General features: G+C 49.4%; 1 long non-coding RNA gene and 1 other non-coding gene across 3 annotated transcripts; both read right to left on the bottom strand.

Moving 5' to 3' along the window:
* Positions 1 to 31,452: 31,452 nt before the first annotated feature.
* LOC111817847 lies at positions 31,453 to 50,490 on the bottom strand. 2 transcript variants are annotated; one of them, XR_002821952.1, is made up of 2 exons: positions 50,413 to 50,490; positions 31,453 to 32,454 (listed from the first exon to the last, which is right to left on the bottom strand). It is a non-coding gene; the product is annotated as an uncharacterized LOC111817847 (long non-coding RNA). The 2 variants fall into 2 exon arrangements; XR_002821951.1 differs by having other exon boundaries at positions 50,086 to 50,457.
* An 8,729-nt stretch (positions 50,491 to 59,219) lies between these two features.
* Trnat-cgu lies at positions 59,220 to 59,291 on the bottom strand. Its single transcript has one exon. It is a non-coding gene; the product is annotated as a tRNA-Thr (tRNA).
* Between the last annotated feature and the right edge of the window lie 2,678 nt (positions 59,292 to 61,969).

Below are 61,969 nucleotides of genomic sequence, written 5' to 3'. Positions count from 1 at the left end.
TGTTCTGCTCCTGAATCAGCTGGGTGGGTCTTGCCTCTAGTCTCTTTGCAGGGAGTTCTGCTGAAGGGTTCCTCACTGGGCCTGCACTCTGGTTGAATGAAGATCCACGGGCCCCGGTCGTCTCACTCACTCTCTGGGGCTGTGCTCTGGGTCTATTCAGGATCCAGCAGCCCCGGGTCATCTCACTCACTCTCCGGGCCTGTGCTCTGGGTCTAATTCAGGATCCCGTGGCCCCGGTCATCTCACTCACTCTAGATCAACATTTTAGAATCTGTTTTTCTCACTTGCCAATATATCACACTGTTCTCATGAGAGTATGTATTAACTTATAATTATATGGACATATAATCATTTTATTGATCTGCTGTTACTTTGTTTTAGCTTTGTGATTGAGGTTCAGAAACGCTTGTTATATTACATGAACAAATTTATCAGTGTGTGTTTTTTTTCTTTGATATGAAATTTAGAAAGCCTTTCCCTAGCTGGGCGTGGTGGTCCATGCCTGTAATCTCAGCACACAGGAGGTTGAGGAAGGAGGATCACCTTGAGTTCAAGTCCATGTACATAGTGAACTCATAATGAATTGAAGTTCAGCCTGAAATATACAATGAGACCCTGTCTAAAAAAGGAGAGAGAGAAAGAGAGAGAGAGAGAGAGAGAGAGAGAGAGAGAGAGAGAGAGAGAGAGAGAGAGAGAGAGAGAGAGAGAGAGAGAGAGAGAAAGAGAGAGAGAGAGAAAGAGAGAGAGAGAGAGAGCGCAAGCATTTCCCTATCAGGATAGATTACTTTAATAAATATTTATAAAATGTCAGCCAGTTGTCAGATTCTATACTAGGTGTTTTGCCTCTATCAACAAGCCAAAAAAGGGTAAAATCCTGTTCTTCTGGAGATCATGGTATGAGAAGGGGAAAAAACTGCTTCCAGAAGACACTTTTCTGGGTTCTTTGAGCAATCTACACATGACAGTAACATAAGACAGCTGAACTAGAGAGAGACAAGATTAATTCCCAAGGTCTTCAAGGAGAGTCCCAGGAAAACACGAGACCTGAAGAGGCAGCCAGGTGATTGGAGATTATGCATCATCCTGAGCTACAGAGAAGAACAGAGATTTGGGGCTGTGCGTGAGTGGTGAAGACAAACTATAAGAGTGTGAGGGGAAGTAAAGAAGGTTGCTAAGTGTCTCGTGAATAAGGTAGTATTATGCAGATAAAAATCTCAAGTGATAAAGATTGTCTAGGCATAGCTCTACTTCTAGTACAAGTAACTTTATTAACGAAACTTTCCTTTATAAGTATAAATTGCCTTTACAAAAATAGAAGATGTATACAGTACTTTCTATTGGGTTATTCAGGGAAAGTAAATAACTGATTTTTTCCTGGTTTTGTTCTCAGTTTCTTTGAGTTCAGAATAATCGATATACTATAAGTGGCATATTTTGAGGTACCATGTTCTGCACCCTGTTAGGGGACAGATAATAAAGATGCCAAGCAAGTAAGAAAATGCTATAAAATATTAGAAAGTGCTCAATGATATTGAGGGGGAAATTTGAGCAGGATCAGGGATGAGAGGTCCTGGGGAGATGAACAGAGTGGGAAGACCAGCCCCACCTAGGAAGCCTCGTCTTTTAGGGTTTTTAGTCAGGAGTTAGGCTGATAGCCTGTCTTAGTTACTTTTCTTTCGTTGCTGGGACAAAATACCCAGCATCCAGAATAAATGAACAAAAGGTTTATGTAGCTTACTGTTTGTGGAGGTTTCAGTCCATACTCTGCTAGCTCCAAGGCAGAGTGGTACATGGCAGAGGACAGCCATTCATGGCATCGGAAAACAGCAAAACAGCAAGAACAAAAGGGTAGGAGCAGTGGCAACACCGGAGCAAGCCTGTCTCCCTTCTGTTGCATTCAGGCTGTCCGCCCCAGGCTGGGTGTAGCAATCACACCCGTAATCCCAGCACTGGATCAGGAACTAATCACAAACTCTAGAAGTCTACCCCAAAACTGTATGAGGCTTCGGGAGGACAACTACACACAAACCATAACAAAGCCATTCATAGAAAGGGCCTTATTGCTGCTAAAAGTGACAACAATTTTTCCAAATCAGTCATGATTTTAATCAGCGGATTGGAATCATTTCTTTGGTTCGGTTCAGGGGAGCACGGTTGGCTTGCATGGAGACTGTACCCTGAGAAATAGATCTGTCTCTAAATGTTAGACCCATACTCAGCCCATCAGATCCTGTGAGGCCCCAGAGGTGCTGAGCAGTTGTTCCTGGCTCCGTACTGGGGACCCCAGGCTGCCAACAGTTTCCCCGAGTGGGAGAGAAATGAATGTACCACACCCAGCACACACACAAATGCCCAAGTGCCCTTGTAAACTGCTCCTCATGGCCCTGCTTAAGCTCCATCCCCTGCAGGAATCCCCTTCTGATTACTACCTTGGGGGAATAGCTTAATGTTTCCCCCCAGAGTTAACAATATTGAATGATTCTTCATTTCATTGATCTGTAGCACATTTTATTATGCTTTGAATCACTACTTAAGTCACAGCACTAAACAACTGCTTTGAAAGATGACACTAATTCCCTAATGATCCTCCTTGGCAGGTGTGCAGCCACCCCTGACTCGTATGACTACTATTTGTTATGGCTTGTGTCTAGATGTCCCCCCAAAGCCTCATGCAGTCATGGGTGGGGCTCTTTCAGAGGTGGCTGGTTTTAGAGCATGTGATGCTGGGATTAGCTCATGATGCATCGCTAGGCTCAAGGGCACTAGGATGAAGGGTGTGAATGCTACTGCCTTAAGCAGACAGATAAGCTATGAGGTTAGAAAGAGCTGTGCTTGCCTCTTGCTTGCTTGCTTTTGCTGTGTTCTGCTGGCCGTGACCTGTTCTCTGTGACACCTCTCTGCCAAGCCACCCTGCTTTGGAGCCAACCGATTATGGACTGAACCTCCACAAACTGTAAGCTAAATAAACCTTTCCTCCTTTAACTTTGGAGCTTGGGTATTTTGTCTCAGCAGTGAGAGAGAAGTAACTAAGACACTATTTACTAGTTTTATTTATTTATTTATTTTTTTGTGGCCAGCCCAGCCTACCCTGGCGGCAGGGCTGGCTTGGCACATGGTACCAGGGATTGAACCAAGGTCCCCGCACTTGGCTAAGCAGGCACTTTAGACTGCTGAGCTATCTCACCAGCCTCTATTTACTCATTAGATTTTTCCATTTTCCCACAAAGACACTGAGGAGCTCGCAAATTCTTTGCTGAGATTCAGAGGCAATAGAGTAAGACGTTTAAAGTGCTTTCTATTTATTGAATGTTCTTTCCTAAGACTTAGTGTTTAATGTGTATTTGGACACAAGTCTCTGACACATGGCAATATTTCACACATAGCAGCATTGAGGCCAGAATGGTCGCATGTCTCCTTGAAGGTCCCTCATTATGACACCATCCAGAGTCCAGCCCCAGCAACCTGTGCTGTTAATCACAATGTGGAGCTTCACTTTAGGAACAGAAATTTAGGGGGCAGAGAGACAAGATGGTCATGTACAGGAAACGTGCATGGTCCCACAGTTGTACTCAGACAGTGCTTCCTACTGCAGGCTCCACCGTAGGTCCTGGAAACCACAGCGCCACAGGAGAGTTCCTGGCCACCAGCCAGCCAGAGAAAGGACAGGGTTGAATTTTCTCGCACATATTTGCATGCAGATGCCATCATCAGTAGCTCTGGAGGAAATGCCAGTTGCCACACTGGCACGTGAATGTGCTTCCATGGCCTGGCCCTTGGTGCCACTGGTGTCTCGGGATGGTCGTTCTACATCCTTCTGGTTTCTCAGCCCGTGCCAGGCGACCTGAACACCTCCTGCCATCAGCCCAGATGCAAACAGCACTGGAGCTCCAGCAGCGAGGTGCTGCTTCACCACCCAGGGGGCCCTTTCTGAAAAGGAGACTCCATCTCCTAGCTTGCTGCCAACCAGGGCACATTTACAGCGTCACTTGGAGTGGCCATCATCATCCATGCAGGTGATTAGACTGGCTACTCCACCGCTGAATGTTTAGATTGTTTCTAATTTTTGGTAGTTTTGTTGTTGTTTGTTTCAGATTTTGGGCTTGTGTTGGTAGGCTGATAGAAGTAATATCAAGACAGATATAACGTACATCATTTCTGAGCCTTAAAGGCAAGACATCTGAGACAGAGGCTGAGCAGAAGGCAACAGAAGCAAGGGAGAGGATGGCTGTGGAGAAAGGGTGGGGCCAGCAAATGCTGCCTTCATCCACTTCTGCTGCCCTGGCTCTATGACCTCAGCCACTGGCTGTGCTGGTCTGGCCCACTGGCGGGCTCCAGATCCTGTGACCCCAGTCTGATGCCAGAGTGCTAAGTCGCAGTACCCAGTTCTTTCTTGCCCAGAGCCTGCTTTTTCTTTTCTCTCTCTCTCTCTCTCTCTCTCTCTCTCTCTCTCTCTCTCTCTCTCGACAGTGTCTTGCTATGCAGTTCAGGCTGGCCTTAAACTCACTTTGTACCCCAGGCTGGCCTAGAACTCATGGCGACCCTCCTGCCTCAGCCTCCATAGTGCTGGGATTACAGGCATGCAGCACCACACCTGGCTCAGAGCCTATATTTTGAATAAACCTGCGTGGCTGTGCGGGGTGCTGGCGGCCTTGGTCTGTGCAGGCCTGCGGAGGTTGGTAACACTGCACGCACACACTCCTGGCTCCTCGTTCTCCCCACGCAGGGTAGGGTTGTCTTTGCCCGCCATCTTTAAAATTGATCTTGGCCATAAGACCCCTTGTCACTCCTTGCAGAGCCCCCCACGGCTCCCCACGCTCCTTCCTCCTCCCATGGTGCCCTCCTTCTGGGGGTGGATCCCTCGGCCTGGGGCCCAGGAGAGACAGAGGCCGAGCAGAGCTGCCAGCTGCTGCCAGGCAGGACACAAAGAGCAGGGGCAAGAACCAAGCCCTGCCATTTCAGCGGCCAAAATTCGGGGTCCCATTATTACTGCAGCACCACATAGCCTATCGTCCCCTCCCAGTCCTATTTTAGAACCTCGAATCAAGGTTTCCCATTGGGAGTAGTTACCCCATTCTTCTAGAAAATAACTGACCTATATCAAATTAACCAAGATCTCCACGTAGAAATCAGTGTGGAGATTCCTCAAAAAACCTAGGGCTGGGGGCCAGCAAGATAGCTCAGCGGACTAAGCGTCTGCTCAGGCAAGCACAGGGACCAGGGTTCAATCCCCTGCATGTGCTGTGCCAGTCCTGCCCATGGGTGAGCTGAGCCGGGTGTGGTGACGCAGGCCTATAATTCCAGTACTGGGGAGGCTGAAAACAGGAGCATCACTAGGAGTCCAAGCTGCGTAGTGAGACCCTGTACCAAATACATTAAAAAACAAAAACGACAACAACCTAGGGCTAGTTCCACGTGGCCCAGCTATTCTCCTCCTTTGTATCTTCACAAAAGAATCATTCCACAGTGATTCATGCCCACCCATGTGTATAGCACCACAGTTGTAACAGCTGAAAGGATAAAGGTATATATTGCAGGACTACTCTGCGGGTATGCTGACTGGGGAGATAGCTTGGTGGTCTAAGTGCCTGTCGGGCAAGCTTAAGGACCCAGGTTGGATCCCATGTACCACATGCTGTGTCAGTCCCATGATGAGCCGACCACCAAAGCCGGGCGTGGTGGCGCGCTTGTAATCCCAGTGCTGGAGAGGCTGAGACAGGACGATCACTATGTGTCTGAGCTGTGTAGCAAGACCCTGTACCAAATAAATAAATAATAAGATTTTGAAAAGAAGATGGGGAAGGGAACACTGGGGAGAGACAAAGCGTTTTGTACCTGGGGGCGGGGAGGAGGGGTTGAAGGGAAGGTAGCAGAATGGAGGGAAAAAAAGACACAAGCTATACCATGTACAGGTACGCAGTCTCCATGGTGAATGGGACCACGATGTGTACATAACATGTAGCAGTAAAATCTGATTGCAACAGAAAAATAGTCTCCTCATGCGCCCTGCCTGAACTCTGCCTGACACATGCAGGCCTCTGACGCTCTGAATAGATGAAATAAACCCAAACTGGTGCGACTTCCTGCTGGTTCCCTGGAGGCGCCGGGAGAGCACCCCTTTCTGCAGAAACATCCACAGTTCGTTTCTGCTCGGCTCAGAGCTTTGGCCTGGGCCCTCCGCAGGTGGGGCTGTCGCGCTGTCTCCTCCTTTTCGGGCGCTGGCCCCTCTCCCGTTGTCTGACTTCTTACAAACTGTGTCGACTCTTCGGGCACATGTGCACAGTTTGTTCGCTCGTCACAGGCTCTTGTTCCATTTTTGTGATGTGTCTTCTCTGGTGCAAAGATTATTCTGAAGACAGAAGCAAAATAAAAGCTCAGTGGCTCTGCTCCCGCCATCCCCTTCGCCTGTTTATGTCATTACATCAAAATCCCCAAGCCCTGACCTATGCTTGACATTTTTTTCCCCTTTCTCTGAGGAGATGTTTAAAAGTTCCTTTGTGTTTCCTTTATCACATTTTACAGGCCTCTGCTCGTTGTGGATTAATTTATCTTTCCTAATACTGCTCTCTAGTTTAGAAGTTACATTATTGGGAAAAAATGCTTAAATGACAGATATCCAAGATAAAAATTGCTCATGACTATGTAAACTAATCAAACTAAAAATTCCCCCTGTGTTTTCTAATTCTTGTCTTACACATATTTTATTTTTAAATATTGGCAGTAATACTATTTATAACAAATGCTTAATTTTAAATATATATATATAACAGATACACAAAGGGAAAAAATCAAAACTTACATTTCAGTGGATTAGCATAGCCAAACACCAACATACCACAGTCCTTCAAGGTCAAAAAAAGAAATAGCTCACATTTGGCATTCCAGAAGCTTCCTTTAACCTTTACCCCTTAACCTTTACCCTTCTGGGGAGCCACAATCTTAGTGCTACTCTCTTTGTGCTTGTGTGTATGTGTGGTACTGGGGATTGACCCCAAGGCCTCCCAGGTGCTAGGCAAGCACTCTACCACTGAGCCACATGTCCAGTTACTTTCCTTACTTTAGCTCTTTACTTTATCCACTACGCATGTGTCCCTAAACTCTGATATCATTTTACCTGTTTTTGCACATATATCAGAGGAATTAAATGTGCGCCCTTGTGCTGGCTTATTCGGGCATATTATGTTTAGGATATTCATGCGTGTGTCTATGGCCCATCATTCTCTAGGCTTACTAGAATGTGTTCATTCATTCCATTTCTGATGACCGCTTGGGTAATTTTTAGTTCTTGCCTTTTGTAAATGCTGCTGCTCTGAGCATTATGTGTCCTTTGGTGTCACACCATGGAATGCATGAACTTCTATTGGGCATATGCCTCTGAGTGAACTTGGGTTACAGGCTGTGTAGGTTCTCTGTTCAGTATTCAATACCAGTTTTCCAGAGTCGTTAAATCAAGTTAAAATTCTACCAGCAGCAAATGGGACTAATCATTGCTCTATTTCCTTGCTAACACTTGTTATTGTCACTGTATAATTTTAGCGACTCTTGTGGGTATGTAATAGTATCATATTATATTTTATTTTGGTTTTCCCCAATTAATAGTCAGGTTGAGCATCTTTTCATTTATTGACCATTTGTATCTTTCTTTTTTAAAGTGTTTTTTGAAATCCCTTGCTTGGTTCTCTTTTTGATTAGTTGCTTTATTTATTTATTTATTTATTTTAAACATTTATTTATTTATTTATTGTGTGTGTGTGTGTGTGTGTGTGTGTGTGTGTGTGACCAGCTCAGCCCACCAGGGGGTGGGGCTGGCTGGCATGTGGTGCTGGGGGATTGAACTGCGGTCCCTGTGCTTTGTCAAGTTTGTTCCAAGTAGGTGCTTTAGACCACTGAGCCATCTCGCCAGCCCCCTGCTTTTTTTATTGATTTGAAAAAAATAACATATATATTATAAATGTGAGTCTTTTGTGGCTATGTATGTTTACTGGGGATTGAACTCAGGCCCTTGCGCTTGCAAGGCACGCTCTTGTTCTACTGAGCTATCTCCCTAGCCATTGGCTATGTATGTTACAAATATTTTCTTTCACCTGTGATTCATTCTTCTATTCTCTTAACCTCATTTGATAATCAGAATTCCTTAATTTAGTAATATCAAATTTAGCAATTGTTTCCTTTATGCCTGGTGTTTCAGATATCCTGTTTAAGACATTCTTTCCTCTATGAGAAGGAACAGGTGAAAAAGGAGAATAATCAAAACCACTGGACCAAACCAAGTGACCCTTACATATAGAGTAAGTGCTCAGCAGGAAACGAGACTGCCATTGTGCGTCCATGTCCTTGGTGGGCCTGGGGTAGAGCCAAGGAAGAGCAGGGCTGAAGCCTAGGCTCTTGGCTTTTAATTTCTTGAGAATATACTGGGGTTTGTTTGTTTTGAATCAGTCTCCTTGTTCAGGCTGGTCTTGAACTCACCATGCAGTCCAAGCTGGTCCTGAGCTTGCAGCAATCGTCTGATCCTCTTCCTCAGCCTCCTGAGTGCTGGAATTGCAGATGTACACAACCATACCCAGCTCTCATTGAGTATATAAAAGAAATACTGGATGTCAAGCTAGAGAGGAGTCCTCTTTGAGGTGAGTCCAGATCTTTCAAGCCAGGAGGGAAAGCCCAAGGTCAGAGTCAGAAGGTAAAGGGCAGGACTATTCGTCAGTCAAGGTGGGTGTGGAACACACAGATGCAAGCATCTCGCCCTGATGCTGTGTCTCCCTTGAGTCCAGGGCCAGGCTTCAGGTGGGTGCTGCCTGCCTCTGCTCTATACTATACGTTTGCTATGTGAGATTAAAAGGACAAGTTTCTTTTTTATTCTCTCTCCCCCCCCCTTTATTGTGGTACTAGAGATTGAATCAAAGGCCTTTGCACTTGTCCCCAGGCCACCTGCCTCATCCCCTAATTTTAAGACAGGGTCTTGCTAGGCTGGGCTCACACTTGTGATTCTCCTGTCTCAGCCTTCCAAAATGCTGGGACTATGAATGTGTGCCACTACCCCCAACAAAAGCAAGATTTTTAAAAAAGTGTTGAAGATTTAAAATATATGCCAGGGGCTGGTGAGATGGTTCAGTGGTCTAAAGCACCTACTTAGAACAATCTTAACAAAGCACAGGGACTGTGGTTCAATCCCCCAGCACCACATGCCAGCCCGCCCCGCCCCCTGGTGGGCTGAGCTGGCCACACACACACACACAACACACACACACACACAAATAAATAAATTTAAAAAAAATAAATAAAATATATGCCAAAGCATAGGGAATGGCATTATGGGCCACTTTCAGAGAACTATGGACTCTCTCTTTGCCCTTTTATGCTATTGTCTTGATTTTATTTTATTATATTTTTGTAGCAGTAATCAAACTTGGACTTGTCAGGGAGGCACTGTGCCACTGAGTTATATCCCCAGCCCGCTCCACCCTTTTTTATGTATCTTTATTTTTTATACTATTTTCTACCTCTCACAGGCAGCCATTTGTTAAAAATCCTTCCAATTAAAAGAAGTGTGTGTGTGTGTGTGTTTTCATTCCCTCCTGTCTCTTACCCTTCCCTCCCTTCTTTTGTTCCTTCTTCATTTTTCGCTCACCTGGTGCTATGGATGACACCTAGGGCCTCATCATGCATGCTAGGTGCACGCTACCACCGGACCACCCCCAGCCCACTCTTACCTTTCTCAGACAGCCCTCTGTGCTGGCAACCACCCCACACCAACATACAGAAATAACCCTCATTCCCTCTATCAGCCGCGTAGTACTCCACTACGTGGCCAGGCCGTCGTCTGATGGTCCAGTCTGTGCTTGATGGACATGTGAGTAGCTTCCAGTCTTTTTCTCTAATATAAATTATGCTGTAACGAATGGCCTTCTGTATCTGTCTTTGCCATTGTAGTTTGGGGATAGGTTTCTAAAAGTAAGATTGCTAGGTTAAGGAGTAATCTCACGTGCAATTTTACGGGTCATTACCTAGTTCCTCTCTGAAGGTGACAGACTGCTTCACCTTCCTCCAACATAGTACTGTGCCAGGCACAAATATTCCTCTCCCAGCGTCATGATTTATAGGCAGGAGAATGGGAGTCTGGGGGCATTAAACACCTTGCCCAACTCGTACATCTGGTCGGTGAGCAGAGCCGGAACGTGCAGCCAGACAAGAAATGCTTCCCTCCAGAATAACCTGAAGACAGACTCACTCACTGCCCACCTTGGGGGAGAGGAATTTGGAAGGCTTAATCCCTTCCTAAAGGCATCCTATGCCCCCACCTGGTGCTGCCTCAGTCTCCAGTAACTAAGTTTCGGCCGAGCAGAGGTCTGTGTGTTTGCCACCTCGGGGACCTCCTGGGATGGGGTGCCCATCACATGGGTGACTCCCTGAAGCCTCCCGCCCCCTCCCATGGAGTCAGCACAGCTCAGGGCGGGAGCTGATGGTCCTTCCTCATGAGCATCAGAGCCTCATCTGTTTTCCTGTTTTTAGGCTAAAATGTGACTGGGAAGGGGCAGATGTGTCCCGTGACTAGCTGCTTCTCTGGCGATAGTCATCTGGGGGAGCACTTACCATTTTTTACTTTACAATAAAATGTCTTGGTTACTCTTCTGTCATTGCTGAGACAAAATATCAGGCTCCCAAAGTGAAAGGAGGAAAGGTTTATCTGGCTCACAGTTTGTAGAGGTTTCCATCCAGAGTCGGCTGGCCCCAAGGCAGGGCTGCATGGCAGACGGGTGCCGCAGAGGAGGAGTCTGCAGCCGGCTGGCACATTCATTCGCTTTCTGCCCCTTACACTGTATGCAAGCGGCCTGCCCTAGGGCTGGTGTAGCACTCACCACCTTAACCTTAGCCAGAGCTATGCCAATCGGTGGACGGATTTAGTCAACATACACCCTTGAGCCCGGTACTACAGACTCTAGATCCAGCTACTTCTGGACAGCCTTATTAAAATACCTTCAACATCCTACACAGTATTAAAACAAACAAACAAACAAAAAAACCCCGAAAATTTATATGTAATCAGAAAAGACCCAGAATAGCCAAAGCAGTCTTGGGCAAAAGGAGCAGCACTGAATGTATCACAAGACCTGATTTCAAGCTGTAAGTATAGAACCAACATTATACTGGTACAGAACAGACATACAGACCAACAGAACAGAGCAGAAGACGGAGCAAGAATGCCACATCCCCACAGCCTTCTGATCTTTGACAGAGGGGTCAAAAACAGTTTGGAGAAGAGATGGCCTCTGTCACAAATGGTGCTGGAAGCTGGGCATGCCTGTAACCCCAGTACTTGGTGGCTGAGGGAGGAGGATGGTGACAAGTTCAAGACCAGCCTTGGCTACAAAGTGAGCTCAAGGCCAGCCTGAACTGCATAGAGAAAGCCTGTCTCAAAAAGACAAGAAAGGGCCAGCAGCGGAGTAAGCACCTTCTTAGGCAAATGAGACCCGGTATAGTGGAGCATATCTATAATCTCAGCACTGGGGAATCTGAAACAGGAGGATCACTGAGTCTGAGCTGCATAGTGAGATCCTGTACCAAATACATTTTTTTTTAAAAAGACAAAAGCTGGAAAAACTGAATATCTACTTGCAAAAGATAGAAATGAGACCCGCACGTCTCTCCCCGTATTAAAATCAAATAAAAATGGAGAAAGAATTTATATGTAAACAAACACTTTGAAGGAGCTGGAACTTAACACAGGGGAAACACTTGGAGCCACAGGCACAAGCAAGGACTTCCTGAATAGAACTCCAACAGTGCAGGAAGTAGCCCAAGAATCAACAAATGGAGCCATCAAATTAAGATGCCTCTGCACAGCGATAGAAACAATCAACCAAGCAGAGAGTTAACCGACAGAATGAGAGAAAAAAATTGCTAGCTACTTTTCTAATAGAGGCAGAATGAGAGAAAAAAATTGCTAGCTACTTTTCTAACAGAAGGCTAATATCCAGAATATGTAAAGAACTAAAAAAAAAAAAAAAAAAGCCCTGAAAAACAAATCATCCAATCAAAAAAATGGGCAAATGAAGTAAAAAGACACTTTTCCAAAGAAGAAAGACAAATGGCTACAAGTACTGTGCATGAACAAAAGTCCATCATGCTGGGGCCAGCCAGACAGCTCAGTGAATTAAAGCACCCAGTTAGGCAGATGCAGGGACCTGGGTTCGATCCCTGGCCTACCGTGCTGGCCCTGCTGCGAGGACATGCTAAGACTGTGATTGAGACTGGGCATGGTGGTGCATGCCTGTAATCCCAGAGCTTGGGAGGCTGCAAAACAGGAAGATCACTACAAGCCCCCTCTGTGTAGTGAGACTCTGTAGACCTTGTACTAAATACATTAAAAAAAAAAAAAAAAAGTTCATCATCCTTACGTATTAGGAAAATGCTAATCAAAAGGACTCTGAGATTCCATTTTACTCTAATCAGAATGGCTATCACCAAGGACACAAAAAAACACTGTACACAGCTGCCTGTGGTAGTACACCCCTGTACTCCCAGCACTTGGGAGGCTGAGACAGGAAGGATCACCACAAATTCAAGGCCAGTCTGGCTAGAGAGTTCAAAGCCAGCTAGAGTTCAAAGCCAGCCTGCATGAGAAATGAGACTCTCAAATAAGACAGACAGACTGATGGATGGACAGATGGACAGACAGAAAGAAAAGCAATGAAGACTGACGTGGATACGGGGAGGGAGGGGACAGATGCATCTTCACGGCTAGTAGGAATGTAAACTGATATCACCACTGTGGAAATCCCTGAAAAAGCCAAAACCAGCAATCCCACTGGACCTTGGTTGTATTTCTCCTGGATATATTTCTAAAACAATGAAAGACATCATACTACAAGGACACCTGCACACCCGGGTTTACAGGCGTACAACCCTGTGCAGGAGCTAACCTCTGGAAGCAGCCTAGAGAGCCCACCCACAGGAGAGTGGCTGAAGCAAATGTGGTCCTCGTGCGCACTCGAATAGTGTTCATCCCCCCAAAGAGAGCCATGCCATCTGCAGGAAACCGGCTGGGATCTAAGGCCAGCACGTTAAGTGACACAAGCCAGAATCTGAAGGCTTGGTATCACGTATGTTCTCTTCTGTGAGAGACCTGAAAAAGAAAGGAAGAAATGAATAAAGGACAGATAACAGGAGACTCAAAGGTAGACTCTTGAGGATGGGAAAGAGGATTAGGGGAGGAGGAATGAAGGGAAAGGGGGGCAAGGGTTAAAAATAATCAAGAAGTGTGATTTGTGTGTGGCAGTTCCCCAAAGAGAACATCAGGAGTCTGTAGCACAACTCTGGTCACACACACACACACACACACACACACACACACACACACACACGAATTACCCAGGGCCATTTTTCAAATGTTCCATGTACATCTGTAAATGTCTAGAACTCTCCTAAGAAGAATCTGGATCAGAAGGCTCCCGGAACCCGCATCTGGCCCTGAGCCTCAGGGAGGCCCGGCAGAAGAGCTCAGAGCTGCGGGCCCAGGGGCTGTGTCGGGCCCAGAGGCTGCGAGCCAGAGAACAGGCTTGTCTACTGTCAGGCTCGGAGAGGCCAGAAGAGGCCCAGACTTTATCTTCTTCAATAGTCGCAGAGATTTCAGTGCATCCACCATGCAGTTGGCTCTGCCTTTTCAGTCTGCAGTCTAGATTATTGCATAATCTGTCTCAAGAATTTATAAGCACAATATCAGCCTCCTGCCTGGCTTATAGAGAAAAAGGGACAGCAAGGAGACAGAGAAAGTGGAACACAGAGGGAAGAATGAAATGAAAATTATTTGTCTACTTTAGAGAAGCAATTTTCTCTAATGTTCTGTTCTATTGTCTGGTTGTCCTTCTGAGAGCTCAAGGACCTTTCAAGGTGGAGCAAAGCTGAGGTTTGTGCTGGGGGAGACATCAGCTTTGTATAGCTGAAAATGCGGGTAGAGACCGCTGGAAACGGCCAGGAGGGCCCAAGTGTCCAGTGCGGAGCCTGCTGCACACCAGCTGGGCCCAGGAGAGGAAGAAGGAACAGAAGCACTCAGGATGCCCCGTGTCAGATACCACCTGGGTACTTCTACCCACATGAAAACTGTACAAAGTACTGATAATGTCTCCAATGTACAAACTGAGGCTCAGAGAAATCAGTGTCTTTGGCTTCATCCAGGAACTTTTCACTCTAAGAAGAAATCAGCATTTAATCCAATTCCCGAAACTCCTAGGAAAAGCCAGCCGCGGCAGAACTCTGGGATGAAAACACAGTTAGCATTTTAAAAATGACAACTAGAGTCATCTTTTTCATTCATACATATTAATGGAGACAAGCAGCCCAGAGAATTACAAATAGGCTTAGCTAAATGTACTTGTCCTTGAGCTAATGCTGAAGTGGAAGGCAAATCCAGAGCATGTAAGAAACGGGTCTGGATTCAAGAGCAGACCAGGAATATGCACCAAAAGCCTTAAAATACTGGGCACGGGCTGACCAGATACTCCGCCTCTAGGAATGTGTCCTTCTGTCATGGTTTGGGCTTTTTTTTGCAAGGAGAAACAATATTACACAGGACACATTTTATAATATTATTTTATAATGAATCATCCAAAGAATCATGTAGAAGGAGTACAGGAAATCTTTCCACACACTGAGGAACAAAGAATCCATCAGAGGGCCTGGATTCCAACATCCTGCATGAGCCCAGCTGAAGACCTAGAGCTCATCACAATGCCTCCCTCAAGTCCAACTGGAGGCCTAGAGCCCAAACATAGTCTCATGCTGGCCTGCTTCATGGATCTGTGCTGGAAAAGGACCAAAGGTCAGTGGTGGAAGCTAGGAAGTCTGCACCAGCAGGAAGAAGGATCTGTGCTAGCAAGTCATGAGATCTGAACTGTAGCTATGAAGCAACGCTCGAAGTAAGCACCAGAGATCTCTCAAAAGTACCACAGCCATCCTCAGCAACAGTGAGGTCCCAAGCTCCTCCAGTGATGAGGAAAGCGGAGTTCCCATCAGGAAAGCCAACGCGATAGGCTAGAACAGTCAAGCTCATCAGGAAAGCCAGCATGACAAGGTCACCCAGCAGAACAGTCCAGGAGAACCGATGGCCTCCAACAGCTCCAACAGCTTCTCCAAACAGCATCCCTAACAGTGTTCCAACAGCTTCTCCATTCTGCCTCTTACACAGCTGACAACAATCCTCAGGTGGGCCTCCGACACTCAGCACCACACTTGTTCACTTAGCTGCGTGTACCAAGTTGACCACCAGTTAGAAATCTACTACACCTTCCTAACTAGCTGAGTAAGTTGTACAAGGCAAAGAAATTTGTACACAATATTGTTCACAAATTGTGTGTGTGTGTGTGTGTGTGTGTGTGTGTGTTCCTGGGAATGCAACACATGCTAAGCAAGGGCTCTGGTCCTTGCCAGACCACTGAGCTACACCTCTAGCCCTTTCAATCTTGTTTTGAGACAGGATCTTGCTAAATTGCTTAGGTTGGACTCCAGCTTGCAATCCCCCTGCCCTCCTGAGATGCTGGAGTTATAGGGGTGCAGAACACCCCTACACCCACCTTGTTTACAGTTTTGGAAAAAATGGAAACAACATAATCATTCAATAATTGACTTTATAAATTATAGCAGTCATGTAAGCAAAAAAACATACAATTATGAAAAACGATGTCGTAGACACATGTATGTTGACACCAAGTGCAGTTCATCACACATTTACAGAGTGAGAAAAGATATGTTGAAGTAGTTTATGTGATAGGATTGCAGTAGTGTGAATAAATGACATTCCAGGAGTAACCAATTGTCAAACTAATATGTTACATATATACCAAAATGTTAGCAGTGGATTACCAGATTATTATTTCCAGATAGGAAGGATTACAGATCATCTCTATTTAGTTTTGGGGATGTTTTGGTTTTGGTGTTGTTTGCCTAATTACTTTCTGATTTTGTTCCTTCAGGGAACTTACGTTACTTGTGTGATTCAGTGAAAGTTTAAAATGTCTTTCAATGAAAAATCCTTCAGTGGGACCGGGGCAATGGCTCAGTAGAATAAGCACTTACCCGGCAAGCACAAGGGCATGAGTGCAATCCAAGGTTCCGGGAAAAAAAAAAAAAAAAAGAAAAAAAATTCCTTCAGTGATCCTGCATAACTGACTACTGTCAAGGTTTCTCCAGAAAGAAACTCTTCAGTGGTCCAAGGAGGGGGCTGGACACTGTCCCTGATGCTCAGAGGTGGAAGACACATGTATGGAAGGTGAGATGGGACAGGGCCATCACCAGAGGTCCAGGCCAACACACAACCAGGGAGGCCTGGAAAGGTAGGCTGGTAAATGGCCTTAAACCCACCTTGAAACTGTACCAATTTACAAGCCATGTAGATAGGGGCATTCTGCCCTCTACACTGGCCCATGGCCAGACCTTGGCACACAGAGTCTGGCACCTGCCATGTCCCTTGTGCCCCTGCCTTTCCCCTCTGTGGTGTCCCAGTGGTTCACTAGGAGCTAACAAGGCTCTAGGAAGAAATATAGAAACCCTGAATCACAGCTGATTGGCTCCTACTGGGAATGTTAGCCTACCTTGGGGCGAATGGGAAGAACCAATGGTGAACTAAGGGGCATCCAGCACAGGGAGCCCCTCAGAATCAAGCCTGGACATGGTTGGACAGGGTGGTCCCCTAGCCTGGGGTGGGGCCTGTGCTAGGAAGAGGGAACAGACACTGAGAAGCCAGGAGAGGACCACTGTTCCTCCAGGATTGCCCATGTTCACTGCTGGATGAACAGGCTGTACCCCCAGGCACTGGTGGCTCTTCAAGGAAGCCCATGGCTGAGACCAACAGAAGCAGCTATGTCTTTGAGCTCCTGAGAGGTGGTACCCAGCAGGAGAGACAGGGCGACCAGGCAGGGTGGCCTGCGCAGCCACCTGGGCTGGCTGTGGGCTCCATCCGTCCTATCCGCATTCATCTCCCATTGCAGCCTGAACAAACTACCACGGACTTATGGGCTTAAGACAACACAAGCTTCCTGTCTTACAGGAAGGCCACAAGTCTGAGATCAGGGTGTTGGAGGTGCTGGGGTCCTTGGGAGGGCTATAGGGGAGAATCTGTTGTCTTACAGTTGGCAGGATCTAGGGATGTGTCCAAGGCTACAGGGCTCTCCAGCTTTTCTTCACACTGCTGTGTTTTACTCACCCAACATTAGAAAAGGAGGAGCATTGCCGTCATCCTTTGAAGTGTCTGTTTTTCAAAGCAGAGAACAAAATCTACCAGATCGTGTGTGGGGGTTTGCTTTGTAAGAGACAGCCTCTAAGTGTGAGTAGCACCAGGGACTTGCTGTTCCTCTGGGCTCTTTGAAAGGTTCTTCCTTTCATCCTGGGAATGCAGAGCCGGGGATGATGGACAGGAGTGGAGTGTTCCTGCGCGTTGTTCTGATGTTGCCTGGCGTCTGCCGCTGGCTGCCCTGGGGCTTGCTCCCCAGAAGGAAGCCCCTCCTCTGATCTCCAGGCCCGGAGGTGAAGGACAAGCACTTGGGACCCGCTCAGGAGGAAGAGGTCTCTCAGTTTGGCTCTGACCTTCTAGAGAACCAGTATGCGTGTGTTTGGGTGGGGAGTGGGAGCCCAGAGGCTGGACAACGTGTGTCCATTTTTCCTGTTTTCTTTTTGTCTTTCAGGGAAGGGCCTACAGGGTGTTCAGGGTCTCACTACTAGATCGGACTCATAGTGATCCACCTGTTTACAGCCTCCCAAGAGCTGGGATTAGAGGTGCTCTCCACCACGCCGTCTCTGTGCGCCCCAGTGGTGGGGCCAGCATGGAAGGCCTGGGGATTGAACCCCTGGCCCCTGCACCTGCTTGCAGGCACTTTAATCTGATGAGCTATTTGGCTGGCCCTCATTTTTCCTGTTTTCAAGTGAACTAACTTCTTGGTATGTGTCAGGAAGGACACTGATGGGAACACCTGGGCTCCTCGGAATATCCTCTCCTGCTAGGTCTCTAGGTAAGCTTTTTGACTTCTCTGGGCCTCAGTTTACCCATCTGAACACTCAAAAGCCAGACTAGATGATCTCCAAGGCGCCTTGGAGGTTCCAGCTCATGCCTGAACACTTCATCTTCCCCACGTGTGCATCAGTGTTTCCCTTACTCCTCGGGTAGCATACCCTCCCCCCACTCCTGTCACTGTAATTCCAGAACCTGACCACACTTTTCGTAGGCTTCTACTGCACCCCACTGCCTGCTCTGATGCCTCGGCCTCAGCAGGCCAAGTTCTATCAGTGCACAGGGAAACTGGAAGGTCCCGCCGCACAGCCCCAGCACAGGAGCCAGAGCACCCTCTGAGCCCTGAAAGAGAGGCCCTCACGGTGCTGGCCCCGGCGCTGCGTGAGGACACTGGAATCCCAGGAAACCAGTCGTTAAGGAGGCAGCATCTGGCTGCTGCCAAGTTAGATAATGAGTACTTGGGCTTTTCCCAGTTTACCTTGTGTTAAGTACACAAAAATGATGTCATCTCTGCTCCGTCCAGCAGGCTCTGTGGACAGGGTTGGGACTTTCCTACAGCCCTGTCAGGGACGCTCCCTGTCACCACTCTGGGCACACTGAGCCTCCTCAGCATGGGTGAGCCTGAGGAGGGTCTCGAGGCCAGCAGTGCCACCTCAGAGCTGTCCCCAGCCTCGTTTTCTCTGCCAACCCATGCCAGTCCAGCCACTGTTGCCTCCCACCCCATCTGAAGCCTGCGGCGCATCCACCACAGGCTTGTCTCCTGAGCCCCCCACCCCACAGCCAGCGCAACTTTCAGAACAGCAGTTTGCATCAGGTCAGTGCTCTGGAGCTTCGTCTGCCCCCAGGGCTAGAGCTGTGTCCACTGCTGCCAGCGTCCACATGCCAGGAGTCCCTGGTCAGCGCTCCTCTTGTGTGCTCCAAGTCCTACCTCCCAGACTTTTCACCCCGAGGACCCCCTTTTCTCTTCACATTAACTCCTACTCAGCTTCCCTTTCTCAGGGGAACCAACTTGCCCCCCACTACATGCCCTCCTCTGCTCTCCTCAGATCCCACTCAGCAGAGAAAAGCTGTCGACACTCAGGCACATTGATAAATTTTGCAGGATGTAAAAAGGCCTGAGGTTTGTGATCATCCACATGGGTGGGAAGGAGCAGTGAGAACTTGGTTCAGGAGGCTTCCAGAGGAAGGGGCTGAAGGATGGGGACAGAGATGCTGGGAGAGGCAGGAGGGGCTTCTCTGGGGCTGCAGGCCGTGAGCACCACCTCCCACTGACCCTGCCTGCCACACTGTCCTCACCTCCCATCTGCTGTGGAACTTTCCCTGGAACTTAGCAGCTTTCCTCACTGCTGCAGGCTTCTCCAGGGTCAGGGAGGAAGGGGGGACCCTTGGCCCAGGGAAATGCAGGTGGACCAGCAGGCGGTCACACAACCCTGGGAGAGTGGTCAGATCTGGGCTCGGGAAGGCACTCAGCACTGGAGAGGCTGCATCCAGGAAGACAAAAGAAGGAATAAGGGTTTTCCCAATGGTGAGGGCAGATTTGCAGTATATGCTGCAGCCCTGGCTGGTGTCCTCTGAACTGATCTCAAGTGGGCTATATTGGAAGGGTCTGCTGGTGCGTACCTTGGATCCACTGAAAGGACAGAGGCATGGAACTCCCAGCCTGTCTCCCAGTCCATGGCCTCCCTAGAAGCCAGGTCTTCTGTGCTTTTTGAGCGTCTGCCCGGTCCCCGTGGCAGAGATGCCAGAAAGGCTGCTACCAGCAGAGGCAGAGCAGGTAGGAGGGGCTCTGCCAAGCACCTGCTGGGTACCAAGCCCTCAATGTACGTGTGGGTTGGGTGTGGGGGCTATAGGAGGAGCAAGACTCCTTTCCAGACCACACGGGGCAGGGCTCCTGTACAGTTCAGGAAATAAACAAGAGCATCCTTCAGCTCAATCAGAGATACAGGCTCAGCTGAGAACTCAGGTCAGCCACGGACATGGCTGGGCCGACAGAGAGATGGCAACGAGTTAACAAAGCCCACACTAGTCCCACCTAGCCCTCACAACACCCTTCTGGCAAGTGGCCAGCTCCCCCTGTACACACATTACATAGAGGACACAAGGCGTGATTGAAATACATGGTGAATGTTTACATTTTTCTTACATATTACAGTAAAAGTCATATTGCCATTAATCCTCCTCAGAATATTCCCTCTCCCTTCAAACAGGTGTGTCCCATCGTTCTTGCCACTTTGTCAAGCTGCTCCGGAAGTCCTCTTTCGTAAGTATCTTTATTTGCACAGTCACAGCTGCATCAGTGTACTGAATTGATTCAAAACATGTACAATGCATGGTCATTTTGACTGGGAGGAAGGGCCAGGAGTCACGTGGTGCCAGGTCCAGTGAATGCGGTGGAGGAGGACACAGTGTAACATTTTTATGAGCCTGCCTTTCAGTTAGATGGCGCCACATCTCGATTATACCTTGTAAAGACACAACAGAAAACTTTCACAGCTGCTTCATACAGTAGCAAGAACGGCGGCATAACTGTGTTCAAGGCAAGGGTTTGATAGGCAATATGTCTTTTACTATAAGAAACATCCTTAATGTAAATACGCACCGTTTTTATGTATTTGGTACAGGGTCTCACTATGCAACTCAGGCTCCTCCTGTTTGCAGCCTCCCCAGTGCTGGCATTACAGGCATGTGCCACGTCAACTTCATGGCCAGCTCACTACGCCCAGGGTGGGCCAGTGTGGCATGTGGTGCCAGGGATCAAACCCCGGTCCCTGTCCTTGCCAGGCAGGCACTTAGTCTGCTGAGCTATCTTATTTATTTATTTATTTATTTATTTATTTATTTAGTGTGTGTGTGTGTGTGTGTGTTGCCAGCTCAGCCCACCAGGGGGCGGGCTGGCTGGCATGTGGTGCTGGGGGATTGAACCACGATCCCTGTGCTTTGCTAAGTTTGTTCTAAGTAGGTGCTTTAGACCACTGAGCCATCTCACCAGGCCCCTGCTGAGCTATCTTGCCGGCCCTAATATTCACCATTTTTTTGATCACCTTTTGTACCTGCCCACACACTCGAAACCAGGCAAGCACAGTGGCGCCTTGGTTCATGAGCTTAATTTGTTCTACAAGTTTGGAAAAGACAGCCATGTTTGTGTTTCTGTGGGAAAGATGACCTTGGTTGTATATGTCACCAGATGCAGGGCTTGCAAACAAAAACAAAATTCTGCCAAACGTTTCTCTTTGCGAACCAAATTTTTTGTAAATAAAAGTATGGATGTCAGTTCTGTTTCTGTTGAAAGGGCTGACAATGTAGGCTTATTGTAAGACTGAAGAACTTTGTTGACAGCCCTCAGTGGATACCTTAGTGTCCTAAGAACAAGTAACCTGGGCTCACGGTCAAGCCTCCTGTGTCTACCGCTTTTTACTGCTCAGTCGATGAGTCACGCGACCACACAGTCTCACTGTCTTGGCCTGTCCTGGCAGTGGCTGTTCTGAAGTGGAAAAGCAAGGCCTAACCTGGAAGTCACCCTAGGCAGGCAGAGGGCGTGGCATGTCCTGGTTCCTGACTCACTGCCCCACTCCCCTGACTTGCGACGATGGCAGGAGCGGCCACTTCCTTCAGCCAGGCTGGGCCAGCAGTTGCACTGCCTATAAATAGAAGAGTGAGATTCCTCGTGGCCCAGTGAATGGCGCTGACATCCTGCCTTAGCCTGACTGAGCCCTGAGTCACAGGCCCCTGCCGGAGGCCCACCCGGGGTGGACCAGGCGTGCAGCACTGACAAGGCCTCAGAGGAAGCATTAGGGCGGCCTGAGGGTCCCGGGGGAGGCTGAGTGAAGCTTAAAGAAACACGGCTGGCATTTCCTCCCTGGGAGGCCTGCCAGGGCCGCACTCTGCTCTTGCTCAGAAGGGAGGGAGTGTTCGGAGGGCCCAGTGTGTGCGTGCGTGTGCACGCATCGTGGAAAGGGGCCTGGCTCCAGGAAGCGGAGAAGGCCCTGATGAGCCTGTTATGAAGAGGGGGTTTTGTAAGCCCACTCTGCCCTCCCAGAACCCTTGCTCCAACTTCGCTCATTTTCTAAAAAGTCAGAGGCAAACCCTCACAGAGAAAGATCTGCCCCAGGAAAATCGGTGGGAATGCTGGAAAACCAGACTCCACAGGGCCAAGTGACAAAAACGGCAGACACAGACCTGGGGCAGGAATGTGTGTCAGGGTGCAGCTGGGGACTCCAGCCATCAATGTCATTCTATCCAAGAATTGGAGGATTTTTTTTTTTTTTTGGCTAGTTCTGGGTGCCTTAAAGGCGAGTGTGGTGCGGCTAATGGGTCTGGGCATCGAAGCACGGTTCCCTGTACCTGACCGAGTTTGCCCAAGAAGGCACTTTAAACAACTGAGCTATTGGGCAAGCCCCCTCAAGAACTGGTGGAACGGACATTCTTACTGGCTGGCTGGAGTCACCGACCCCCTTTGGCAGGGTAGAGCAAAGAAGGCCTAGTGGCCTCTATCAAAGAGGGGATGCTCTCCAAAGGGCTCAGAGGCCTGCTAAGGGGTGGTGTGGTGGCCCAGGCCGGCATGTGCCCACTGGCAATGCTCAGCTTGAATCCAGCCTGCTCTGTGCCATCTGTGGGACCACCCCATGCAGCAGGCTCTCCCCTCCGGCGGATCGCTGCCACCCTACCTCAGCTGCTTCGCAGTCCAGCTTCTGGAGTGCATTCCATTTTGTCTTCTCATTAATTTCTTTTTCTGCCACGGGATCCCATGCTCCATGGGTGGGAGGAGTGGGTCAGTTTATTAAATGAAGAAATGAATTGTCTGTGCGCATGCACGCTCGCACGTGTACACACACACACACACACACACACAGACACAGAGTTCTTGTATAGCTTAGCAAGTTTGAGCAGCTCACCCCCTCACTGTCACCTCCAAGTTGCTCTCCCACTGGGACAGAAACCCCAGCTGTGTAGTTACTTTCGTAGCAGCCACCCCTGGAGGGGTGAGATATTCTGATCCGTAGGTAGGAATCAGTGATGCCTCGGTCCATAGGGACTAGGGTGGGAAAACCTGCTAGTGCTTCAGTGGGGAAAGTGAATTTCTGCCCCATTTGCAAAGCCTGGCAAGTTTCCCGTTGTCTCCAAGTTGGAGCGCCATTTCCACTGTGTAGTTTTGTGCCCCTGGTCAAGCTGGGGGCGCTGCTGGGAAGTTGCACACTTCCCCAAACACTCCCTTCTCTTCTAGGCCTGCAGGCCCCGGGTAACTGATCCTTGGAGTGGGAGGTGGGGCTGAGCTCCTCTGGCTCTGTCACATCTCTGGCTTACCTTGCCAGCTCCTAGGTACGCTTCAGACTCAGCCATGACTTCATCCCCTTGTAAGTCTGTCAGCAACATCAACAGCTTCTCGTCCTTTCTTCTCCAATTTGTTCTGAATTCTCAAGACACACAGATGTAGCAGACTGAGGACTGGGCCAGGCTCTCCATGACCCACAGTGGCCCCTGTGTCAGAGGCAGTTGGAAACATGTAGGCCTTGTCTTCACTGACACAGGGGTAGGAGCCACAGGCAGGGGTTCAGAATGCTATTAGGAGGCACCGTCCCTCCCCAAAGAGTGACAGCACTCCATCAAAAACACCAAGCTGCCTCCAGCAGGATAGGGAAGCCCAGACCCAGGTCTTGCCAAGATCAGGCAGCAACTTGGACACCAAGGTGGTTGGTGCTCACTCCCCTGGGAAACATCCCTGGGAGATGGGCCTGGGAGTGGGCCTCTGGCCCTGCATATCCTTCCACCCTGGCTCAGCCCTGGCCACACTGCCAGCACCAGGGAGGCTTCAGGAAGGGCACCAGGAATGCCCGGCAGCTCCCACACCTGCTGTACCTCCCCCCCCCCCATGCTGCCAGCCAGATGGCCTGACATGGCTGAAAATGGAGCAGAAAACAGCTTGGAGGGAGCCAGCAGAGTTTCACAATTAGTGTCCAGCTCTGTGAACTCATCCAAATGCATTCGGGTCTATCTGGGTGCTAGGGACTGCAACACTCCAGAGCCCAGCTTGGCCGGGGGCGGTGGCAGAGAAACAAGACTAGTGTCCTTTAGATCAGTGCCCTCCCCCTGCTTTGTGAGGGCCGGGCTATCTTTCTCCAGATGTCCCACCCCTGATCCCTACCACAGGCTGGAAGGCACCTGCTACAGATGGAAAATTATACACAGAAAGAGATAACACGGTAACAAACCTCCACATCCGATCCCTCAGCTGTGACAATTATCATCCTGCCTTATGCAGAACCACACTCCCCCATCCTCATCTTCCAAGTCTTTATTTTTTCTCTTTTTTCCTAAGTCTTTATTTTGAAACAAACCTGACATACCATTTCATCCATAAATATTTGTGCTTCTGAAAGGTCTCTTTCTTATAAAAAAATAATAATCTACATCATATCACACACAAAAAATTAGTAAATTCTAATATTATTTTTAAAACCTGCTTGATGTACACATTTAACAATCACACAATAGCTTTTTGACCATTTGTTTAAATTTAGATCCAAGTAAGGGTTACCTATTGCTATTGGTCAGTATTGAATCTGTTTCAGCCTAGAGATTTTGTTTTGTTTCTTTGTCTTTGATTGTGATTCTTTATTGGAAGACACCACTTATTTGCCTGTGGCATTTAGTGCTGTCTGGATTTTGAAGATCGTTGCCTTGTGGTGCATTTGAGCAGGTTCCTCTATCCTTTTGTTTTTCCTGTAGATTGATTGTTAGAAACAGAAGCTTGATCAGATTCAAGTTTGGCTTTGGTTTTGGTAAGACGACCTCATTAGGCATCTGACTTCTTTCATCAAGTGTCCAGTCTTCCTTGATGATGGGCCTGATTGTTAACTGCTGATGTATCAAACAATTCATTAAAACCCAATATATTTCGTTTCATTTTTTTTGCACTGATGATTTGGATCCATCTTTATAAAGATTCCCCTCCTCTATTTAGAGCGTTAGTGATCCTGTTTGAAAGGAACTTTAAAATTTATCATCCTACCTCAATGGACTCCTGGGTAAGCGGGTCAGAGAGGACAAATTCCTCACCAGGGGCAGGAAACACAGCACTGGGAGCAGGGCTAGAACTCAACCACAAGTCCGCTTCAGCACAGGCAGTACAGTTCTAGAGGCAGCTTGGTGAAAGAAAGAAGATGTGGGACTGAAATAGAAGCTCCAACTTGAATCTAGAACGAGTCATTACTAAGTGTTGCAACTCGGGTAGATCCTTCAGTCTCTAACAGGAGATAATCCTATCTTTTCTACACCAGAATAACCAAGGTTTTCCCAGGTCATTTGTCTCTTTCTAGAAAGGAACTCAGAGCCCACGGCCCCTCACTTGATTTTCCACGGCTGTTTCAGGACCCGTCTATGGATCCCACCGTCCCTCTCAAGTGCCTGACAGCTGCTAAGCAGAGAATGTTTCTTAGAAACATTTCAGGCTTCTCCCAGCAAAGTGTGAACTCAATCATTATATCATTTGTGGCTTTTCTGGTTTAAAATCATTAAGTTTCAAGACAAGGACCACAGAAAATTAGCCCAAGCACAGTACCCTTCTGAGCTCAAAACTCTGCGTTATAGTGCAGATCTCAGGACCATACTGGCTTGGAGAGCAGTCCTGTTGTGCAGTGAAGCCATGTGGACGCATCTTGTCTGATTTGATAAAACATGAGAGAGCAGTCTGGGACACACTGGCCATATCCAAGAAACCCAAGTCAAACTAGCTGTGGCTGAAAACGATAGGAAAGTGATACTTACAATCTCATAAAGTGAATGCTATCTCTTGGATTTTCATACTTTGAATCAACCTGTGGCCAAAGATACAAAGACTTAATTGTGCAGTAGAAAAGACTGTGAATTTCGTGACATGAACCCTGTAAACATTTAGAATCAACAAATGTGGGGTGTAACTAAGGAGAGGAGATAGTAGGGACATCTGTGGTGCTTCTTATTCCAAGTAGGGTGGGATAAAGGAAGTTACTAGATAATGCTAGATACAGTATTTAAAAAAAAAAAAAAAAAAAAAAAAAAAAGAGGTGGCCAGTGAGATAGCTCAGCAGTCTAAAGTGCCTGCTTAGGCAGGCTTAGGCGAGCGCAGGGACCGAGGTTCAATCCCTGGCATCACATGCCATGCCAGCCTCGTCCTCAGGGCGGGCAGAGCCAGCCACGAAAAAAAGTATACATAAGCTAAATTCTCTTGAATCTTACAGACAAACCAATGGATACTGTTCTAAAGGTACGAACTGAGAGGTACATATAAACTGGGTATGATGGTACAAATAGCTGGTGTGAACACAGTTATTTGGGAAGCTAAGGCAGGAGGAGCACAAGTTTGAGGGCAGTCTACACAATTTAGTGAGATCCTGCCCCCAAAAGAAAAAACAATGCTGGGGATATACCTCAGTTGTTTATTATGAAGGCGGTACCCTGCATTCAATCCTCAACACTGGATTAAAAGAACAAAGAAAAAAAAAAACAGATAAAGAGCACATTACCTAAACTTACAGTTATCCATCAGACAAAAAACCAAAATAAAAGTGTGAAATAATTTGCCTTGAGAGTGAAGCTGAGGTGAAGAAGGAAGATAAGGCAAAAGCCTGGTGATTTCCTTTATAAATTATTTTGTTCGATTTGATGTAACCTATTCCTGTTTTATACTGATTAAAAGGAGATGGAAATCTACTGCCCTGTGTAAAGCAGACTGAGACAGACAAGAGGCTGATCCGAGCAGAGTTTCAGGACTTCACCCTCTTGGGCTCCTGGCTTTGGCTGCTCTGGAGTTAGCTAGCTCTCAGCTAGCTCATGAGCCATGGGGGAAATTCAGAATGTTCCAGGGAAGAGCTCTGATTGGATCACATTTCCAACTCCTGGACCAGTCTAAGGAGTGTCAAACTATGATTGGCTTCACTAGGGTCATGTGACCACTTGGTTGCTAAGCCTAGCATAATGGTACACACATGGAATTCTAGCTACAAGGGAGGTCTAGGTAGGAGGATCATGAGTTTGAGGTCAGCCTGCGCCACTTAGCAAGACAGTATCTTGAAATGAAGAGGCCCAGGATGTAACTCTATGGTAGAGTGCTTGCCTAGCATGCAATACACCCTGGCTTAATCCCCAGTACTGCAAAACAAAACAATAACACACACACACTCAAAAAAAAAAAAAAAAAAAAAAAAAAAAAAACAAAAAACCACACACACCAAAAAAACCCTTCCAGGACCAAACAGAGTGACAAAGCAGTCCTTCAAGCAAGAGGGGAGCTACTGTTGGAAGAGAGAGAGAATGGATGCTGCGGAACAAAACCAACACATGCTTATAGCACCAAGATTCCCAGGGGCCAGTGCCCAGCACACAGCGCAGGTGCTGAACATGTAAGATGACAGCAAGAGGAAGCTCTGAATCACAGTCAGGTTTAGGGATGCGGACAGGGAGAGTGACTGTTTTCCAAGGGAGAATGTGGAAAGAGCCTCAAGTATACATCTACGGTCAACTGAGGTATTTTATACATTTTTTTACATTCCCCTCCCCCAGGGCTCCCTGACACAGCCCAAAGACAGATTCAGATCCCCTTTCTGCTCCAAGAAACTACTTCTCTTGAGTCCTCACCAGTGAGGAATGTCAGTGATTCCAGGTTCGCATGAGCTTGGCTCAGAAAGCTGAGGACAAAGCTTGGCAGACAGTAAGTACTCGCCTTGGCACCCCAGGGCCGCCCACCTGCGGCATGCATTCCAACTTAGCTTAAGACCAAAACACACTCCTTAGAGTTACGTGTTGTTTAGGCTATAAAGGACATGACAAATTATCCAAATGTCTAGAATAACTTCACTGAACCAAGTGTCCACACACAATGCCACTAAAACCGAAGCTGCAGGAAGGCCTGCAAAGCACTATTCTCTTTGTATCTCTCCCTGGTACCTCATGCACCAGACATATTTAAAAAAAACTTACAATTGAATAAACAAATGGGGAGCTGGGGAGATAGCTCAGTAGAATAAGTGCTTGCCTGGCAAGCACAGGGTCCTGAGTTCAATCTCAAAAAAAAAAAAAAAAAAAAAAAAAATTGAATAAATGAATGGGAATAGAGATAAGTGAGGCTCTCTATCTTACAAAGAAAACTTTCTAGAAAAATTGTGAGAGCATTTATTCTTTATTTTTTAAAGAATACAAAATAGTAATAAAAACAGCATTAGAAACAATACAAAAATCCACTAAACAAAGTAATAGGAATTCAACAATGGTTGCTGTGTTGCATGATGTTATCTTCAAATTAGTTATTTAGGTTAACAGATATAAACATGCAAAATTGGTTTAAAAATATGAAACTAAACAACAACGAAAAAGTTGTAAGAAATTTTTTTAAAAAGGAAAAAGGAAAAAAAAAAAAAAAGAAAGAAATTTAAGCACTGCTTCTTTCAAAAGACCAGCAGAGGGCTGGGGAGATAGCTCAGCAGCATAAAGGCCTGCAGGTCCTGAGTTCAATCTCTGGTGCCAAAAAAAAAAAAAAAAAAACAGCAACAGAAAAAGATCAGCAGAAATTGGCAGTACAATTATCCAAATTATCCTACATATATGAAAATTGTGAAATTAGGAAAAGAGGACCTCAGTTTATTAAGACAGACTCCTGGGGGCCGGGGAGATGGCTCAGTAGAATAAGTGCTTGCATGGCAAGCACAAGGGCCTGAGTTCAATCCCCGGTTCTGAAAAAAAAAAAAAAAAAAAAAAAGACAGACTCCTAGTAGCCTCTCTAGTGGGCTCCGCAGTCAGCAAAAGACAAATAGGGCAGAGGGGCAGGACACAAAGTGTCCCCCTCCATGGGGGACTGGGAGGCAGGATACACTGGAGGAGACAAGAGCCAACAGCCTTCACCAATGTGCTGTGCTTCAAGGTGCGGGTCGAATCAATCTCAGGCAGCACCAGTGAGTGAACGGAGACGTAAGGGGACAGAGACGTGAGGAAGAGAGGGACAGCGAGCTCTCAAGATGTCACCTACCCCATCTAGGGCAGAGGGATAGGAATTTGCCTTCCCAGCTCCTATTGCTCAAACTTCATCCCAGAGAATGACCACCCCCAATGCTGGTTGGTTTCTCTAGCCCCATATTCTCCACTGATGTCTAGCAGGGGCTCAGACTCTGAAAAAGCAGGCCAGACTGGGGTGTTACAGCACAGTTAAGTAGCCAAGAGTCTGAGAAAATACACATAAAACACATAGTATGGTATCAAGCCCCAAAAGGGGGACATGGGCTGGTCACCAGCTGATTTTGCCTGGAGGTTCTTAGGGGTATGAAGGGTGATGTCACAACAAAGCTGTATGGCCAGGTCTCACTGGCTCAAATAAAGAAAAGATCAGCTCCCCAAACCAGGAGGCCCACAGATACCTCTAGTTTATAATACTTGGACCCAAGGGTGGCTCAGAGTTCCAATGGAGATAACTGAGCGAGTTCACTGAACAAGTATCAGGATCTCCAAGCTGACCTAGGCAGACAGACCATGCCAAAGAGCAGGCTGGAACATCTGTAAGGGGACTCATCTAGGTGACCAACCTGATGTCCCCTCAACTTCTGGCAAGTCTTTGATGTACTACTGCTTCCCCCCACCCCCACCCCCACCCCAAAAAAAGAAAAAGGTTTCTTTGTTTCTGGTTGGAATGATTCAGCTCCAAGTCTTTCTCTGGGCTCACAGCGAGAGAGCGCACAGCCAGCTCTGGATACAACTCAAATATAGTGGGGGAAATAGATGCTGGCTTCATGAATGCAGCCTATTTAGACTTTTATCTTTCAAACCCCGGAATCCATGGGGGAAAACAAATACACTGTAACGCTGGCTGGGGGCAGTGAGGACCGCTGGCTGGGGGCAGTGAGGACCGAGGCTGCAGCTCATCTTGACAATTCCTCCCAGCAACCATGGTATCGGGCACCAGGAGCCCAATAGCTCCTTTCCCAAGCAGCTAAGCTCCCTTTGTTAAGGAACACTGTGCTCCACCCCCTGCTCCAGGCTCCAGGTCACTGTGCCAGCGGTGATGGTGTCAGCCACAAGGCTCTGAACAAGTCAATCTAGCTGTCTCAACTAGTTGTCTCAAAGAAAACAAGCCTGATGTGTAAAAAATGACACATACACCCCAAGATTGATAAGTAAATGTCAAAAACAACTTTCTTTTTAACAGCCAAGATCTAGAAACAGCTCAAAAATACATCATGAGGTAAGTGGCTGAGCAAACCAATGCACATCCACACCATGCAATCTTCCCCACCCGTAAAAGGGTCCATGACGCTGTAACAAGGATGAGCATGCTGAGGAAACCAAACACAGTGCTCCCTGTGTGATCATCCTTATAGGAAGTTCTAGAAAGGCAAAAGCAAGTTTCTGCAAAAGCAGGTCAGTGGTTGTATGCAGGTGGAGGGATTGAGCACGAAAGAGATGAAGGAACATTTTTGGGCCAAAAGAAAAAGTTCCACATGTGATTGTGGTGGTAGTTACAAAGGTGTGTTGCACAAACTCAGAATGTCTGTGCTCGCAGGGTGTGGATTCCACTGCACGTGAGGTGCATCTCAATAAAGCTGACCATGGGGCTAGGGACAGCTCAGTGGTATAAGCACATGTCTAGCAAGCGTAAGGTCCTGAGTTCGATCTCCAGTACAAAAAAGAGAGAAATCTGACTTTAAAAAAAAAAAAAAAAAGCCACAAAAACACACTTCTGGGGAAGTGGTCTGGGGAGATAGCTCAGTAGAATAAGCACTTGCCTGGCAAGTGCAGGGTCCTGAGTTCAATCCCCAGTAACGCAAAACACACACACACACACACACACACAAAAACACACTTCCCACATTTGAAGCCTTTCTATGATAGAAACCCAACTCAGTCTGTTTGGTTTTTTTAATCTTTCACATAATTTCATTTTTTCCCTTCAACCGTAATAATATAACATCCAAACTTCGTCTTTTTTTTTGTTGTTGTTCTTCAAATGCCTTCAGGGCACTTTTGGCCAGCGGGAGAGTTGTGAGGTTCGAACTCCAGCAACCCGAGGCTGACAGCTTTGTGGAAGCAGCCACTTAAAGGACTGAGCTAGGGCCAGGCCCCCTCAAACTTCGTCTTAATTGGTGGGTCTGTAAATACAGGCTTGTCTGTTCCACTCACAGGCAAGGCAAATGCTGCTTCTTGATATGGTCCTACCGTGGAGCCCTGATCGTCCAACCCAAGGCACCCCTTGCCTGGCTTCCTCTTCACTATACTGTGCGGCCACTTCACTGAAGCTCATCCCGGACTTTACTTTTCCATAGCTTCTATAATTTTTCTGTGCTTTTCCACGCAGACTGTGTCAGACCTCTACTACGCTGCCGCCACCTTTGGGGCCCTGAACCTTCTCCTCAGCACTCTCACTCCCAGAGGCTGCTCCCCCTTTCCCTCCTTTTCCAGAACCACTTTTTCCTTTGGGCGGCATCTTCAGAATTCGCCGTTGTACTCGCTCAGTCTGGTTTTAAAGGAAAGAAAAAAACTTTAAAAAGCACTGGCTTCCATGATCAGGCCAGTCCAGAGGTACAGTTGGCTTCCAGCACCACTGGATTCAGAAGCTTCCTGGGCAGCGGGAGGCAAGTCTGGGCAGCACACCCCATTCATCTTAGTTCTCTTTCTTGCCAGCTTCATCCTCAAATGGGCAGCAGATTGGCCATCAGCAGCACCAAGCTTATGCCCTGTGGACTTAGCAACTCCCACAGTAAGAGAAAGCTCTCTCCCCACATTGCTGCAGAAGTCTCTGGGGGAGTCTCAGGAGCCTGTGTGCAGGCCTGGATCAGATGTCTGCTTCTAAAGCTAGTGGGTAGAGCTGGCCCAGCCTGAACCCCAGGGATCCAGAGTAGTGGAGAGAGGTATCATCAGAAAAATGGGCCATCACATTTCCCGTATCCAGATGACTTTGTGGGAGCCGGTTCATCAGGGATGGATCCCACTCCACTCAAGCCCAAGGCTGCTTTTCTGTGATGTCACTGGCTCTGCTGTTAGAGACACAAGAATCAAAACAAAGGGAGCACCAATTGCTTTCCTGTTTGCCAAGCCAAGTGGAGAGTGCTTCTTGCCAGTGCTGGGCGCCTACTCTGTGGCAGCTGGCAGGGATGGAAGGCACTCTTCAGGAGTTACTGTGGCCCAGGACCAGCAGGAGCCTTGGAGCTACTGGGTCTGGACTTACAGAACCCTACCCCTGGCCCAGGAAGGAGGGCCTGGGCCGCAGGGAAATCCAGGGCAAAGAGGCAAGCCTTCAGACTCCACTATCCAGAGCCACCGTCCTAACAGTAGCCAGCAGATGGGAGGCCAGAGAAGACTGTCAGGAAAAGTCATCCTTGTAGAACGAAGAATAGAAGGCGCCATCCACCATGCTGAGGGCCAAATCTGACCTCCTGGGTAGTGTGTCACCACTGCTGCTCATGGAGTGTCTTTCTGGGCACAGCAGCAGCCTTCTGTGCACAAGGGCACTCCTAGAAGGAAAGGGAAAGGGCACAAAGGCTTTGTATTCACACGCAGGAGCCGGAAAGCTCACACTCCTACAGGAAACGCCACAGCCATCAAACTCACAGGCCTGCTCCCAGGTCCTCAGCTAAGTGACTGCATCTGACCAGACTCTAGGCCCAAGGCTTGTAGCACCCAACCCCTGTCCTCCAGGCTCTTGTCTCAGCCATGTCTGGCAGCTAGGCTACTCTGAGCTGGGGTTTGTTTTCTTTCTTTTCCATCATTTATTCTTCTACCCAGTACTAGGAAGGGAACCCAGGGCCTTTGCACTGAGCAGCATCCAGTGTTCCCCACCTACCCAAGAGTGCTGGGATTACATGTGTGTGCCATCATGCCCAGAGCAAGGGTCTCCTGACCCAGGGAACCCACAGCACCTGTGGCCCAGGACCAGCAGGAGCCTTGGAGCTACTGGGTCTGGACTTACAGAACCCTACCCCTGGCCCATGCTCTTTTGATCCCCCAAAATCAGCCCCCTGGGAGCATGGGTAAGAGAGGCTTGAGCATGCACCCATGCCCCGCTTCCCACTGAAATGCTGGCTCCACCTGCCTGGACAACCATCCACTTTCTGGAAAGCAGGTTTCCCAGATGTCATTTACAAGAGTATACACTTGTGTACTGCAATGAGCTGGGTAGGGAAAAGAGTGGCAGCTGGCCTGAGGAGGGCCCGGGCCCAGGCCAAACGAGGAGTACCAGGGACTTGAGGCCCTTGCTTCAAAAGGAAGCCTGGCCCAGAGCCCTGGGATGCAGGAGAGGGGTGCCCTTGGCTCCTGTCTCCAAGGCTGGCACTCCAGTTCTGCATACCAGCTGGGGCATATCCCATAGCTTCCTGCAGCCAACAGTGCACCCGGCATCAGCTCCAGGCACTGGCAGCCCGCCCAGCCAGACCACAGGCCAGGCTTCTTGGAAGGAAGGAGGGTAGGAATCTAGGGGAGACCTGGGGACCCCCAGTAGGGCTTCTGACTCAAGCCCTATAGAGCTGAGGCCCTTCTTGGGCATCTCTGAGCAGGAAAGTGGCACACATGTCTTGCCATGGGCACCCAGCAGCCAGGTGACCCAGGCCACGTGTCCTGAGTTGAGCCCATTCCTCGTATGTACTGGGGGTAAGTCTCAGTAGCAGTGGTACAGGCTGAGTGGGCGGTTATGCATCCAGGGTTATGGGGGCTACTCAGCATGGGGAGACTCGGAAGATGACTCACATGGGGTTTAGGGTGGGGACTGTGGCCCACACCCACACCCCTCAGGGCTGGGATGACCAAGTGCTGCTTATTATGAAGCCTGTAATAGGTTTCTTACATGTGCTAACTGGGAACACTACTAGTACTACTGAAACATCGCTCATTTTGGGAGTCATAGCTACAGATTTGAATTGCAGCTCTTCCACATACCAGCTCTGTGAATAACCCTACACACACACACACACACACACACACACACACACACATCTCCTTAGCCTGTTCTCCATCTGAAAGTAGCATCAGAGATGACTGGGCAGCACACATCATAATGGAAGTGAAATCCTGCCAACTGCAAATGGTCACATCCTCAATGGGGCTTTGCAGGCAGAGCTGGAGGGAATCTTCCATTATTATCTGTGGGCATGGGCTCTTAACAGAATTGCCTGAGGAAGAGAACGAAAAACAAACTCAAGATAAACCAAGATACCTCTCCTCCATGGGGTACTCTCCACACCCTTTGTTGGCATTTCAGACCCATTTGGGCTTGGATAGAGTCCAGCATTGGCTTTTTAACACTCCCCAAGTGATTCCGGGGTGCAATGGGAGTCAAAGAAGCACCTCAGAAGCCCCTCTGAGCACCTGTCAGGGCACAACCTGCACTTCTCCAGTACTGACACTCCACCCATCCTAGTTCAGGGGGATGCAAATCTACTCAAACTCCTGCCGGCAACATCTTCCTGGCTGGAGACTGGCAGGACCCACAGAACCCCCAAACTGGTAGAAAGAAACTAGTCTCCTATGGGCACGGAAGTGGCTCCTGTGCATGAGAGGCCTGTCTCTTGTAGAAATGCCAGTTTCCCACTGGGTGGGGGATGTGTGCAGAAAGGACATATTTCATTAGCAGACATTATCTCTAGGTATGGACATTTATAGACCTTTTTTCCTCCTTTTGGTGAACAGCATTTTGAAAGCAATTCAATTTTCAATTTTTCAAATGAAGACCATTCTTTTGTAATTGGGAAAAAAAAAAGCAATCATTTTTACTTTGAATGTGTTGCCTTCTTAAGACAAACTGAGGTATTGTCTTTTGCAAATGTTTCGGGGTAAAGAATGTAGCGCGCGCACACACACACACACACACACACACACAGGAGAAGAAAGGAAGGGATGGAAGGGCAAGGCAAGGGATCAAGAAGTAGGAGGAGGTGGGTGACTGCTCAGGGCTGAAGGGATGCTGTGCCACCACCCTTGCCCACTGAAGGTGTGCGAGTCTCACTCGGAGCTTTGCAAGGAGCTAAATACCATCCACGTTTAAACTTCACCTTGGAGGTGGGCCTCCCCCAGAGCAGGATGCAACTGAGAGTCCTAGGCAAAGAGGAGCTGGTGTTCAGCCTGCCAGGCCGTGGAGCTCGGGCCAGGCTGGCAGGAAGGAAGGTCTAGAAGGTCAAGGCCCTGCAGATGCCCACCCAGCCCCACCCCCACCTTCGCAGGTGATGGGAGCTTTCCAGCTAGCTGCTGGTGGGGAGGGGGCTCAGAACTGTTTCCAGGGTGAATTTCCCACTGCAGACACAGGGCCGACCCGGCAGGGCAGGCCCAGCGCTGTTTGTCGCCTGTACTGCTGTCTGTCCACCAGTGGGCAAGCCACTTGATTCTGTTGCTCTGAGATCTGCTGACGTCTTTTTGCATGGGTGGTGCTAAGAGGGGCATATCACAAAGGGGTTCCTGTTTTAAAGGATTATTTCTGCTTCTTGACTGGGGAGCCCTCCAAAGATAAAGCGCTGACTCAAAGTGTCTGCAGGGGAGGGGCTGGAAAAGGTGGCAGCACCTGCTGAGAACAGAAGGGACCATGAAGCCAAAGAGGGAGAGAACATCCTGCCAAGAAAAAAACAGCCCCAGTCTCACAGCAAGAGGGGAAAGACCCTGAATTGCTGCCACCCTGGTGTGTAAGGCAGCCAGTCTCCGAGAGTGCACTCAGAGGGCCCTTCTATTTTAAAATACAATGCAAGTTCCTGCCAGGTGCTCTCTTCCCTCCTGCCCTGACTGCTCAGGAAAGAGGGGAGGGCATTCCGTCCAGCCCGCCACAGCTGCTTTAATGGCAGTAAGCATGACTTTCCTGGGCACTGCCTAGGCTGCTGGGCTCTTACCAACCTTCACTGTGCAAGAGACAGAGCTCTCCACACTCACCTGAGTGCCACCCTGCACAGGAACACCCGGATGCCCAGTACCCACTGCCTCACAGCCCCCCCAGAACGCTGTAAAGAGGTGCATGACAAATCAACTGCTTCAACAGTCAGGGAGTCCCTTTTCACTCTCATTTTGTGGAGACCCCAGGAAGTCCCTTTTGTCCTGGAGGGGCTTGGGATGGGTTGGTGGCTACTGCAGTTGCCCGATGCACACTGCAAGAACAATAAGGATTTTTAGGGGCATTATGACTGAGTCAGAAAACACAGCTGCCCCTGAAAGTCCCTCATTTTTCTTGCTGTCCTTGAACAGTCTCCAGGTGAGCGGCAGTCATCCACTGGCCCAGGTGCACCCAGAGGGAGAGGGTGTCTCCCCTTAACCGATGTCCCTGCCTGCACCCCCCAAGCTCTGTGATGGGGGTGTGGCTGCAGGGTCCCACAGCAGCACGGCTCAGCATATCCGAGAATAATCAGCCTTTGTTCCACCCAGAGCCCACTCAGAGCACTGCGCCTTCTGCCCACAGGAAGCCAAGGACTAGAAGGACAGGATGTGGTGAGAGCTGGGAGAAGCCCATAACGTGGCCCTCGCCGTCGTGGAGGCCAAGGGAGGGTCTCAGGCCTGAGGTGGCATGAGAACCAAAGAGGCTGGGCCTGCTTCTGAAGGAGAAAGAAGAGCAGTCCAGGCTTTGCCTCCACTGCCCCCTGCCCCTCTGGCAGAACAATGTGCAGCTGTGAGGTTCCCAGAGCACAGGCACCTGGCTCTGGTCCCATTTTTTGCCGACAGTCATAGCTCGGGTTATTCCATAAGCAGGTCCTTGAAGAAGCTAACGTCCCACTGCCCTCCCTCACATTTCAAAGGAGAGACACAAAGAGGAAAAGAGAGCACGTCAGCCCTGTCACACAACCCAAAGGGACTATTCTAGAAAGACTAATGGCCACTGGTCCTCCGTTCCTGGGGGAGGCAGGCAGCTCCAACTCAGGAGACAGCCTGGCAGGGGAGGCTGCTGCTTGCACCTGGGCCCCAGGGAGCCCTCCTGGACTCTACCATGGCCCACCCCACCCCTTTCATGGACAGGCAAAAGCTTCTTTGGGTGGCCCGAGTGAGGAAGCGGCTCTACCCCCAGCCTTTCTACCAGAGCAGCCCACAGTGTGCAACAGGACAAGTTTGAAGATTTCTGGAATGTTCCAGTTTTCAGTTCAAGTTAACAAGCTGACAGGCTCGGCTGGAAGTGCTGGCTGGAAGAAGGGAAGATGGCAATAGCCACCAAGAAAAAGAATGGGAAGAGGCCATTGATCAAATTTTTTTAAGGGGAAGATTTTTTAAAATTATTTTTTGTAAGCTTCCAGAATCAGGGCTTTGTTTAGGATCCTTCTTAATGGGATACTCTCACAGGCCAGGAAGGGCCTCCAGAACAGCAAAGCGTCAATTCCCAGCAGCACCAGGACACAGAAGGCCCAGAAGGCCCTTCTCCAGGTCCCAGTCTTTCACAGATGCCACCCAGGCCAAAGAACCTGTCTGCTAAAGCCAGCCCGCTCCACTTGGGGCCCCAGCCAGGCTGGAATCCGCTTCTGAGGCTTCTAGGAGCCTGCCCTGCTCAGCCTGGCATTGCACCCATCCCAGGGGGGCCTGGCCAGGGCTCCTGCTGGCTGCAAGACACTCGGCCTCTTGGGACGCACGGGGCCTGTGGTGGTGAGAAGCACAAGCCCACAGACGACAGTCAGGCCTGGGGCTGCCACGGGCTCACCTGCCAGGCAAACACGGGTAAGCTGCTTTGCCTCCAATTGCTGGCTTTCACATCCATAAAAAGGCAAAACGCACTGGACTTTGTAGGGCCACATGAGCATGGAAGGAAAGAACACAAGCAAAGCGTGTGGTGGTTCCCCACAAAAGTATGTTTTGCTCAAAGCCAAAAGCAGGGCTGGACTGCAGAGAGGAGACCATGGACCTCTGACAAGAGCACAGGGCCAGGAGTGCGCCTCGCTATCCCGTCCTCCCACCAACCAGAGAAGTGCCTAACACCCCCGCTGCCCAATGGCACCTGCCACCTCACCTGGAGCCCTCTGCCTTAACCAGGGATCATAACACGCACTCCTCCAGCAAAACAGAGCCCACAAGGTCTCCACACACTAAGATCTGAGTCACTGGATGCTTTGCCTGCTTTCCCCCAAGCTCTCACAGCCGCCCAAAGCCACTCTGCCGCCCGCTGTTTCCTCGCCTCATGCAGTGCCACGTGGAAAGAGGGCAAGGCTCAGCTCTCTACTCACTGGCCAAGAGCCTGTGAGCCTGGGCAGGAGGTTTCACTACTGTCTCTGCTGAGATTCAGGTCTGGCTGTCCCACTGGGCAGCTGGGAGGACTGAGTTCACATGAATAAGGGGCTCAGAACTGTGCCTGTCCTTGTCCCAAGTAGCTGATCAAATCTAGCCACTGTTACCACTCCCTGCTTTGGACTTCAACACTCTAACCACCTTTTCTGGGTGACCTTCCTTGACTCCAGGCCCAATCTGAGCAATAATCCCTTTTTCCCTGCTGCGCTGTCCCAACACACATCGCACTGTGTGTCCCAACCTCCTTTTCCCACTGGTCCATCCAGCAGAGCACAGGCCTGGAGCCACCCGTGGGACCTGCGCGTTGTTATTAACACGGTGATACAGCAACCTGGAATCTGCAGTGGCAGCAGGCTCCCACTGTGGCACTCGGGGACACCATGGTCCAGCATCCCTGCCTCGGGCCATCTTACTACCACGGCTCAGGAAGTACTTGGTCCAGAGGCTCAAAACAGAGGCAGGGTCAGGGGGCCCACCCTTGCCACTGTCAGCGGACCCCCTGACGCACTAGGTGTGTCAAGGAGGCCCTTCTCAGCTCTGCTCTGGCTACCCCATCACCAAACATACCAGTCTGCCCCGAGTGTGCAGGACTGAGCGACTGGGGTGTGCCCTTTCTTTGGGGGTGCTGAGGAGCCAGTAGAGCTTACCAGAGAGGGCAGAGGAGGGAGGTGCCACTTGAACTCGGGAGTCCCTAAAATAGCCAGCAACCCATAGAACTATGCCAGAAGGAAAAAGAAAATCCATGAGGCGTTAGCCCTTGTTTGGAATTTGCTCTAGAAAGAAAACTATGCATCAGCCCCACCCTGGCTGGCGAGGAAGGTGGTCCTGGCAAAGAGCACCAGTCCCAAAACGGCTGAGGGAAAAGCCCTCCTACAGAAAGAAGTCGCTGGGGCAGGAGCTGGACAAGAGGAGGGACTGGCCGGGTTCACAGGTCAGGGGCCAAGCGTCTGCAGCCTCCCGGCCTCCTCCTACCCTGGCTAGCCTGCTCCAGGTCAGCCCCCTGCGGAGGTAAGTGGGGGTCAGAGGCCTTCGCTGGATGTCAGTCTCAGTTGCAGTGGAAACTCTTGCTGGCCTCACTGGCCTGACCCACCCTTGCTGGACATTCTGGGCTGGACTGAACAAAACCAGGAGACCTGAAACTCATCCATCAGAGCTGCTACATTTACGATAACCCATCTCCTGCTGCCAGAAATTCTTTGGGTAAGAACTGCTCTCAGCCTCCCTGCCCCCGCTCCACCAAACTCTCCAGAGACTGGGCTTCCCTGGCAGTGGCCTTGCCCAGGTCAAAGCTGGTGGCGACGAGGACATGGAGTTTGGCTCAGCCCGCAAGTGCCTCAGCAGAGGGAGGCCTGCATGCACCCCTGCAAGGCTGGACCTGGCCCAAGTGCATCTGTCCACACCAATACATGCCCTTGCTGGAGGGGGCAGCGCCTTCCTTTCATCCGTGCTCCCAGACCATGCAGAGAAGTCCAGGCAAGTGTGGCTGCAGACAGGAGAGGTGAGGTACCATTTTCATGTCCTTAGACATGACACCACTGGGGAAGGAACAAGGCAAGCAGGCAGGCAGACAGCAGCGCAGCAGTATGGGAAGAAAAGTCTACATTGAAGGATGCATTTATCCCTTAGACAAGGAGCAGGCAAGCTTGCCAATGGGCCGAGTTCAGCCTGCCACCTGTTTTTTTTTTTTTTTTTAAACTTTTTTTTGTGTGTGTGTGTGTGTGTGTGTGTGTGTGTGTGTGTGGCCAGCTCAGCCCACCAGAGGGCGGGGCTGGCTGGCATGTGGTGCTGGGGGATTGAACTGTGGTCTCTGTGCTTTCCCAAGCTTGTTCTAAGCAGGTGCTTTAGACCACTGAGCCATCTCACCAGCCCCCTGCCACCTGTTTTTATAAAGTTTTATTAGAACACAGATGCACTTTCAAGCTACAATAACAAAAAAACAGGTGTTTCTTAACTTACAATGGGGTCATGTCCTGCAAGGCCCACTGCTAAGCTAAAAATGTTTATTTACTATCCCCACCTCCCCAAAGTCCCCGCTCAGCACGGCAGTAAGTACAGCAGCTGTTTCCCCCGCCTGATCGCAGGACCAACTTGCTAGCTGCACCCCACTGTCACTGCGAGAACTGTGAGAACGGTACTCCGTGCTGCTGGCCCAGGGAAAGAGCAGCGTTCTAAATATGGCATCTTTGAAATGTTATTGTTTTCACACATTTTGTAAAGTTGAAAAAGCATAAGTTGAATCATTGTAAGTCAGGGATCATCTCTAGTTGCAAGAGTAACATCATGGCCCTCATGACCTAAAATATTTACTATTTGGGCTTAGGCAGAAGACATGTGCTGTGCCTCGTTTCTAGTTGTTTCCAGTTGATATTTCTTTCTGGTTGATATTGAACCAGGTGCTGGGCTAAGTCTAGCATAGGAGAGGGAGGGAAACCTGTTGCACTTCCAAGGATGGGGAAGGAGGGACCCTACAGATCTTGGGGGGCACCCAGGCCCCGCCCCAGTTCTAGTAGAACTGTCTACGCCACTCATGCCCTGCAGGCTGGACTCTCCTGCAGCCCATGGGCTCCTCCTGTGGCTGAAGGAGAAACAGGCCCCAAGAAGCTGGACTCCACAATCTCTGCACACACAGCTATTGTCACCTTCATTAAATGAATGTGACCACAGGTCACAATCTCTTACACCCGTCCTTCAGGCCAGATGTGTTTCAGAGTTCTCCTGATTTCAGGAAGGGCATGTGGTGCCCCAGCAGGGCGGCAACCATAATCAAACACATTAATATCTCCGCAGTGAAACCATGAATATTCACACTCCCCAAGACAAATATAGACTCTTAACAGTCTCAGGTCAGTTTGGTTCAGGTTTTTCCACAAATTTAGTTACAAAACAACTCTTGCGGGCTGGTGCGATGGCTCAGTGGTCTAAAGCACCTACTAAGAACAAGTTTAGCAAAGCACAGGGACCACGGTTCAATCCCCCAGCACCACATGCCAGCCAGCCCCGCCCCCTGGTGGGCTGAGCTGGCCACACACACACACACACACACACACACATAAATAAATAAAAATAAAAAAAAAAAAAAAAAAAAACTCTTGCTTTTCAGAGTTTTCTGAAGTACAGGATTTGGGATAAAGGGCAGTGGGGCTTGATCAGCACTAACTATAAAGGACAACCTCTGGGTCTCAAGCTCCCTGTCACGGGGCACCAAGAAAACACTCACAGGCACACAGTAAAACACACACCGAATGAATCCACACTGCCAGAATCTTGCTTTTCCTCTAAAGAACAGCCCCTGACATTACTGCTAAAAAATAGAGAAAGGAGCTTTTAATGCCAACTGTTGTCTGCCTGCTTCATTATCAGGAGCAGAGAGATGCTAACATTAAATGAATATTTTTTCCCAACTGTTTACTCAGGACAAGGGCAGTAAACGGTCTTCTGGTCACTGCAGCTGCCCAATAGGCAGACACGCTAGATTTCTCAGAGAGCAGGTGAGTGACTGAGAGCCCTAAACTTTCACAAATCCATTATTTTTCTCCCTTGTGTACTTCCTCAGAGTCTCCCTATGGCCAGAGTTCCATTTGGAAATCTAAAATAATTTATCTCATCACAAATTCCTAACAGCTAATTAGAAAAAAAAAAATGTACTAATTGGATAATCTGGTTTCAGATGTTCTAATTATACTCCTTTGGTGGGGGGAAGTAAAAATATACATACACATAGAATGTAATCGCACTTCTTCCAGCAAGTGTAAAATATCCAGAAAGCCAAATATAAGGTTAGAAAAAAATGTTATAGTAGTGCTTCTGCAAGGACGCTTTCACACATTAGCCATACACAGAGAACCGAACCGCTATAGAACACAGTTCTGCATTAAAGGGTATCTGAAAAGATATTTCATTGATACCTCCTGTTAGATATTCTGCAATTAAGTGCAATTTCCCCATTTTAATACAACATTGAGGGTTAGGCTTATAGCTCAGTGGCACAGGGCCTGCCTGGCAAGCACAAAGTCCTGAGTTCGATTCCCAGTACCTCCCCCCCAAAAAAAATAAATGCAACATAGTCTTAAGCATTCTGAAAGGTCACACCCTCTGTTTCTTAATCAAACACTCCTACGAATGACTACCAGAAATTTCTTCATCATCTGATATTGCTAAACCCTGAATTAGGAAAGAAGTTCTTGACTCCACTGCTGATTTCTACCTCACCCCAGCATGGGGCAGATTTCTGAGAACAATTTTACTCCATGATTAGGAAATGCTTTTAGCCCGCCTGAGGGCAGGTTTTGGGGGCACAGTGACAAGAGGATAAGGCAGTGAGTGCAGGTCTGCATAGGGCAGTGTCCTAAGGCACTGCACCCTTCCAAACACCAAAGGCCAGGAAGAAGCATCCCATCCCTTGTCCACAGGGACCTGGCACATACTCCCAGTAAACCTAAAGCTGCCAATGCTGTAGGGCTCCTCCCTCCCAGAGAGGCAGGAGAAGGTAGAGGACTGGAACCTGCGAACACTGCCACCTGCAGCGTGGCGATCTGGGTGGAGATCCCCTGGGTGCCTCGACCTGGGACAGGGCTGGCACAGATGCCCTCTCTGGCATTTTCTTGGGTCCTCTGCAGGACACATCCTACAATACAGCAAGGCCCAGGGGGACGGTGGGGAGCACATTATGTATGCCCTGCCTGGGCAGAAGGCACAGGACTGCATGGAGCACCAAAAGCTGGCACTGCCATGGGCCAGTGGTGTTTCACTTTCTGATTTTTTCCCCTGGATCACTTCTCACCCTGAAGGGAGAAAGCATCCTTTAAATGCCAGGACAGAAAAATCCAACAATGTTCCTGGTCATTTCTCTCTCTCTCTCTCTCTCTCTCTCTCTCTCTCTCTCTCTCTCTTTCCTGAAGACACAGTTTTTCTCTGAAGAATGGGTAACAGGCTTTGGTGAAAACCCCAAGTACGTAACTTCAGTCCCCTGGGCTGCTCAGCTCTAATATGATTACACATCTAAATGCAATAAAGGAGCAAAGTGGTATTATTTTTCTGGGAAAAACCAACATCATAAAAGGGTCTTTATTGAATCAAGGGCCCGCGAACTGTTCTTTTGCCTAATTATGGCTCCCAAGTGAGTGAGGCTGGGTTTCCAGGCAGGACTCCTCACAATTCTCTGGCCCAAAGAGAAATGGGATATTTGTCACAACTTGTCTAATTACAGCAAACTCCACCAAGAGGACGAAAGGGAGCCTGCCAAGACAGGTTGGCAGCAGCCCCCGCCCCGCTGGGGCTGCTCTTGTTTTCAGAGCTGCCCCTGATCCAAGCCTCCATCCCTTGCATCCAGGGTCCTGGACCCCATCCCTTTCCAGGTCAAAGCTCAAGTGGTTTCCCAGCATCCTAGCACTGTACCCTCTAAGACCATCTTGCCAGGAAAAAACCCTCACTGTCAATAAGTGATCTTTGCCAGATGTTTTAGCATTCAGCAATCTGGCCAATATCCACACACACGCCGTGCACCTGAACCTGGGCAAAGACGAGCACTGTCTGCAGTCACCAGGCACAGGAGGATCGTGAGCTCACGTGTGTGGATGTGTCTTAGGACCTGGGAGGGGTCACCCTCCACAACAACCTGTGGGGAATGAGTGGTCTGCTTGACGTTCCCAGATACGCAAGGCGCTAGCAAGGTATGCTGGGGACTTAATATTTTACTTACACTCACGTTCTAAATCCCTCACACTTCCAAGAGCAGACACATTTTCTTTTCAAGACTACATCCCACTCTCATGTTAAGGCCCCAGCAAGCTCTACAGCCTGGGATTCAGGAGGAGGATCCTCACAACTGACCTGTGCCCCCACAGTGGTCACAAGAACCACCCTTGGAAAGCAGGTGATGTCTAGCCCACTTCCTTCCATCCCCTCCCAAGCTGCACCAGGCAAGCTTCCCTGAAGCAGCAGGAACCACCTCTACCTCAGCAAGGACCAGCCTTTCTTCTAGGGTATCCTCCCAGACAGACAGACAGTAAGCAAAATGCCTGCCCCAGATCATCCTGACTTAACCTCCCTAAGATTTGTTCATTAGTCCCTTAAGTCCCAGGATAACATCTGATATCACCTGGATACAGCCACTACATACAGCCCCCACCATGCCTTGCACTTCATACTTCATCTGTGCAGTCTTTATACTGCCTGGCAAAGCAGGCTTATTATCAGGTACGCAAACTGAGCCTCCAGCCCAGCTAATCTCCAGGACAGCTGGAGACTTCCAACTCCAACGTTGATGCCCTTTTCCCAATCCCATCTTAAATAGCAAAGAGCCCAGTATGGTGACGCACACATATAACCAAAGCACTCGAGAGGCTGAGGCAGCAAGCTCAAAGCCAGCCTAGGGGCCGGGGAGATGGCTTAGTAGAATAAGCGCTTGCCTGGCAAGCACAAGGACCTGAGTTCAGTCCCTGGTTCTGCCAAAAAAAAAAAAAAAAAAAAATCCAAAGCCAGCCTAGGTTACATAGTGAGTTCAAGGTGAGCCTGAACTATATCATTAGATCCCATTTCAAAGTAAATAAATAAATAAATAAGCTAAAAATGTTTTTATTTTTTTTTAAATTTTATTTACTTGTGTGTGTGTGTGTGTGTGTGTGTGTGTGTGGGGCCAGCTCAGTCCACCAGGGGGCGGGCTGGCTGGCATGTGGTGCTGGGGGATTGAACCGCGGTCCCTGGGCTTTGCTAAGCTTGTTCTAAGTAGGTGCTTTAGACCACTGAGCCATCTCACCAGCCCCGCTAAAAATGTTTTTAAAAAAACCCAGAACATGTTCTGTCTCTGAGAGTGCACTGGATAGCCAGGTGCTGTTATCAATTAAGCCCAATGCAGTTTTAGTTTTTTCAGAAGCCTAGGAAAGGAGGTCTACCTCACACCTGGGATAGACGGAGGATTATTTCCATCATGTTTGCTTGGGATTCTAGAATTTAAGCCTTCATTACCAAGAAGGCAAGTTTGTCCTTGAATCCCACAGCCCCCAGGGCAGAAATCCAACGTGAGGACATAAGCTAGGCTCAGGAGCATGAACCGCCAGTCTCCTAGGAACACCCAAACTTCGGCCGGCACTGAGTCCCTCCCACACTCCTCCCACCACAGCCCAGGTTCCACCCAGGCCCTCCTCTCTACCAGCACTGCTCCTGGCACAGACTTTCAGAGGACTCTTTAGGCTCCAAAGGGGCACAGTTTACCCAATCCAACCACCCACTGGAGAAAGGGGTGCTCTCAGGCCCAGGGTAGCAGAGCTGAGATTAAAAAAAAGCAATTCTTTCCACCCAGCACCTTCCCCTCCAGTTCTCCTGGGCAGCAAACATAAGGGGTCCCGCTAGAGGGCAATTTCAAAATTTCCCAAACCATGTCAAAAGGAGGGGGCAGCACATTCAGTGGGTGAGAAGTCACCTGCGCTCGGCCCTCTGTCCAGGGACAGTTAGGGCTACTTAAGGCTCAAGCACTGAAAACAGGACGATTCATCCCCATCTCCCAAGCAAAATTCTAAATTAAAAAATCACTATGACACAAAAAAGGTCTAGTCCCCTAAAATTCTGATTTTTCCCATCTGATGATTATTCTCAGCACGTTTCTTGGAACATCTTTTTTTTTTTTTTTTATTCTTCCTATCTCTTTGTCCTGATAGAGTGTGCTGAGCTTGCCCGCTGGGTGCCAGCCAGCGAGGGAGCGAGCCTGCAGTGGCTGCGGCAGTTCAAATGCCTTTCCTGGGATCTTCCATGAAATGTGCTCAGCATCCAGCAGAGGAGTCTTTGGGCTTTCCAGGCTGGCTGTACTGCACAGCAGATGTGCAGGACAGCCACATCTGCGAGTCAGGGTTCTTTTAAGGACTGCTGGCAAATCCAGACCCATCCAACTCCTGGGCTACAGCTCAGGCTTGTTGGCTCCAGATGTGGGAGGCTGCACCCCAAAGGCTGGGGCCCTGTTCCTGCTGCCCCAAAGGCCAGCTGTGAGATCCTAAGAGAAGCCCATCCATCTCCTCAGGAGTTCAGTCTCAGCTACAAACCGAGGCCTCCCAATATGCCTCACACACTTCAAGGACTGGGGTAAAAGCCACAGTGGACAGTGAAGAACTGAGCCTCTCTTTACCCACAGATGTCACCCCAGCCTCTTCCTGCGCCAGTGCCTGGCACAGAGGTGGTAGAAAATCAAAACCAAAAGAACTAACTTTGACCAGCAAGCACTTCCAGGACATCACCCTGCCTTCTGATTATGAAGCTGCTGCACACGGTGGATTAAGTAACTTAGCCAAAGCCATATGCTAGCAAACTACTGAATCAACCTGAGAACGCGCCAGACCCACAAGCCTGAGGCCTCCACTGTGCAACAAGGATACCCAAGTAGTTTTAAAAGAAAAGAGCCCAGGGGATAAGGACAAACCATCAAAAAGCCACGGGGTTGTTCCTGGAACTGCACATACATTTTCTCATATAAGCTTTGCCACACCCTTCCAAGGCAGGTATCAAGCCCTTATTTCACAAGGGAAGAAACTGGGCACAGAAAAGTCACTGGTAAAGGCCACCCAGTTGGCAGTAGAGTTAGGATTGGAGCCTCTATACACCTTCCTGGTCTTCATTGGGCTGCTTCCAAAGAAAAACTCTTCTTGGAAACCAAAATGATCCTTCCCTTCAGAGACAACTCTCTTTCAGGGACTTATCAGAGATTAAAGCACTGTGCTTTTGTGTAGAAGAACTCAGACTGCCCAAATATTTACCAGCCCGCACAGAGAGCCGCAAACCAGCCTGGCAGGGGAATCAATTCCACAAAGCAGTGACGGCCAAGCTGTTGCTAGACAAACTGGATGATCAAATCCTCGCCACCCGGGATAGTTCAGACAGCTCAACTTCGGGCAGGGACACTGAAGGAGACCCCATGAAGCAGGTCTAGGCCCAACCGGGTGGCCCCACCGAGGCCCAGGAGGCATTTCTAAGTACACATCAGCACTGCCAAAGTTGTTAGGGTTAGGGGCAAATGGGAGAAGACCACTTATCCCAATATATCCTTTGTAGTTCCAATCCTGCTGCGAAAAATTGATCTCCAATCTTTAATAGGTGGGGGTTTTATTTAAAAGAAAAGCTAGAAGGGGAAGTTAATTATTCACCAGGTTGCCATTTACTTAAGAGTTGAGGGAATGTGAATTTCCTCCCAGTAGGCAGAACCTGGAGTCCAGTGTGGGTCTCCCTGGGGGTCTGGCTAAAATCCTTCCCCTCCCACCAGCTTTTCCACCTCCCATTTAGCTGCTTCCTGAAAAAGGCTCTGGGGCAAACAAACCTGACAGTCCAGCTACTTTCCTACTCATCTTGGAAGGATGGGGGTGGGGGTGGGCCGGAAAGAGACATTTGTTGCAGGACACTAAGAATTCAAAAGGGACAGCAAAATCACAAAGCTGTCAGCTGAAACACAAATCCTAAATGAATCCACTTCAATCAAACCAAGAATTGGCTTCTGGAGACCAGGCCATCTCAGCCCACTGCCTAGCTGATTTCAATCACATTTTGCAAAAGAAAAAAAAAAAAAAAAATCCAAACAAAGCTGACCATGGTGGCACACGCCTATAATCTCAACCCTGGGGGCGCTGAGGCAGAAGGATCACTGAGAGTTTGAAGCCAACTTAGGCTACACAGTGAGTTCAAGGCCAGCCTGGACTACACAGCGAGACCCCACCTCAAAAACAACAAAAATCCAAGAAAAAAAAAAAAAAAAAACCTAATCATTCACTTCCCTCAAAGAGATGCTGTATCACAGGCATTTCCTAAAAATCCCTAAAGCCCTGGTCAGGCATACGAAAGCATGGCCTGAAGGAGGACTACAGGTCACTAAAACCAGGCCGGGTGTGCTCCTATCTCCTGGCTACTTTATTACCAGCATGCTTTGTCCTCCATCCCCAAGCCTGTCCCTTGCAGGATGGGTATAAAGGCATCCAACTTGGCATGCTTTTATTTTTTTTTCTCTAGCCCACTTTTGTAGACGCTTTATAACCACGAACTATTCTGGAGATTTATATTTCACTTACTTTCGATACTAATCCCCCAGGCTGGAAAAGTTAGTTCAAAGGAGGGAGAACTTTATTTTCCCAATCTGATTCAGTGCCCCAAAGAGAGCAGTTTTAATTAGGGGCAAGCCCTCCTATTAGAAGTGCTACCAATTCCACTCCCAGATGATAGTCTCAGAATTCAGAATTTGTAAAGAATCTCGATACCTATCCCATAAGCCAAAGAAACTTGTTTCTCCCCAAGTTCTGGTGGCATTTGTATATTCCACTAACCACAGCCTGCAGGACAGCGCTTGCACAGCTAAAATCAGCCAACAGCTTAACTCCTAGGCCCAATCTTGCCTTGAGTGAACCCAAAGCTCTCCTCACTCTCCTCTACACCTGCTCCTGACACAGTGAGCAGGTCACGTGGACTTAATGCCACCAAGCCTGGAGGAAAATGCCTCTTCTGGATTTTTGAGGCAGAGTCTCACTATGTAGTGCGGGCTGGCAGGCCTTGAAGTCACACATGCAGTTCAGGCTGGCCTCAAACTCAGTGCCCCTCCTGCCTCAGCCTCCCAAATGCTAGGATTACAGGCATGTACCACTAGGCCTAGTGGAAAATGCCTTTTTTATGGGTCTTTGCACGACTTCTCAAGAGGTGAGCCAACTTAACCAGGCTAGTTTCTCCCTTTTTCTACTCCATGCTTCTAGAAACCTCTCCTTCCCCCGACCCATGTCAAGAAGAAAGGGACCAGAGAGGTGCCCGATTTTGTCAATTTGCCCTTCACACAATTCAAGTCACCTCACTCCATGTTCTCAAATATTTTGCAAGGTGTCCCCTTGCAAAAACACAGTGCAAGACTGCCAAAACAATGCAAAATGATAAAAAAATAAATAAATAAAAATAAAAATCCCCATGTAAGTCAACTTTAGATTTCAGAAGTTGGTGGGGGATTTTCTTGGGGGCAGGGGAGTAGAATCAAACTTATGTGAGGAATTCAATTTAAGGAAGAATTTCATCATAAAACTTGAGTAGAGCTGCATGGGATACCAATGTTGCACGTGTCAAGAAACAAAAGACCAGCCAGTGGGATACACACCCACAAGGAAGACATGATTTTGTGGATCAGAGACTTACAGCTCCACAAGAGCTAAAGCGCCACAGCCAATCCCACCTCTTCCAAAGCAGGTCTAGAAATCAAACTGGTCCTCCCCACCCCCAAGCTCAAGGTTGCCGCCCAGGAAAGCCCTAAAGCCAGGCCATGATGGACGGATGGGGCTTGCCCATCCGGGAGTGAGCGGCTCTCTCCCCTCACCCCGTATCTCCCCAGCGAGGTCCACCTCCACTGGGACAGCAGAGCCCCTAAGAATGTGTGCCTCACACGTCCGAGCACACTGCCATTTCTCTTGCAACGCGCGCGACTTGCAACCCTTTACTCCGGTCCGGGCAAGTGCCGGAGTGCACACCCCCAAGGGTTGAGCCCCAGGAACCCGTGCTGGGGTGAGGTGAGCGCAGGAGACGCCGGTCCTGGGGGCCGAGGACTGGGACTTTGTAGGCCAGTTGAACCGACACCCTCATCTCGCCCGCAAAGACCCAGTCCTCAGCTCCCGTCCGCCTCGGAGTTCGGGGTGCGCTGCGTCCCCGTCGGGCTTCCTCAGGGCTGGGGCAGGCCGCCCGCTCTGGGCACGGCGCTCTGCTCCCCAAAACAGCGTCTCCCAGAAGGGTCACCTATCCCGACAGACCTCGGCCGGCGGCAGGCTCTGAAGCTTCCAGGCCACCCGGCCGCCCCGGCGCAGGCCGAAGGACAGCGCGCGGTGGGGGAGGTGCGGGGCCCGAGGCTGCCAGCCGCATCCCCGCCGGGCGCACGAGTTACGCGTCGAGAAACTTCATCGCGCTCCCGCGCCGCGCCGCCGCGTTACCTGCGCTCAGCTCGGAGGGGTGCGGGCCGGGTCGCAGGGCTGGGGCGCGGGCACCCCCACCCCGCCGCGAGCCACGCCCTCCGCAAGCAGAGTCCGCGCAGCCGCCAGGGCTCGGGTGGCTCAGCCTCAATTCAGGGCTCGGTGCCCCGACGTCCGAGCTAGCCCGCGCGTATCTGGCCCGGCTCCCCGGACTCGTTCGCTCTGCACCGAACCCGAGGGCCGCCGGTGCCCTGTCACCGAAGGGGCGCGGCCGGCCCAACAGGAACAAGAGCAGAGCAGCGAGACCCCTCAAAAAGTTGGGGGTTCAGCTCGCTCGCGCAGCCCGACCTGGCTCCACGTGCTGGTGACACATCAGGAAGGCTGCACCCCGCGGCTCTCGGCGGGCGGACGCAGCCAGCGCCCGCCGGCACCGCCTCCCAGAGCCAAGCGGACGGCGCCCCGCCCCGGCCCGCCCTCCGCCCGCCCCTCGGCGGCACCGCCCCCGGCCGCGACGCCCGCTGCAGCCTGCAGCACGGGAGGACACCGGCGGGGGCGGGGGTGTCTCTGGCGTCCTCTTCCCCTGCTGCCAGTGTTCCCCTGGGGACGGGGTCTGGACGTCGGCGGCCCGAGTCTCGAGTGCCTTCCTCCTAGTCACGCAGCCCTTCCCGCCCCCCAGCTTCAGTAATTTTCCCTTTTCCTCCTTTGACCCGTCCGAGCGGCTGCCAGTGCTTCCTCCGGCGGAGACCGGCTCCGGGAGCCCCCTGCCGGCCGCTCGGCGCCCAGGCCACGCCCCCTCCCGCGAGCGCACCTGCAGCCGGCCTGGACCCCGCGCTTCTTGCAGAGCGTTTGTAGCAAAACGAGGGGAAAATAAGCGCAAAGAGACACGCGTGATACCGAGCAGCTGGCATTCTTGAGATGTGTGTTTCCAGCTCCTGATGTCGTTTGCCTGCACGTGCTTTTTGAAATGCCAGTTCCGGGGGAGGGGGCAATTGAGGAAGAGTTCGAGGCCAAGGGGAAGCTTTCTCAAGACTGTAGAGAGGTGAGAAGCGGGGGGATTCCGTCTGGTGGGGACCTGCTGCCCCATTGTCTGGAGAAGGCAACACATACCTCACGTCGGAGACTGCGTATTTCAGCTGAGACCTCCTGGAGTGTAAATTACGCACGCCTCTGTCAAGATACCCAGCCTCCAGCCAGCCAGGACACCAGGAATTATGGAAGAGAATGATGGGGGAGCTCAATTAACCCCTGAGACTGAGTCTCCCCACTTTCAGGTGAAGCCTTGGAGTCTAATTTATAGAAAACACTAATATACAACTATTACTGGCCTGCTGTTTTCCTATTGACTGTTCTCTGGTCTCATAAACCTCAGTTATGTCTTACACCCTCACTGCAGTGGCAGCTGAGAGGTTTCTCTGCTCTAACTGCCGGCCCTCTGCACCCGCCACGGGATTCCTGGTAGGACGGATAGGTTGCAGGAGCAGGTGCTCACAAGAGAATGCGGCTCCGGGAGGGATGGAGAGCAGAAGCAACCGGTGCAGGAAAGGGCTTTGGCCCCAGCCTCTGTAATTCTCATTTTGTGGGGGCCCAGGATTAGAAGGAAAGAAAGAGAAAGATGCCTTGACGATTGGGGAGATACTGCAGGTGCTGGAGGGGGGCTAGCGCTCCTGTTCTTCTTTCTCTTCCCTTTTTATTGCTCTCTCCAAATCTGACAGACCCTTAGGATCTATGAGATTCAAGGAGTCTGGAGGGGCCGGTATCCTGGGGGGATAAAAGGGCTGGGATGTAATGGGTTTACCCAGGCACTGATCCCAGAGAAGCCCACAGAGATTAAGATTTGCTCCCTAGGCCTGAAACCTCGCCCCTACCCCCTGACCACATCAAAGGGTATGACAATGGGGGGCACCTAATCCTATCAATGGAATCAAAGCAGGACAAGAAAGGAAATTCTGCAAACTTGGGGCAGCCGCAGGACTCCGTGTACAAGAGAAAGGCGGATCCTAAGGTCCTGCACTTTCTCCTACATTCCTAGAAAATTCCCCAGCCAGTTCACAAGCAGTGAAGGGCTTGTTCTTTGCTTCCTGAGATAGCGGCTGTGGGACAGCCAAACACAAGAACACAGGGTGGGGCTGGGCCTGCCTCCAGGGACAGAAAGGGACCCAGAGGGGGTCTAGACTTGCCCAACATCACACAGCCTTGCAAAAGTAAAGACAAGTATTTGGTAAATAATGATACCAGTGATATTCTGACATAGCAAAATGGTGACAGTGGTATGCACATTACTAAAACTTACAAAAACTGTACCTAAGACAGGCTTCTCTTTTGTCCATTAAGTTCTTAATAATTGCATTCTTTGTTTAAAAAAATAAGCAACTCTAGTTATGTTCCTCTTTAGAAACATTGCCTTTGCCCACACAGTGGCTCACAGACTCTTGATCATGCTCCACGACAGGACCATGTGTGTGGTATGTAGATAATGTGTATCATACATATAGAAATTTGTGAAATAATGCTTAAGCACATAAATATATATTCTATGTGGTCCTATTCAGTTCCACTTTAAAATGCTACTTGCAAACTGGAACTGATTTCACTCCGCAAGGTTACCTTGTGCGGTCTGAGGGATGTGGCCCAGGAGGCGTGCCTGATGGCGATGATGTTGACAGCTCTCCGTGAAAAAAAATGTCAGATGCCAAGGCCCTGGCCTCCGAGCCGCTCCATCCCGTCTCAAGAGGCCTCTAGCACATATCTATTATTATTGTCCACATCGTACCAGTGACATGATTTGCCAGGGTCAGTAAGTACAGACCCGAGACCTGCCCCTCTGTACCCATCTCCTCCCGGGGCCAGTGCACTGGCCACCACTGCAGCTTGCCCCAGTGAGAGCTCACAGTAAAAGGCTTCAGTCTCTAGGGCATTCATGCCCTTTTGCCCTTTCCATCTCAGTCCACATTCAAGTCCGCCCACAACTGCTGCTTTTTTTGCCTCCATACACAACCCATACTGCACAGATATACAGGACCCAAGCTCCTTGGCAAGCCATCCTCCAGAGACAGAAGTGGGGTGAAGGTGTGTGTGCTAGCACGTGGAAGGGAACCTAGTGCCCCTGCTTCTGTGCTGTGCACACCCATCTCAATGGTCAGAGGAGACAGCAAGCTGGGACAAAAATCCCACAGAGTGGATTAAAGCGCCTGCAAGCAGGTGCAGGAGCTAGGGGATTCAATCCCGGGTCCTGCTGTGCTGGCTCCAAGCCCCACCCCCAGCCCCCGGGGCGTGCTGAGATGGCAGTTGAAACTGGGCGGGTTGGTGCATGCCTGTAATCCCAGCTCTAGGAAGGCTGTAAACAGGAGAATCACTATGAATCCGATCTAGTAGTGAGACTCAGCAAGGTTACCTTGTGCAGTGAACACCCTGTAGACCCTTCCCTAGAATACAGAAAGAAAAAAAATCCCGCAGAGCTGATTTTACAAGAGTAAAGACAAGTATTTGGTAAATAATGATACCAGTGTTATTCTGACATAGCAAAATGGTGACAGTGGTATGCATATTACTAAAACTTACAAAACTGTACCTAAAAAAAAAAACAAAAAAACTGTACCTAAGACAGGCTTCTCTTTTGTCCATTAAGTTCTTAATAATTGCATTCTTTGTTTAAAAAAGAAACACTTGAACTCCCTGCTGGTTGCCCTCGTTCTGAGTTTTTCTAGGCCCTCCCTGGCCTCCCTATTTTAAATTGCAGCCCCTGTCCCATCACTTCTTACCTGTTAGCCTTCCACTTTTTTCAATTCCATGGCCCTTGTCCCCTCTCACTCACCATGTAATTCACTCATTTTGTTTTTGTTTTTGTTATATCATTTTTATTAGGACCAAATTAGCTGTGGGAATTTACATTTCCCTGGTACTTGTACTGTTACAGAAGAGGCTATAAGCTTTTTTGGGGGCATAGTCTGTCTTTCCACTGCTTATTTTTGCCTTCCTCCAGATTCTAAATCCACAGGCGCCGAGTTTTTGTGCCTGACATAGAGCGCAGTCAGTAACTATCTCCTGAGTGTTTCAGGCCTGCATAGCCTCCCCTGAGAATGTAGCTCTGACGTGTGTAGATTGTACCAGTTTCCTCTCAGAGGATAACCACATTCCCCACAGGCCAGAGGGCAGGTCTTCATTGTGGCTTGCAGCGCCTGCACCCAGCTAGGTATTTAATAGGCCTGTGTTGCCATTGTCTGCCAACAGCTCTGGCAGTATCCAAGTTGCCATGAAGGGGCAGTGCAGGAACGGGAGCCCCCATGTTCCGGATGTAGATCCTAGGCTTGAGGAGGTGAAGTGATTTACCCCGGGTCACTCCGTACTGATTTCTTTCCACTGAGTTTGCTTTTCTGGATGGTCCAGTCCATCAGATGCCACCTCTGAGGTGGCATCAATAAAATCGTGCTGGGTTCTTTTTAGCTTTTTACCATCTGCCAGAGAGCGTTGGCAGAAGACACAGGAATCTCTCTCTCCAGAGCTACAGTTTTTTGTATTTTGCCTGTGGTATTCTTGGGGTTCATTTTCTCTGCATATTTGGTCACTTGGAAATTTACATAGATTTTCATTCTCTCTGCCCATATAGTCTGGACAGAGAAAGTCTCAGAGCCTAGGGGCAATACAAGATTGGAGTGAACACTTTACCGCAGAAAGACCATACTGGGATTTCCAGTTTTGCCAGGAGTCAGGACCTGCTTTAGTCCCTCGCTTCCCGTGCAGTCTCTTACCTCTATGACTTCCTCCAGCTTGACTGTTCCATAACTGCAGGAAGAAAAGTGGTGATTGACTGATCAACTGATTGATTTTGCTGACTTCATTCTCTCAACCAACATATGAAAAGAGCCCCTTTGTCCACCAGGTCCCTTGAGAAGATATGGTCTTTGCCCTCAGGAAACAGCAGAGGGACAACTTCTCTACTCAGGAGTCAGTTCTGTGCCTGTGTGTATGGCATCATGGTTCCATGATGTCACTGCTGTGCTTCACATGGGCTTTGATTCTCCTGGACAATGGGTCAGTGGTGTGCAGTGTGCAGAGGAGGGCAGACAGTCCTGGGAAGTAAGTGACACAGCTGACCCAGGTGTGACCTTCTCACTCCAGGGTTCTTGAAAGGCTTGGCCAGAGCCCTCTAAGTCTTATCTTGCCCTCACCTTCTGTCTTCCTTTCCCTTCACTGAGGCCAACACCTGCCAGTCAGCTAAATGGAGGGAGGTTTATTTTGGCTCACAACTTATAGAGGTTTTAGCCCATAGTCAGCTGGCTCCAAGGCAGCACGGCCAGGCAGAGGGGCAACAGTTCCTGGCGCAGCAGAAGAGAACGAGCTCAGGCCTTGGCAGTGAGAAGAAGGGAGAGATCAAGGGAGAAGAAAGGAAGACAGAGCTTTCCAGTAGTGGAATAGATGTCACACTCCCATGACCCAGTCACCTCCCAGAGCCTCACCAATGAGCGCATGAGTCTTTGGAGGGGAGCAGGTAAGAGCAGAGGCCCGACCCCTCCCCATCACTCCTCGGAGGTGGGTTGTCCCAGGGGCCTTAGATAAGGTGACTCTGCTGGCAGAGGACAGTGTGTTGGTGCACGCCCCCCTGGTGGGGTGGGCCCTTCTGTGAGGGGGCAGCATCTCACAGTGACCACCATGCAGCTCCCTAGTGGAGCTGAGTTCTGCACACCAATCTCTGCCTGGGGCTGGGCCACCTGGGAAGTCCTTTGGCAGTGCGTCTGTGACCCTCCCTTGCCCCCAAAGCCTGAACACTGGTTGAATTCTGTGGCTTGGGTCACTATCTACATTTCTCACTGAGCAGGAATGAATGTTCCGCATGTGATGATGTCCCTGGTGGCCCACAGGCTGGCACAGAGATGGCCGTCTGGGGTAACAATGAAAATGACTTTTCCCAGCAAATCTGTGCTCATCTTGAGAAGAGCAAAGACTCATGTGCTCATTGGTGAGGCTCTGGGAGGTGACAGGGTCATGGGAGTGTGACATCTATTCCACTACTGAGTTTATAACTAAATATGCTGTTGGGGGGTTGTCACTAGGGGCACGGACTGGGAAGCTCTGTCTCCCTTTCTCCTCCCTTGATCTCTGTGTGATGTGGTGGAGCTTCTGAGGTGACCTGGAACAAGTTCTGTCCATTCCTTTTGCCTGTTTCTGTAACTATAACCTGAGAAGTTTGACTGGTAGCTTTCACTGCTGTCATCTATGCTTTCCAAGGGTTAGCTTCTGTCTCCAAGGATGACATTAGATCTTCAGGCTTTGTTAACCAAACCTACCCATCAACAGAGAATCACTATTTGTTTTCTAAATTCAAAAACTGGGGGCCGGGGAGATGGCTCAGTAGAATAAGCACTTGCCTGGCAAGTGCAGGGGTCTGAGTTCAATCCTCGGTTCTGCCAAAAAATAAAAATTAAAAAAAAACAAACCCAAACTGATTTCGCCTGCACATTAGAGGGATCATGGGGGAACTGTCTGCTTAATGCAACATTAATCATGATAATGAGTATCAAAAAGGACAAGGCCACAAGTATCACCATGTTGTGGTGTTCTGGTCAATTCTCATTCATCCTGCAGAGCCCAGCCACACTAGCTCCTCAGAGAACACTTCCTAACCCTTGAATCAGGGACCTGACACTGTCCCAACCCAAGGGGATTCTCATCCAGCACAGGAGATAGAACTCCTGTCCAAGGGTCTGAGAGAGGAAACTGAGTGCCTTCATACCTGGAGGACCCAGGGGTTTCACAGAGGAGGTGATACCAGCTTTTTGCCATAAGGCATCAAACCCAGCTCTGACCTCCTGTGTGGCTGCTAGCTTCTATACAAGAAATGCCACGGAACCAACTGAGTGGCACTAAAGTCTGCAGTTAGCCCGATCCACAGACTAGGGGAGACCCTACAGCTCCAATGGCCCAGGTTCCTCAACACATATGCTGCAAGGAAATGAAAGGGAGAGAAGGCAGTGCTCCTGATTAAAAAATTAAAGCCTAAAAGAGGTATCAATTTTAAAATAAGCAAAATTAAACTCTAAGGTATAAAAATGCAGTGTTCACCAAACTAATACAATGCAAGGAAGTGGTTACTACAGAAGCAGGGGGGGTATGATCCTCCCGGTCATGGGGGCGGTGACTGGGAGGGAAATGTGGATGAGGTTTCCTGAGCAGCTGATACACGCCTCTGGCCTGGGTGGTGTTTCCCTTAGAACTCATTAACACATTCATCTCCTGTCTGTGACTTCTGAATCTGTTCCATTGTATAATAAGAGGTTTAAAAATATACCTCTCCAGGCTGGAATATTGGACTAAAATTCGCAGTATGAGGCATCACAGCTATAGTTGCCAAATTCTGCTTTTAAGTTAAATAATAGTTGTTCACAGGAAGGAAGAGGTCCGATGTAGAGTGTTTTTTAAAATATCCCGGAGGTTTTACCTTCCCACAGAACAGCGTGTCTGCTGGTGTGGCCCTCACACAGCAGTGCAGAGGCCCTGGGATCTGTTGTGGATCCTGGGGAGGACCCTGGAGAGGACTGTGCCAGGGAGCCTGGGTGGGGGAGGGGTGGCCTCCGCAGCTGCTGTCCTGTGTCCAGTCGGTGGAGAAAGGCAGACTCTCTGGAAGCCGGACCAGGGTCACACCGTCCCCACCAGGAGGTCACAGTGGCCAGACTCCTGTGAAAGAGGCCAGATGATGAACCACCTCTGGGCTCATGGGAGAGATGGGTGGGCGGCTGGAGGTTCTCCTTACCTAAGATGGAGCTCCTGAGATAGAAACTAAGAATATCGGGGCCACGAGGCATAGAGGAAAGAACTCTTTTAACTTTAGAATTTAGCTAGGAGGGCAACCGAGCTCCAGAAAGTGCAAAGGATTTAATGGAGGTCGTGCTATAAATTCAAGATAGCAGTCCTCTTTTTGCCGGTGCCCACCCGTCAAGCCCGACCCGACCTCCAGCCCCACGGGGTGTGTGGACCCCTGCTGGCCTCCAGGGTAACTGCAGTTTTCCTCCCTTCCTGACTTCTCCCTCATCTGCTATCGCTCATGGCTCCTATCGCCGGCCTTGATTTAGGATCCACATTGGACCTTTGCCTTTGACCCTTCCCTCTGGGATCCACTTCCCCAAGTCTGTACATTGACCCTTCTGTACCTTGTACCTTTCGAATTGACTTTGGTTTGGCTCATCTCCCAGAGCAGCAGTGGAATCCTCTATCCCAGCGGCGGCCCTCTGTCCCACCTAAGAGCTCCCTCCATTAGGAATCAAGGTGAGGGACAGCATTTAAGGCCATCACACTCAGAAGTGCAGAACCTCTCTCCTCCGCGTCCCTGAATACCTGGGCTCGGGCTTGGCCCTTTTCACAAAGTGCCTTCATTTACATTTAGTAAAAATGTGTTGGTGGCAGGCAGCCTAACTCAGCATTCTCTTCAAAACCAAAGGCTTTTCTTACATTTATTGGGAAATACGATCGGTATTTTCAGGCTGCGAGCTCCATATCCTGTTTCCTTGATAACCTGACTGCTGACATTCAATTCACCTGAAGTTCCCGCTGGTCAGCTATGTAATAGGCTTTGAGCAAAGTAACGTGCTTTTTATGTTTTGGTCACATTAGCAGACCTATGGAATGCAGAGTGGGGGAGGTGAAGTTCTATTTATGAGGCGATCTGGAGCAGGATGTTCAACGCTGAGAATTAAACTGGAAACGTGACAGGTGAAGTGGAGCATATGAAAAGAGGGACCAGGATTCAAAGGCACGCATGCCTTGTCATGTTAAAATCAGGCTGTTTCCCCTAACGATGACGTGGGGAGTGTCATAACTTCCTGAGGCCAGATGCCACAGGTCAGCTCCGCGGGGAAGAGGAAAGAACAGGCGTCCCCCGGAACGAGGCGGTTGGGTGAGCCGGCAGGGAGCTTGCAGGGATTCCGGAAACATCAGAGTCCACCAGTAAGGACTGAGGCCCGCCGGCGACGCCACGCCTAAGGTGGATCCCTAACGCGGGTCTCGAGGGTGGCGCCGAGCGGTGGCACTGCGAGGCCACAAAGTGGTGAAGCCCGCAGCAGAGGAAGGAAGGATTCAAGGATCCTGAACAGAACCCAAAATGGAAAAAAAATGCCACGTAGAGCAGGAACGGGAGCGCGTACGTACATAAGATCTCCCACAAAGACAGGCACGGACGGGGTTCGAACCCGCGATCTTCGGTTTACGAGACCGACGCCTTACCACTTGGCCACCGCGCCTGACAGCCAAGCGAGTGGTGGAAGCTCTCAGTGGAGGGGAGGCGGCGCAGGCGCGGGGCAGCGGGTGGCCACGCCCTCGACACGCCCCCGGAGGGGCGGGCGACCCGGGAGCCGAAATGGGGGGAGTCTGCACCCCACGCGCCGCACGTTAGCGCTCGGAGACGCGGGGGGCCATGAGGGTGCTGGCGGGGGGAGCCAAATCCTTCCCTTTGGACCGGCGCAGGCCTCGGGAAGAGCGAACGCTGAGTCCACTGAGCCGGAAGGGCCCCAACCCCGCGCCACTGCGGGCGACCCCGAGTTGCGTGAGCGTGGGCAAGGCGGAGATATGGCCGACCCGCAGCGCTATGGTCGCGATCCGAGGGACAGTCGGGATGCGGAGGACGGATGGGCGATGAGAGCACGCGTGTTGCACAGAGGCGAGTCGCGCACCACTGTGCGGGGAAGACACGCGTGCGGGGGCGGACAGAGTGGACTGCGAGACAGAGGGGCGTCTCGCTTCTGTTCTGTGCAGCTGGCTGAGGTGAGAGGTTGGGAACGCGGATGCTTCTCAGGCTAATACTAGGTGCTATTTTATTTTGTAGATCTTTAAATGGAATAAAACGTTTTTCAAAAAGGAAAGTAGGTCCCTCTGGCCTTATTGGCCTGTGGCCACAGCGTGTGTTCCAGGGGAGAGGGGAGGGGTGGCTCCAGCGGAAAGAGAAGCCCCCTGTCGCTGGCGACCTGGACCCCCGCCAGCTTTCTCCCGCTGTCGGGACCACAGGCAGGACTGCAGGACCACAGGGCCTGCGGAGAGGTCCCGACACAGCCCAGCACGTCAAGTTCATCCTGGTCTGCACGTGAAACTTAAATGTGAATTAGGGAGATTTGGAAATTAAGAAAACTGTACTTATGTGCGTGTGTGCGTGTGCAAACATCACAACGTTTATCATCTTAACCTTTAGAAGTGTATATGCGGTAATGTTTGCTGTATGTATACTATTGTGCAGCAGTTTTCAAGTCTTTCACGACTGAAACCCTGCCTGTCCAATGATCCTTCCCATTTTCTTTTTCCAGACCTTGGAAACAACCACTTCTACTTATCTTACCTAAGGGGAATCATACAGGGTGTCTTTTTTTTTTTTTTTTTCTTTTGGTGGAACCAGAGAATTGAACTCAGGCCTTTGCGCTTGCCAGGCAAGCACTTATTCTACTGAGCTATCTCCCCAGACCCCAGGGTGTCTTTTGTGACTGGATTATTTCACTTAGCATAAGCATAATGTCTTTAAATTTTTATGCATGTAAAGTGTGGCAGAAATTCCCTCCTCAGGGTGAATAGTACTCCACTGTTTGTATATATCACACTGGGTGGGGGAGCTGGACTGGGAACCGAACCCACGGCCTTAGCACTGAGGTACATCCAAGCTTTTTTTTTTTTTTGAAACTAGATCTTGCTCAGTCACTCGCTTGCCCTGACTGAGCTCCAACTTGGAATCCCCCTGCCTCAGCCTCCCAGAGTGCTAGGATTACAGATATGCCCTGTCATGAAGGGCCTGGAATTCCCATACTGTTTCCCATACTGGTTATACCACCCTTTCATTCCTACTAACAGTCCACAAGAGTTGAGGTCTCTCCACATCCTTGTCAGTAGCTGTTACTTTTTTTTGGGAGGGGAGGGGCACTGGAAATCGAACTCAGGACCCTGCACTTGCCAGGTGGGCACTGTCATTGGGCTATATCCCGTTGTTATTTTCTGTTTGTTTTTTTGAACAGTGGCCACCATAATGGGTGGTGGTGATATCTCTGTGGTTTTGGTTTGCATTTCTCTGATGATGCTTGACGTGCAACATGCTTGCTGACCATTTGTACACTGTCTTTGGAGAACTGTCCGTTCAAGTCTGCTGCCCTTTTCTGTTTGTTTTTTCTGTTTTATGAGACGGCTGGCCTTGAATTTACTATGTAGCCCATCCCTGGCTGGCCTTGAACTCACAGCAATGCCCCTGCCTCAGTCTGCCAAGTACTGGGATTTGTGCACCATAGTACCCAACTCCATTTTTATTTATTTATTTATTTTTATTTTTTATTTTTTGTTTTTGGTGCTGAGGACCGAACCCAGGACTTCCAGCTTGCTAGGCAAGCATTCTACCGCTGAGCCAAATCCCCAGCCCCCCAACTCCATTTTTAAATTGAGTTATATTTTAAAAATCTATGTTGTGTTAGTTTCTTATTAGATATAAAGTTTGCATTTTCTTCTATTCAGTAGATTGCTTTTGTCCTATACTGTGAAGTTCTGAAGTTCATTATGGACATGCTTGTCTATTCTTGCTTTTGGTATCACAGCCAGAAGTCATTACCACAACCAACATCATGAAGCTTCCCCTAAAAGTTTTCTTTTAGGGTTTTTGAGTTACAGGACCATGTATGTATGTATGTATGTATGTATGTATGTATGTATATTTTGGTATCAGGAATCTGACTCAGGACCTCATGCTTGCCAGGTAGGTGCTATGACAAGGCCTGTCCTTACATCTTTAATCTTTAAGCTAAATTTTATATAAGAAGTAAGATAAATATCTAACTTCATTCTTTTTCCTGTGGATAGCCAGTTTTCCTAGCACCATTTATGCAGAGATAGGAAAGTTTTTAAAAGCAAAGTGAAGAAAATTCAGACACCCATTGCAGCTAGTGAAAAGGTAAGAAAA

Source organism: Octodon degus, unplaced genomic scaffold (genome assembly GCF_000260255.1).
Source record: "Octodon degus isolate 3935 unplaced genomic scaffold, OctDeg1.0 scaffold00072, whole genome shotgun sequence".
Taxonomy (NCBI): domain Eukaryota; kingdom Metazoa; phylum Chordata; class Mammalia; order Rodentia; family Octodontidae; genus Octodon; species Octodon degus.
The sequence above is the reverse complement of the archived record's forward strand: the minus strand, read 5'-3'. Positions and strand labels throughout refer to the sequence as shown.